General features: G+C 46.0%; 2 protein-coding genes and 1 non-coding gene across 8 annotated transcripts in view; all 3 read left to right on the top strand.

The window, feature by feature from the left end:
• LIN28A (lin-28 homolog A) overlaps positions 1–2,109 on the top strand; it is a 15,598-nt gene extending 13,489 nt beyond the window's left edge. Inside the window, exon 4 of the mRNA XM_026014386.2 lies at positions 1–2,109. This exon is cut by the window's left edge and continues 770 nt beyond it. The gene's annotated coding sequence lies outside the window, so the exon portion shown is untranslated.
• A 1,638-nt stretch (positions 2,110–3,747) lies between these two features.
• On the top strand, positions 3,748–36,182 carry DHDDS (dehydrodolichyl diphosphate synthase subunit). 6 transcript variants are annotated; one of them, XM_072750671.1, is made up of 15 exons: positions 3,873–4,001; positions 4,500–4,617; positions 6,246–6,362; positions 7,275–7,417; positions 10,419–10,535; positions 11,467–11,568; positions 12,189–12,221; positions 19,509–19,623; positions 21,570–21,677; positions 28,745–32,388; positions 33,389–33,433; positions 33,615–33,644; positions 34,207–34,257; positions 34,882–34,977; positions 35,339–36,182. In XM_072750671.1, the coding sequence occupies exons 2-10, from the start codon at positions 4,555–4,557 to the stop codon at positions 28,979–28,981; spliced, it is 1,035 nt and encodes a 344-aa protein (XP_072606772.1). In that variant the 5' UTR covers positions 3,873–4,001; positions 4,500–4,554; the 3' UTR covers positions 28,982–32,388; positions 33,389–33,433; positions 33,615–33,644; positions 34,207–34,257; positions 34,882–34,977; positions 35,339–36,182. The 6 variants fall into 6 exon arrangements, with proteins under 6 accessions (XP_072606775.1, XP_072606774.1, XP_072606773.1 ...); XM_072750670.1 differs by having other exon boundaries at positions 28,742–32,388; XM_072750674.1 differs by lacking the exon at positions 12,189–12,221 and having other exon boundaries at positions 3,748–4,001.
• A 7,443-nt stretch (positions 36,183–43,625) lies between these two features.
• Positions 43,626–43,729, top strand: LOC112931831 (U6 spliceosomal RNA). The gene has a single exon (XR_003237374.1). It is a non-coding gene; the product is annotated as a U6 spliceosomal RNA (small nuclear RNA).
• Positions 43,730–63,710: the final 19,981 nt, after the last annotated feature.

The raw sequence follows: 63,710 nt of genomic DNA, 5'->3' as shown, positions 1-63,710 counted from the left end.
GTGTTGGAGCTACAGACCTCCTGCTCCTAAGCTTAATCCCACCCCATTCTGGGCTTATAGGATTTTATTTATTTGCTCCCTTGGACAACCGCACCTTGGGCCCCACTTTCTCCAGGATGCCAACTGCACTAGCTGTGTGCGAATGACGTATCTTGTGCATTTTAACTTTTTTTTTTCGTAATATAAATATTCTGGTTTTTGTATTTTTGTGTATTTTAATCTTAAGGCCCTCGTTCCTGCACTGTGTTCTCAGGTACATGAGCAATCTCAGGGATAAGTCAGCAGCAACTCCAGGTCTGCACAGCAGGAATACTTTTTTGTTTTATCACCAGGGAGAACAACTATTTGGAGTGCATAGCCTATTGAACTACCTCATTTTTGCCAATTAGAGCTGGCTTTTCTGCCATAGTGTTCTCTTGAAACCCCTCTACCTTCAGTGTTCCATGGGAGATGAGATTTTAACTCAGTTGCTCCATGACTTGATCTCCTTCTAGTGGAAGATTGGAAATTGGTCTAAACAGGAAAAGCTGGTATAGGAAGTAACGTTAGGAGAGGCCGCACCAACTAAAAGGTGCGGAGGGGAAGCCAGGATTAGTTGAGGGTTGTCTATACGTGTAATAAAAGATTCCTGTTCCAGACTTCTAATCCCAGGGCACGGGACTCACTTTACATACCGGATCCATCCTTTGCTGGATTGGGCTAGGCCTACCATGCACAACAGGGTGTGTGTGTGTGTGCGTGCGCGCGCGTGTTTTAAAGATGAGTTGGTAAGGATAGGTTTAAGAATAGTAACTCTGGAACCCATCTTGAGCTGCCCAGGGATGCGGTGTATGAAGCAAAGGCTAACTTTCTTAACCGTTATAAATTCTGGGCTTTTCTTGTTGACTTCCAGAGAGACCATAAGCCATGGCTTCTTTGCAGTGTCCAGAGCCAGTGTCCTGCCCTGCTGCAGCAGTGATTAGTGTCGTGGTAGCTAAAGGATAAAAGAAGGTTTTACTTAATATGCTGTGAGATCACCACAAACCTACCTCACTGTGTTGAAATGGGGCAGATGCAATAGAACACATTGGGTGATGTGTGTCTGATCCTGGGTTCTTGTCTCCCCTGCTTGCTGCCCCCTCTAGTGATTGTATTTGTCTGGGTTTTGTAGGTTTTCATGAATAGCTGATTGGGTGATTGCTTGGTGGCCTGGTTTGTGTAAATATAATGTGTTGGTCTTCTCCATGTTCTTTTGGGGTTTTATTGTTTACAAACTTCTTTTTTGTATTGAGAAAAATAGCCAAAGCATCTTTGACAAAAGGTTCTGCACCAGGAAAAGAAACTGGAACATAGCTTGGTGACCCCTCTTGAAGTGTGGCGGCCTTGGACTATCCTTTTATGTTCTCTTCCCGTATTTCCTTTTTTGGGCCAGATCTTCTGTCCTAAAACTTAACTCCTACCCTACCCTTCTCCTATCCCTCCTTCCAAGAAAAAGCCCCACACCTACACATTTCACGTTCTAAAGAAGCGAAGAACACTTCCTCCCTTGTTCCCAATCTCCTGTGTCAAGACCATTCCTTGATGTGATTCATACTAATACACTTGTATTTGGGTGGAACAAACCTACTTTAATCTCTCCAGGCTGAGGGTAGAGGGAAGCTGAAGCAACGAGGGGGGCCTTGAATGTAGAAAGTAGGGTCAGGAGACCAAGAAAGGAAGATGAATGTATATCCAAGTCACTCAGGAACTTTTATGCAGGTGCAAGAAACTTCTGTCAAAGTGGCCACAAGATTGTTTAATAGGAGACGGACGAATGTAACTCCATGTTTACTGCTAGAAACCAAAGCTTTGTGAAATCTTGAATTTATTGGGGCGGGGAGGGGGGTGGTGGTAGGAAAGCTGTACCTATCTGTTCTTAACCTGATCCCTTCCCCTCATTTCTGAACTGCAGGAGACTGAGCCCTCTTGGGCTTTAGTGACTCCATCTCTGGGGAGTGTTTATTTGATGGTTGATGTTGCTGTGCCGGGTACTTCCTTTCCCACTTGCTATTGTCTTGTAACACACATGCTGACCCTTTTCCCTTCTCTCTTTACCTTGGGAAAATACAATGAATAAAAACTTATTGGTACTGAAACTGTCCTCTTGTTGGATCTTTAGGGTGTTTTCCATAATTCCTACCTTCTTGGATTGGGACACAGAAACCCCAGAAGAACCGTTAAGTTTCCTGTTCAGCCATTTTGTTAAAAATGAATCTTGAAAATTCAGTCTTCTTAGCACCTCATTACAGTGGATTTTTGTTTCTAGTTAAGGCCTCTTGTCCTTTTCCTTGGAAGCTGCCACATTCAAGAGGGGATTAGGAGCTTGGCATGCATAAGAATGGGGTTGCCTGTGCCACTGGCTGGGATGAAAGGATGGGGCCATGGTTTGGGGCATGAGACCCTAATACTTTCTCCCCTGCTCCTCAAAGCCCTTTACAAATCTTAATTAATTAACCCCCTGCAGCACCCCAGGGAGGGAAATATGTGGGACTAGGGAAATTGAGGCCAGAGGAAGTAACACTGATTAGCTATACAAAAACGCTAACATGTTCTTTGAGCGAAAGTGTGCTAGCCTTCTAATGAACATTGTATTTTAAAACATCTAGTGCCCCCCCCCCCAAAAAGGATGATGGTTTAAAAAAAAACAAAACTTGATTGGAGGTGTGCCATATATTCTGCAAAATGCACAGAAATGGCAGAAAAGGGGTAAGCAGTTTCATATATCCACTGCAGAAACATACCAAAAAAGTCAAAGCTGACCATGGAAGAAGCTTCTAAAAGCAAACTACTAAAGGGCCAGGGCGAAAGTGGTCTTCCTGCAAAATTGGAAATAATCAACTGGGCTGAAACTTAATTCCCAGGGTGCAAAGCAGGAAGGATGGAAAAGCTTAAGACTATTCATGGGTGGGTTACTCATCTTTAGGGCTTTCTTTGATCATGTTTGTTAAAAGTAACCCTTGTCATGAGACACATGATGAGCTGGGAGTTACCAGTGTAATAACTCTTCCTTGTTTCCTTGATGAAAATACAATTCCAAAGAGAAACTACAAGAAGGTTCTTTAGAAATTGTAAGGTTGATTTTTTTTTTCCTTTTTTAATTTTGAGAAAATTGAACTCTTAAGTTTCTTTTTGAGTGCCTCCATTTTCCTTAAAGGTTTGGCACAGAGCTTAATGCCTTTGATTTTTCTATGAGGGTTAACAATGGCCTTCCAGTTATTTTCTCAGTCATTCTCAAGAGCAGAGCCCTTTCCAGGCTCAATCCCATTCTGAGTTGCTCTGGGTAGGTCGTGAGAATCTGAAAATCCTAAAATAGGAGTGCCTTAAATCAGCACAAAATGGATTGATAGGAAGCGCGTCCGTGAGACTGACTAGGGCTAAGAATTTACCAAAGGATCAAATTCACTAAAGAAAACTGCAAACAGTAAATACAGAATTTCAAAGTCTTGAGCCAGGACTCCATCGCCCAGTTCTCAGGCGTTCCAGCTAGTAGGGCATCGCCCAACTCCATTTCGCAACAGTCCTAACCTGCCACTAGCTGCTGAAAAGTTGTGCTTCGTCCTGGGGATCCCGGAATTCGCGCTCTATTACGGGGTAGCCCGCGCGGGGCCTCCCAACCCTGATCTGCAGATCTCCCAGCTCCCCCAGGTGATCAGGTCCCCCAGGCCGGGTCCCCAGCACGTGTCCCGGAGCCCGCACGCCCGTCCACGCCCCCCGTCACGTGAGCGCGGCTCTCCCGCAGGGCCCTCCCTCCGCCCCAACAGCCCTCCCCGGCTCTCGGGAGTGCGAATTTCGCCCGGAACGTTGGCACCGCCCCTCCTCCCAGCACGCAGGCGCAGGGTGGAGTCCCGCCCATTAGGTGACGGGGGCGTGTCCCAGCGCCCAACGATGACGTGTTCTTCCAGCGCCACGTCGTGAGGAAGTGGGGCGGTTGAAGGGCGCCGGGCGGTGCGGGGCTCGTGCCGTGTTCAAGCGGTGAGCTAAAGGTGAGTGGTGACTGGGCGGGAAGGCGGCTGTGAGAGAAGCAGAGGGGACAGTGGAAGAGATGAGTGAGGGAGTAAATAACTGGGAGACCACCGAGGTTGCAGGTGATGGGGGCGACACCTGAAGGGATTAGTGTGTCGGAGCGCAGAAGGGGAAACGGAGTCTCGGCGAAGATGAAGAAAGAAGAAGCCGGGAGGGATCAGGATGTGGGCGCTGTGATGTGGCAGGAAGCACGTTGGATGTTCAGGAAAAGTCAGTGCAGATACCGAGGAAGAGGGGATAGAAGCGAAGTCCACCAAGCCAAAATCAAGGAAGGACCTCTGCTCCGAAGTCTCATGGCTTATCAGCTCTGGATGGGAAAGAATTCGAGGCTTAGGCCGGTGTCTTTGGATCCTACTTACTACTAGCTACTTTCCACAGTCCTCCGGATAAATCTCTACAAAGTCATCCGAAGCTTTTTGCAAGCTCTGGTGATTTAGTCTCTTTCTTGTTCATCCGAGGTTACCTGGCTGGTGTCTTATTGTTCTCGGATCATCTTCTGCCAGGGCAGGAGCTATGTCATGGATCAAGGAAGGAGAGCTGTCACTTTGGGAGCGGTTCTGTGCCAACATTATAAAGGTGAGCCTCCTGGTTAGTTGGGCAATCTTGTGTCAAAACCTATTATTAAAATTGAGTGACCCATGGTGTTAGGTGGACTTTAACAATGGAACCAGCAAGTCAATGAATTGCAAGGTAGCTTCCAGGTCTACATTTCTGGCAGATTATTGTCCTAACTTTCACATTTTCAGGAACCCCAGGACCTCTCAATATCATTGGGCAACATCGACTGTTAGGTCTTTCTTATAGGGAGCTGAAATTTGTTACTTGGAACTTTAATCTGTTTTTCCTTTTTTCTTTTGGATTTAGATGGGCTAATCTTTCCCTGATGTGGCAGTATAGCATAATAGTTAAGAGTTTGGGCTTTAGAGAGAGACAAACAGAATGAAAGTCTCTTTATCTTTTATAAACCATGTGACTTTATATGATACATCAAAAAGAGCAGGGTCTAGCAGTTCTTAATTACTGCTATTATTGGGGCTGTTTTCAGCTGTCAGAAGATTCCAGTCATTCGATTTCCTACTTTTTACATCCGCAGATCTTGCCTCCACTCTTATCTAGGAATCACAACAGTGTTATATTTTCTGTATATAACAGGTTTCAGATTGAAGAGAGTCAGCCTGATTGTGTCTTTCAACTACAGTCTGTCAAGCAGTGGGTAGAAGTGAATCTATGAGTCAGCAAGCCTTATACCCCACCCCCCACACACATTCACACACAAATGCCAAGTGATCTCAGGCAGGCCAGGAAATAGAAGGCGTCTTCTCAGGGAACCACTGCAGTCATGTGTTGGGAAGAACAAGCTGCATGATTTTACTGGATTTTTTTTTTTTTTTTTTTTTTTTTTAAGAGTACACATGCAGGACAAAAGCTGAAAATGTTGGAGAGGTGAGGGGGATGCAGTCAGTGAAGAGGCCCTCCAGTGAGGGAAATTAGGCTCAGGAGTGAATTTTTGCTGTGATAGACAACAAAAGGCTGCTCTAAGGAAGATAAGTTTTGTTGGTCCCCAAAATGTCTTTTTTGTTTGCTTTGGAATGGTTCATGACATTTACATTTTGATGAAACTCTCAATGCTTGGCTTCTCTTGAGTAATTAGAAGAGCAACAACATTGGGCCCCTGTTCCTGTGTGGCAGCAGTTGGATAGAATGGATTCCTCTTTTCTGTGGAGGATATCCTTGCCACGGGGCCACAGCCATCAGTATCATTCCTGTGCCTTCCAGTTGGAGATTCATGAAATCAAAGTGGGGGGCCAGCACATATGGTTGAAAGATGAACTCTGAAAGCATAGTCTTCAGTTTGAATGACCACTTTGTCTTTTCTTAGCTGTGTGACTTATGCAAGTCACTTGACCTCTCTGAGCCTGTGTTTTCACCTATGAAATGAAGATAATACTATTTACTTGAGGTTTGTATGAATAAAGAAAACTGAATTGAAGTATAAAAAACCTAGCATAGTATTAGGCATGTAGTAAGTACTCAATGTAAATAAGCATATATAAATAAGTAAAAACACTTAATACCCATTTATTGAGCCAAAAGCTAAAAATACCCAGTTCCATTCCTCAGGGGGCTTTTATCATCTAACTCGAGCCTATTAGCTTTGGGTTTTGTGTCTCCCTGTGTGTATTGTTTGTCTTCTTACTTCACAGGCGGGCCCAATGCCCAAACACATCGCTTTTATAATGGATGGAAACCGTCGCTATGCCAAGAAGTGCCAAGTGGAGCGACAGGAAGGCCACTCGCAGGGCTTCAACAAGCTGGCTGAGGTGAGTGTGGGTGGCAGAAGCCAATGGGAACAGTCTATGGAGAATTGGGCTATAGCTACAAAATTAGGCCCTGACTTCACTATGGTTTGAGAGTATTTTTTTAATAGCTTTTTGCTTTGTCACTTATTTGCTTGCTATAGTTCTCATATCAACATTAACAGAGATTAAGTTAAATAGTGAATCATCACAGAATATTAGAAATAAGAACAAAATTGACTTCTCTTACAATCTTAGTAAATCAGCAGTTTATAGTTTTCTTTGCCTCACCCCGGTCCCTGAGTATGTTCTGCATGACTTAACATTTATCAAATTACACCTATATCTTCAGTAACCTTATTTTACGTGATATTTTGGCAAGTCTTTTTCTAGGTTGATATGTAGCTTTTCTAACTGTATGTTTTAATCCCTGTAGAATATTTTATTATAAGGATCTGACATCATTTGTTTAGCTATTTCATTATTATTAGATCTTACAAATAGTTCCATATTAGAATAAATTCTTTTAAGTGACATTTCTGGAGCAAAGGTAGGGTGACTATCTATCTGGTTTGCCTGCAGCCTTTTCAAACTGGGAAAAGTGCCAGACAACTTGGGTCATCACTCTAAGCAAAGATCAAGGGCTTTTTATGCTTTTAATGCATGCTGCAAGTTGGAGAATGTTAAATTTAACAACAAGAATGGAATATTGTCTGTTGCTGTGAAGCTAACTCTAAGAGGAATGGCAATATGGTCTGGGTGGATCTCAGCTTCCCAACACAAGAACGTGGCCTGATGCCAGGGCAATGATATATATATATTTTTGCCTTGAATGAGAAGATGTGGGGCTCTCTCGAATACTCTGAGGAGGTCTTTAGGTTTGTTGATCCCAGCTTCTTTTTTGTGACTAAGTAAGAGGCAGTTTTTCCCTCTCAGACTCTGCGATGGTGTTTGAACCTGGGCATCCTAGAGGTGACAGTCTACGCATTCAGCATTGAGAACTTCAAACGCTCCAAGAGTGAGGTAGACGGGCTGATGGATCTGGCCCGGCAGAAGTTCAGCCGCTTGATGGAAGAACAGTAAGATTCTATCAGAGGGGGTAGTATTTCTTAACTCCACCTCCAGCCCTGCACTAACCCTCAACTCTCTTATCTGAAGCTTAAGGAACTCTAAACCCTTTTAATGTTAGCTCTCTTTGATGGAAACTATGGCAAGCTAGTTTTTCTCCTCCCCCTTTTTAAGGGGGCATTAATCTGAGCACGTAAAGGTATTTCACAGAATTCAAGGACAAGTATAACCAGCCTCAAGCAAAACTGAATCTAGGAATTGAAATCTGTTAGATAGGGCCTTTTCCTACCTCTATATTCCACCTTTCTCTGTTTCAAGAGAGCATCCCTGAATGAACTAAAGCCCTTAATTAATAGCCCACCTTAGGTCAGGTATCTTACCCCATGACCAATATACTGTGATAGGGGTGTAGCATGAGAGAAACATTGAAGAAGTCCTTTTCTGCCATGCAGTTATCCCTTAAAAAGTTGCTGTATTGCTCTGCATATTCTCTTGGAAGGGACAGGATGATGTGTAAGAGGCCTTTACGGGGGAAGAGTCAGTATTATTCTTAACTATCACTAAGTTTAAGCTTAACTTAGGGAGCAATGCCAGAAAGGGACAAAGAGGAAGTTTGATGGAGATTATTTGCTTCAAAGCATAGAAACCTCTCCAGCTGGGACTGCCCCGGACTCTTCATTACAACCATTTTTCTGCCCAGCTCCTCCCCATACCAGGACCCAGGGTATGGGACCAGAGAGAACAGAGGACCTAGAGTACTAGTGGAGCTGGGCCTAGAACAGTTTTGTCATTTCTGTCCCCTTGTGGATTTGGTGGTTGGGGAGGGAGGGTAGCTAGGTTTCTCTTGGTTTATGTAGGATAAATAAGACTTGGCCACAGACCTTGCTTCCTGGTCCCCAGCAGGGTTCCCACCCAAGGGCTGGGGTTGGACGTGTTGGAGGCACTTTCCAGATGTTCAAGTTCTTCTGTACTTCACACGGATCTCACCTTTTTAAAGTGCTTATACTATGTGTCAGGCCCTGAGCCTAACATGTATTTTCATTTAATACATTTCATTTCTTTTAATATATTTAATTTCATTCACATTATCTTGTGAGAAATAGATTATTATCCCAGTTGTAGAGAGGAGGAAAGTGAAAACCAGAGAAGTTTAGGTCGTCTCTTGGGTACAAGATCTTTCCAACTCCAGAGCTGAGCTGTTGTCTACTACTTTGTAGTCTGAAAGACAGGAGGTAGTCTTACAGTTCCTGAAAGATCAAAATGCATAGCAGTAGAGGTGCTACTGAGATTGCTCGAACCAGTTAGCAGTAGAGAAAAGAGTCTTCAGTTCTAAAGTCCTGGACAGAATAAGAAGAAATCTTTTTATTTTTTTAAGATTTTATTTATTTATCAGAGACCTAGAGGCAGAGACACGACAGAGGGAGGAGAAGCAGGCTGAGCCACCCAGGTGTCCCCAAGAAGAAATCTTAACATTGGTTTTCCAACAATGTGCCGCAGAACCTCAGAGTTCTATGGAGTGGGTGTGCAAAGAAGCCAGAGGGAATGGGGTATCAGGTGCTCGTTGGCATTTGCCTATTTTATATATTGGGCTTCTGTTTAACATGTGTTTTAAAGAAAGAGTTCTTGGCTAAAGGAAGGCTGGAAAACTGCTGTCCTGGTTCAGTTTCATCAGTTGGGAAACAGCCATAGTGATTAGAAGTGAAAGGTGTGCCCGTGGTTACACAGCAAGCTCATAGCAAACCCAGGTTGGTAACCCAGATCTCCTCACTCCTCACCAGGGCTTTTGCCTCTCCTTCCCTATAGACACCACTCAAGTAACCTGCCTGTTGTCTGAGAATAAGCACTTTCATGTACTTTAGTTCACTCAACACAGGGATGGTTATCACCCCCAGTTCACAGGGTGAGGGAAACTGAGGCTCAGAGAGGCTAAGTGTTATACAAAGTCGGCTAGTAGGTGCTGGCTCTAGGACTTGAATCTAGCTATTTTCATTCTGGTTTTACCTTAATCCCTATACGTATGTCTACTATAACAGCTTCATTGGATTCTCAAAAACAGGTGGTTAGATCTTGGTTCCTCTGGAAGAAAAGTGATATGGGTTACAGAGTGGATCAGCTGTGGATGTGGCCTTGCACTCTAGATCAGGGATCTCCAGGACTTGCCTAATACCCCAGCCTACAAGGATATTTCTTGTTATTAAATTCCCATCTTCCAAACACTAGTCATTGAGTTTCTCTATAGCTTCCCCAGGTGAGAGAAGCTAGTTGGACAACTGAATTCGTGCCTGCTGTGCAGAGTTTGGGATTACTGTATGAAAGCAGATAAATGCCATGATGAAGAGGACAGGCTCTGGAACCAGACTCCCTAGGTTCAAATTCAGCTTTCCACTCACCAGCCACCTGATGTTGAGCAAATTACCTAATCTCCCTGTGCCTCAGTTTCCTCATCTGTAAAAGTGGAATGATAATGGTATCTGCCTCAAAGGCTGGTGTAAGGATGGAACATGTTGATGCATGTAAAGCACTTAGACCAGTGTCTGGCACTTAGTAAACAAAATTAATGTGAGATGATGCTGTTACTGACATATTTTACCAGAAGGTACAGAAGTAACGAATAATATAGCTCCTGCCCTTGAGTTTTTCACTTGTCAAAATGGGACAGGATATATCAAGTGTGACTTGCCGACAAGGACGCATGAAGTGGTGTAATGGAAGTGGTAAAGAGTTTCAGGTTCTCAAAATCAGGCAGACCTGGGTTTCAGTTCTGATACCGCCCTTGATGGCTGTATGACCTTGGGCAGTCTGTCTGGCTGTCCTGTCCGAGCTTCAGTTTCTTGCTAGAGAATGGGGAATGTGGCAGGCTCTGGCCAGAATCATTGAGGGGACATGGTGAAACACCGCACATGGGACAGTGCCTGACACACAGGGAAGCACTCAGGACCTGGGAGTGGAGTGGTAGTAGTTCTCCAGCTCCACAGGCTCTCTGTCCCAACCCTGCCTCCTTTTCCTGATCAGGGAGAAACTGCAGAAGCACGGAGTGTGTATCCGGGTCCTAGGTGATCTACATTTGTTGCCCTTGGATCTCCAGGAGCTGATTGCACAAGCAGTGCGGGCCACCAAGCACTATAACAAGTAAGTGTTCACATTTCCCCTTAGTGACCTGTAGCAGTCTTTGACTCCTTGCTAGCTCGAGGGAGACATGTGGGGCCTCTCTGCATATGGGGTCTTGGTCTGCATTTGGTACAAAAGACAAGGAGAGGTTTGGGATGTTTAGAGACTTCCTCTATCATCAGGGCAGACAAGAGATGGTTCTTAATAACTTGTTAAATGTGTGTGTACTTATACATACAGTTTTTCATCCTCCTCCTCTATGTGCCTACCCCCCATGATAGATGCATATGCATATATATATATATATATATATATAATCATCATTATTATTATTTTACTCGACAGAGGATAGGGTGGAAATGAGCATTTAGGGTGGGTAAGCTATGGATGTGGCCTTGAGCTCTGGATCAGAGTTCTCTAGGACTTGCCTGATACTCTACATTATAATATATATTCTGTCCTTGAAGACAGATCCTTTGAGAAGTTCTTTTTCTGTCCCACTCCTTTAACCTGTGGAGAGGCTGACATTGGGATATCATGCAGATGCAGAGGCAAACAGCGTTCAATAGTCCAAACTTCATTATATGTGCCTTTGGAATATAATATGTATTTGGCAGTGGATTGGATTTCATCAAGTTTCCTTCCTGTTCTACTTTGTGCTAATATCACAGTGGATTCATATCCTCTAAAAGCTGTTTGGCCACAGAAGGACAGGGTTAGGGGGTAAAAGGGTCAATTAGGGTTCATCCTATTACAAAACAAATAATGTGTCTATTCTAAGAAAAGTTGGAAAATGCAAAGAATTCATTATCTTACCTTTCAGAGATGTCTATGATTCACATTTGGGTGTGTGTGTGTGTGTGTGTTCTTCCGTGGAAGCTGTACTCTGTAAGCTGTGACTCCACAATCTTTAGTCCCTGTCTGCTAAATGACTCTCTTCTTACCTTCTTAGGTGTTTCCTAAATGTCTGCTTTGCTTACACATCCCGTCATGAGATCAGTAATGCTGTGAGAGAGATGGCCTGGGGAGTGGAGCAGGGCCTGCTGGATCCCAGGTATCACTAGTTGTTTATCATGGTAACCGATAGGGACCAGGTGTATACCTCCTAAGCCTTGTACTTGGGCCAGAAGTCCCATCACAGATGCATGTAGACAGATTTAGGGGCATGATTCTTCCCAGAGAGAGCTTAGGATAGGCTTATTATAGCCTGCTTCAGAATTTCTGTGTTTACCACACCCCAAGAAGCCCCAGAAAAATGGTGTAGCAGGTAGCAAGGCTGTGGCACTCACTAAAAAATAATGTCCTTAACACCTGAAACTCATACAATACTGTATGTTAACTATATTGGAATTAATTTTTTAAAAATATTTTATTTTTAAGTAATCTCTACACCAAACATGAGGCCAGAACTTATGACCCTAAGAATAAGAGTCTCATGCTCCATTGACGGAGCGAGCCAAGTGCTAAAAATTTTTTAAGATGTCTTATTTGTTTGAGAGAGAGAATGAGCAGTGTAGAGGGGCAGATGGAGAAGGAGAAGGAGACTCCCCTCCAAGCAGGGAGCCCAACTCGGGGCCAGATCCCAGGACTCCAAGATCACGACTTGAGCCAAAGGCAGATGCTCAACTGACTGAGCCACCCAGGTGCCCATAATTTTTTTTTTTTTTTTTAAAGGATGCCCTCCAGGTGCCTGGGTGGCTCAGTCAGGTAAGCATCTGACTTTTGCTCGGGTTATGTTCTCAGAGTCCTGGGATCGAGCCCCATGTTGAGTTCTATGCTCAGTGGGGAGTCTGGTTCTCCTTCTGTCTCTCCCTCTGCCTCCCCCTTTGCTTGTGCATGCTCTCTCTTAAATAAGTAAATAAAACCTTGAAAAAAAAAAAATGTCCTCAATGGGGCACCTGGCTGGCTCAGTCAGTGGAGCATGTGACTCTTGATCACAGGTATATGAGTTTGAGCCCCATGTTAGATGTAGAGATTACTTAAAAAGTAAAATCTTTAAAAAAAATAAAGATGACCTCCTGCCCTTTAGCAGTGTTTTTCCTAGAATGATTTTTTAGGAATGTGGCTTGTTGAGGGTATAGTCCTTTAGGTCTTTTGTATCACAGTTTCATGCAAGATTTCAGGTATTTTTTTAAAGAAGTATTCATTATAAGCAGCATGTGGAATCCTATTAGAGGGGGAGAGACTTTGGAAGCCATCTAGCCACTCGGTCCCTTCATGTTACATGTTAGTGTAACATTTGGTAATAATATTAATAAACTAATAATAGAAAGAGTAAAGTACCAGCAAAAATAAGTACCAGGCAATATGTTATGTTCTGTATTTTATTCAGTTATTGATCTCATTTGTGAGAGGTTCATGTGTTTTCTCCGTTTTATAGATGAGAAAACTGAGCTGAGTGTTAGGGTGGCTTTCCCTAGGCCATTCTGTTAGTGAGCACTAGAGATAACTCATCTCTAGAGCTGATTTCAGAGTGCTCGTCCTTTTCCTGTCGTCTAGGACCTTGGGACTCAGGAATTTGTCTGATTTCCTTCTTGGGCATAATTTTATTTACCTGGGAAACTAAATTAAAAATCAGAAAGTTGCTCTGAAAATGGGATTAAATAAGCAGAAAAGGTGTTAGGAAGTAGATAAAATCAAGAGGCCTTGATGGGCTAAGTCTGGGAAAGGACTGTGTTATGATTATGAGTGACTCCTGGGTTTTTGACTTCCAAAACAGTGCATAGTGGTGCCTTTCCCTGTGCCCAGGAACCCTGAGGGAGGATTCAGTTTGAGGAGGAAGTTCAGCAGTTTAATTTGGAATATACTGTAGAGGTTTAAAATAGATATCAGGTCAGCAGTTGTGAGGAGAGGTGGGACTGGACATATCAGCATGGGGGTCATTTGAGTAGTTGGTAACCAAAGCAAAGAGGGTGTGAGGACATTGAAGAGAGTCTGGGTTGAGAAGGGGCGAGGGCCGAGGATCGAGTTTTAAGAAACTCTTAAATTCTGCTGGCTGGGTAGAGGAGAAAGAACCTTAAGGAAAAAGGTGGGAAGGCAGGAAGAAAACCAGGCAGTCAGTATTACAGAAGCCAATAGAAAAGGGGAATTTGCTGGTGCAGGTTGGGAGGATGCAGGCATTGATGGGGAGCAGAGTGTCAAATACTATAGCGAAGTCAGTTAAGCTGTAGGTTGATAATGAACTGTTGGGCAAGAAATTAAGATGCTGGTTAAGTCAGTGGGGGGGCAAACAGGAAGATGAGAGATAGAAGACAAAGGGGGTTATATGAGTACTATAGGTTATTGTGATTTTCTAATTCTTGACCTTTGGAGTGATTTCATAGTTCACAGTATTATTGTGCTTTCCAGTTAATGTTTCACTTAAAGAGACAAATGTTTACGCTGAAAAGAAAGCCAGCTTTTAGCAAGTAGATTTCTGTGCCTTCATGCCTAGGACTAGGACTCTGATCTTGCCTCTTAGTTCAGTGTACTTGATTCTCATACCACCACAACAACCATTGACCTTTACCTTCACCTTCTTGCTCAGCAAGTTTTCCCGAATTCATTTTCTTTGCCCTGCATGGCTTAGGAATTTACGCAAATGTGAGATTAGTCAAGCGGACATGGTGTGGGTGGGGCAGGGTCCCTCAGGTAAGGAGGCTGCAAGCTTAGGAAGGTTGATGTTCTACTCAGACTGGGCTAATCAGAGCCCCACTATGCACATACTTTTAAAAAGGTCACACATGTTCATCAGAGAGGATTTGCAAGCTACTGGATACATAAAGATGAAAATTTAGATCTTCCAGGATCAACAACACTCTTGGTAACACTTTGATTTTAAGTGTGTCTTTCTAGCCCTTTCTGTTTGCTTAAATACATGTGTGTGAGTTTAATCAACTGAATTGGTTTTTCCCATCAAGTTGTGACCATGTCTGTTACCTGTATTTGGGTTCCAGATTGTTTGGAAGCACGTTGTCAAAAACTGTATTAGCTTATAAGTTCCTCACATTCAGAAAACCAACATGTATTTATTTCTGAGATCTCTTTTCAATGATTCATTCCTTGGTTCATTTATTCAAACCTGTATCAAGTCTTTCTCTGTCCCAAGAAGGTCCTATGTGAGAATACAGAGATGAATGTGTCATGGGGCTTGTCTTCATGCGGCTCACAGTCTGTTTCATGTACACACATAAGTAATCCATGGTGCTGGTTGCTACAGTAATGGATGCGCAGGGCACAAGCCGGTGCTGACAAAAGTAGTGATCGGTTGTGGTTCGACGTTCAGCCAGAGTCATCTTTTTAAAACACAAAGCCGGGCAGCCCCGGTGGTGCAGCAGTTTGGGGCCACCTGCAGCCTGGGGTGTGATCCTGGAGACCCGGGATCGAGTCCTGCATCGGGCTCCCTGCATGGAGCCTGCTTCTCCCTCTGCCTGTGTCTCTGCCTCTCTCTCTCTGCATCTATGAATAAATAAATAAAATCTTAAAAAAAAAACAACACAAAGCCAATAATGATATAAATACTTATAACAAAACAAATCACACTCTGAACACTTTACAACCTGGATCATACATTTTTCACTTGATGCTATAATATGAGCACTTTGCCATGCCTTATTTTTTTTGTAATTTGTCATATCATTATTTTTAATGGCTGCAGAATATATCTTGCTTTAATTGACTTAACTATTCAAGTTGTTGGTTATGTAGGCTGTTTCCAGTTTCTCTATTACAAATAATGCTACAATTGAAATATATAAACTTAATTCTGGTCAAAATTCTGGATTGTTATCTTAGGATGTGGGTCTGGATGTGTCCATTTCACCTTATTTTTGCCAAATAAAATAGTAACCTACTCTAATTTTATAGGTGAAAGTTGGTATTTTACTTTTATTTAGAAATAATAGAAATTATTTCTTGGGCCATATGTTGGCTCAGTTGGTAGAGCATGAGACTCTTGATCTCGGGGTTGTAGGTTCAAGCCCAATTTTGGGTGTAGAGATTACTTAAAAAAAAAATTATTTCTTAAAGGTCTTCATGTAGACGGCTAATGCCATGATGGGTTTTTGTTGGCCATAGCACAGGTGTTCTATTTTCATTTTGTCAGTTTTATCTCCTTCCCCCCCCCTTCCCCAGAGTTTACCTCATTTTGAATAAGAATTCTGCCCATTGCCTAAAGTAGGTGGAACAAACCTTTGGCAGACACATTTGAAACTCAGAAAGCTTAAGTGGGGATCCAAAGTTACACAGCAGAGTTGTGGAAATGGAAATAACATTTTTTCTTCTTAATTTACATAGCACTTTTTTTTTTTTTTTTTTTTTTAGAGATTTTACTTATTTATTTGACAGAGCACAAGCAGGGGGAGGCAGAGAGGAGAAGGAAGAAGTAGGCTCTCCATTGAGTGAGGAGCCCAATGGGGGGCTCAATCCCAGGACCCTGGGATCATGACCAGAGCTGAAGGTAGACACTTAATCGACTGAGCCACCTAGGCAACCCTACATAGTACTTTATAATTAGTTCCTAAGATACACTCAAATCTGTTACTTCATTTGTTTTTGGTTTTTTTTAGGAGGTGGGGCAGAGGGAGAGAGAGATCTTAAGCAGGTTCCACACCTAGCATGGAGCCTGACACAGGATCAAACTCAAAATCCTGAGATCATGAACTGAGCCGAAATCAAGAGTCAGATGCTTTTTTTTTTTTTTAATTTTTTTTTAATTTAATTTAATTTTTATTTTTATTTTTTTTTTATTTATGAGAGACACACACAGAGAGAGAGAGAGGCAGAGACACAGGCAGAGGGAGAAGCAGGCTCCATGCACCGGGAGCCCGATGTGGGATTTGATCCCGGGTCTCCAGGATCGCGCCCTGGGCCAAAGGCAGGCGCCAAACCCCTGCGCCACCCAGGGATCCCTTTTTTTAATTTTTTATTTATTTATGATAGACACAGAGGGGGGGGGGCAGAGACATAGGCAGAGAGAGAAGCAGGCTCCATGCACCGGGAGCCCGATGTGGGATTCCATCCCGGGTCTCCAGGATCGTGCCCTGGGCCAAAGGCAGGCGCTAAACTGCTGCGCCACCCAGGGATCCCAAGAGTCAGATGCTTAACCAGCTGAGCCACCCAGGAGCCCCCATTACTTCATTTGATTTGATCCTCACAGTAACATATAGGTAGATAGGTCAAATGTGCCCATTTTAAAGATAAGAGAGCTGAGAAATTATATTGATTGTATAGGATCTCAGAATTCTTAGAGAATTAAGACCATGCTACCAAGACAAGAAATAGAGTCCTACGTCTTACAATTCATAAGTGAATGTTGTTTCCCATGTGATGGTACAAAAAATAAAGCTCTCTCTGTGATTTGCAAAAAGAGGACTAAGAGATGGAGTAACTTACTCAAAGTTAGACTCTCATTTTAAATACTCAGCCCCAGGGCACCTGGGTGACTCAGTCAATTGAACCTCCAACTATTTATTTCGGCTCACGTCATGATCTTGGGGTCCTGATGAAGCCCCAAGTCGGACTACATGCTCAGCAGGGAGTCTGCTTGAGATTCTCTCTCTCCCTGTCCCTCTGCCACTCCCCCCAACTCATGGTCACTCTCTTTCTCTCTCAAATAAATAAATAAATCTTAAAAAAAAAAAAGAAAAAAAACGACCCTCAGCCCATCTCACTGCTTTTTAAACTGTGCTCCTGGAAGAACCTTCCCACCAAGAAATTTTATCTTCTAGACCCTTCCCAAGATACAAGTCTTGCCACTTGGAGATTCCAAATTCTGCCTCTTGGTGCTTAGTAGGACAGGTAAACAATGTTCTTAGAACCAACAGACACTAGCCTTACTCATACCTTCTTTCTGTGGATAGGAGTGTTTTACTTCAGATAAATGGTGGGAGTTCCCATTCTCTGCCATTCCATCTCCTTTCTAAAGTCCATCTGCTTGGGAAAGTAGCTCTTAACAGACACAAGAGAGCTGATCATTTTTCTGTTTTTAAAAGTCCTGAGTAATGTGGATTTTTTACAGTGTTTCATGGTCCATATGACTTAAAATTTTTAAAAGTGTTATTTAGGAATGCCTGGGTTGCCCAGTCAGTTAAGTGGCTGACTCTTGATTTTGGCTCAGGTCATGATCTCGAGGTTGTGGGATCGAGCCCTGGGTCAGGCTCTGCACTCAGAAGGGAGTCTGCTTGAGATTCTCTTTCTCCCTCTTTCTGTCTTTCTCAAATAATAAATAAATAAAGCTTTTAAAAAAATATTCATTATAATAAATTCAAACAGTAAAGCAGTACATAAACTAAAAAAGAGATAGTCTTTCCTTCTTTTTTTTTTTTAAGATTTTATTTATTTATTCATAGAGACACAGAGAGAGAGAGACAGAGGCAGAGGGAGAAGCAGGCTCCATGCAGAGAGCCTGACGTGGGACTCGATCCAGGGTCTCCAGGATCATGCCCTGGGCTGTAGGCGGCACTAAACCGCTGCACCACCGGGGCTGCCCTAGTCTTGCCTTCTTATCCAACCTTCCAGAAGTAATCACCATTAAGAGAATGGTGCATCTTTCTAAACTTTGTTCTTTTTTTATATATATGTATATTTATGTATGTGAGTAGTCGAGTATGTGTGTGTGTTTTCTGCACTGTATATTTTCTTTCTTTTTTTTTTTAACTAGGCTCTGGGCTCAACATGGGGCTTGAACTCAAAACCAATCAAGACCTGAGCTGAGACCAAGAGTCGGATGCTTAACTGAGTCACCCAGGCACCTCTGCATTGTATATTTCTTTTTGCTTTTCTTTCTTCTTTTCTTTTCTAAAGGTTTTGGGGAGGGGCAGAGGGAGAAGGCGAGAGTGACTCTGAAGTAGGCTCCATGCATAGTGTGCAGCCCAAAACAGGGCTCAAACCTATAACTCTGAGATCATGACCTGAGCCAATCAAGAGGCGCTTAATTGACTGAGCCACCCAGGTGCCCCTGCACTGTGTGTTTTCTGATGCTTGTTTTTTTTTTTTCCATTTACTGTTAGATCTGAGACATCTTAATGTGTTTAGATTTATCTTTTTTTTTTTTAAGATTGTATTTATTTTTTCATGAGAGACACACAGAGAGAGGCAGAGACATAGGCAGAGGGAGAAGCAGGCTCCGCGTAGGGACCCCTATGTGGGACTCGATCCTGGGACTCCAGGATCATGCCCTGGGCCAAAGGCAGACGCTCAACCACTGAGCCACGCAGGGGTCCCTAGATTTATCTTTATTAAAAATAGTTGCATTAGTATTGCATCAAATTGCAGAGTCAGATATATCCATTTTATTTTTGTTATTTTTAAGAATTTATTTATTTATTTGAAAGAAGGGGCACACAGGTGCAGGGTGGGGAGAGGCAGAGGGAAAGGGAGAAGCAGCTCCTGGCTGAGTGCAGAGCCGGACATGGGGTTGGATTCCAGGACACTGAGATCATGATTTGAGCCCAAGTTAGACACTTCACCAACTAAGCCACCCAGGTGCCCCAGATGTATGCATTTTAAAAACAAAAGATGAGGGATGCCTGAGTGGCTCAGCGGTTGAGCATCTGCCTCCAGTTCAGGGCATGATCCTGGGATCCGAGATCGAGTCCCACATAGGGCTCCTTGCAGAGAGCCTGCTTCTCCCTCTGCCTGTGTCTCTGCCTCTCTCTGTGTCTCTCAGGAATAAATAAATAAAATCTTAAAAAAAATAAAATAAAAAAACAAGATGCTTTAAGTGAAGGATGCATTCTACTGGGTGTATCTGGTTTTAGGCCTGTAGTGAAATGGCTTTGGACAAGTTAATTTATCTTCTCTTGAGTTTCAGTTTCCTTATGTATAAAATGAGTATAGAAATACTTTATGTAGTTGTAAGGATTAAAGTCATACATTCATTTAAATGTTAAGGGCCTCTGCCTATATTGGCTAAGTGTTCTATAAACTGGGAAGCCTTATTATATATAAGTTCACCAGGAGAATAATCCAAAAAGAGATGTGTGCTTACTTTTGTCTCTTCCCTACTTGCCTTAGTGATGTCTCTGAGTCTCTGCTTGATAAGTGCCTCTATACCAACCACTCTCCTCATCCTGACATCTTGATACGGACTTCTGGAGAAGTGAGGCTCAGCGACTTCTTGCTCTGGCAGGTAAGTAATTTGCAACCACTGCTGTGTTTGTGTCAGCCTGAAAACTGTAACTGCACCCATAGGATGGATTTAGTGCGGCTCATCCCCACTCCTAGTCATGCTGATACCAGAGAACTATTGGAGAGGAAGGAGTTGAGGGGGGACGTGCATCCAGGCTGTGCCTGATAATATCTGCTGCCCCTTCCTCCTCGGTCCCTGACTCTGCCACCTCTGTGGTTCTTGCTCTCTAAAGTGCCTAGAGGAAAATCAAGGCTATCCAGCTGTGGTGGAAATTTTACTTGTGTCCCTGTTCAAAGCAGTAGACTTCTGCATTGTGTCCCAGAGCTTTGGCTGCTGCCCAGGTGATCAACAGGTACTCCAGCCCATCTGGGCTAGGATCTTGCCTTGCAGTCACGGGTCTCTCTCCTTCAGATTCAGCGGCTGTGTCTATGCAAGCACAGACCACAAGGGATATAAACTATATACAGACTCTTTCTTAGGGGCCTGCTGCTGCCTCTCAGCTCAGCTCTTACCCCAGTGTAAGTAGTCCTCCAAAAGCTTGTAGCCAAGTTAGTTTGCCTTTGCTTGAAAATCTCCATCATCTGTTAATTTGGCCCCCAAGTAGCACATGGCTGTTCAAGGAGAGGTTGGAGGGACTCAGCTTTGAAGCAACTTCCAGAAATTTTAATGGACCATAGTCTTAATAGATTTAGCTACTGAAGCTACTTTTCAGTCTTTGGCTATATTGAAAGAAATAATGCATAGCTTATGGTTCAGTGGCCTATTGTGTAGGTCAGATCGTGTCTGGAAAGTTTACTTCTAGACACTGAGTTTTAAAAGACTGCATTGGTAAACTGGAGGATTTATCAAAAGTGGCCAACCTGCAATTCATGCCATGTTGTAGGGAATGAGTGCAGGATAGCAATCTGAGAAAGGGAGGCATGGTGGCAGTTTATTCCCTAAGGAAAAACTGAGTTCCTCCTGTGTGCTGGGAATATGGCAATAATCAAGTCAGAAATAATCCCTGCTGTTCTATAATTTATAGTTTGTTGGTAAAGGCCAGAACAAGTCATTATAACCTTGGGGACAGATAACAGGCAGCTGTAATCTTGTCTTCAAATATTTGAAAGAATGTCACTTTGAAGAAGAAACAATCCTGTTCCAGAGCGAAGACCTGAGACTTTGGCAGAGGTTCCCGGGAAGGTGACATTGGTTTAGCATAACAAGCTGTCTGACAACTAAAGTTAGCCCTCTTGAGGCAGTGAGTTCTTCTCTACTGAAGGTATCAAGCAGTGGCTGTCAAGAAAGTTTCAAAAGGAATTCTCACATCAGTGATTATTATTAGGGTTCACCCAGCTTTGTAGTCTCTGACTGCTTTATGTACATTATCTTGTTTAATTTTCATTATACCCTAAAAATCAGCTTTTCTTACTACCCACTTTTACAGTTGAGACCGAGGCCCAAAGAGGTTAAGTAACTCGTTTCAGGTCAAATGGATGGTAAATGGTGGAGCCAGGATCCAAAGCCAGGTTGCCTGGACCCAGAGCTCATGGTCTTCACCACCCTGCTACCCTGCTACTTAAAAATAACAGCCTCAGCTACCATTTGCTCATTGCTGACTTTTATCAGACAACATGTCTCCCAGATGACCTCTGAGGGCCAAGAGCCAATAACATAATCCAGATGTTATTTCATAGTCCTAAAATTGGCTCTTAGAAAAATCCTGGTGGGAATGTTGTTCTAGTCTTGCTGTAGTTCTGCCTTGCTGCACGCAGGTGCCTCAGATGACCCCTCCCCATGAATGAGGGACATTGGGGCTGGCTGCAACAGTAGCTGCAGCTCCAGGTGCCTGGGCTGTCTCAACTCTGGGCTCCTGGGTCGTGCTCCTCCTTTGGAATCCTGACCAGAAATATGTTTGAGCAACATGCTATTACACTATACTGTCTTCCTTCCCACTGCTTTCCCAGACTTCCCACTGCTGCTTGGTGTTCCAGCCAGTTCTGTGGCCAGAATACACATTTTGGAACCTCTGTGAGGCCATCCTGCAGTACCAGATGAACCATAGCATGCTCCAGGTAAGAGTTCAGGGCTGACCTGACTGGATATCCTGGAAGAAAAGGTTAGCACTGATTGACCACCAACTACTTATAGGAGGCATTTGCTAGTAAGCATGTTAATGATGATAATAGCTACTACTTATTTGTTACGTGTCAGGCACTGTGAGCATTTGATAGGTACTATCTCATTTAATGCCCCCAAGATCACAATGGCATGGGTATTATCAGCCCCGCTAGTGCAAGTGAATACAAAGAAATTCTTTCGTTAAGGACATATAACCAGTAAGAGACAGAACTGGGATTCAAGTTCCATGTCTTTAATCTCTTTGCCACAGAAAGACAGGAAAGACTTCAGAGAGATTGGCCATTCCCTGGCCATTTTAAGCTAATAAAAGATTGTAGAAATTATAATATACAAATTTCATGCCTCTTCCAGAAGGGATTAAGAACAAAGTAGTGCTTTCTATTATATAAAACTATGTTCTACCAACATTTGCAGTTATATTTCAATTTTGATCACCACATCCTAAAACAGGCTTTAATAGGAGGCAGTCACCTGCATCTGAATAGAATTCTTAATAATAAATGGTAGTGTGTGTTGTGGTTAGTTCACTAGCTGTTTTTCATGTAAGTTTTCTTACTTAACCCTTCCACCAATCCCACAGGTTTGGTGTCTTCATTTTCCAAATTTGGAAACAGAGGAGCAGAGTAACTGTCTCAAGGCCACAGACTTTTAAAGCCAAAGCTGGTGCTGTTCCTTGAGTCTAGAAAGATAATGGCCAGAAGGAAATAATGATTTAAGTCAGGGCTTCTTAATCCCTTGGAGAATCTGGTAAAAAACATAGAGCATTTCCCTAGAAAAATTGCACAGATCATTCTAACATATGGCATTTCACGTAGAATTATACTCGTCACTGAAACACTTATATTGCTACCAGGGGCTCAAAGAACTCCTGGAATTTGTCCATGAATCCCAAGTCCAGAACTCCTGGAATAAATCAATCAAATCATGTGCTTGGTTACTAGAATATAAGGAATTGAAAGAGGAAGTTCTGTTAAAGTGAAAAGAAAAATAGCAGAGTCTCAGTTATCCACCATCAGTGAAAAATGAATATCAGATATTTCCACATGACCAAAGCTCTCTTAAGAACCAAAACTTTAAAAAAAAAAAAAAAAAAAGAACCAAAACTTTTTTCTATCCTTTTTTGATGGAAAACTTTCTGAAATGTGTCTTGTTCATAATCATTGACACCTACTATATACCAGACACTTGCTGATAATGTTAATTAGAATAATCACATTCTAATGATGCTAATAATAATGTTAATTAGAATAATCACATTCTAATGATGCTAATAATGATGGCAGCACAGCTGCCATCTTGAAGCCCTTCATTGGGCAGTGATGCCCTTGAAGAGTGGGACTGTTTACCTTAAGCTAGATGGCCTCCAAATACTTGGCTTTGGGATTTCATGTAAATTTTTGTACATCCTCTGTCTCATTTTCTACCATTGTTTATGGCTAATTTTGACAGCATCCCTCCTCCTCTTCATATTGACTGTTTTAATTCGGCTATAGACAAGGAAACCAGCTAGTTTAACTTGTTAGAGTTAGGTCTATAAAGTGAGAGTAAATTGGCTCTGAGGATGTTGGTGCATGAGCTTCTACGTATGGATACTCTTGCCTCTGATTTGGCTGCTCCGAAGCCTTTTATAGTAATTTCGGGTCTCTCAGATGCTTTCCTACATGGCTGTCAGAGGAGTTACTTTCATTCATTGCATAAATATTTATTGAGTATCAAATATGAGTCAGGGGCTATATTAAGCATAAGATTCCTACCTTTGTGGAGCTTATAGTCTTACTTGAGTTAGATAATAAATAAGTAAACAGATATATAAGAAAATTTCAGACTCTAATAAGACAATGAAGAAAATAGAGTAATACGCTAGAACACAGTGAAGAAAGGAAGAGGTCCTCAATGAAGCAGTCAAGGAAGGCCTCTCTGAGGAGGAGTTTTTAAGCCATGATATAAAAGAAGAGAAGCAGCCAGATGTGTGAAAATCTGGGGGTAGAGAATTATTGTCTACAAAAGGAGCACCAATGCAAGGGTACTGAGGTTATCAAGTCTGGGTCTTAGAAGAACAAAGAGGCCACCATGCATGAGGGAGAAGGGTTAGAGATGGGGCTGGGTGGGAGTCAGGCCTCTGGTTATATAGGGCCTTATGGGCCATGGTGACAGAGCTGAAGAATTGTGATCAGAGGAATGACAGGATCTGATTTACATTTTGCAAAAATCACTCAAGATTTTCGGGATAGGGGGCAGGAATCAGGGACCAAACTTGTAGAGGATGTGCCTCAAGGTCAAATAGTGGCTGTAGGGAGGATGAGGGCTGAGTAGATCGAGATGGGAAAAAAACAAACGTTAAGATAGAAACAAATGAAAGTAACTCCAAGTTAATAATATAACCCCTAGAGGGAAGAATTAATTCAAGTTATCTGAACATAGTTCTCTGACTATACATCTTTGGTGGGATGTATTCGAAGGATAATACAAACTGAAAGGAAACTTAAACATTATTTAAGAGGTTTTTATTAGCAGTAATGTTGATGATGTAATTTTGAAACTCTTAGGTATCTCGGAAGACAAATCAAATTGAGTACAAATATTAATGTTACTAGGAACCCAGACATTGAGGTTTTGGCCTGGGCAGTTGGGAGGATGGTTCTGCTGTTTCCTGGGGTGAGGATAGGACATGTTTAAGGAGAATCATTAAGAGTTCCATTTTGTACCTGTGAGTCATAATTGCAAACATTTGAGTTCTTACCATATCAGGCAACCTTTACATAGATTCTGTGTAGTGTTAGGAGGTAAATACCATTGTTATTACCACCATTTTTAAAGTGAGGGAACCACAGGTATAACAGAGATACTATCCTGAACCCTTTTTCACCGGGCCTCTTGGGGATCCTGACCAGGCTTTATCTACCCAGAAGTCTTCCAAGGCTCTGTTTCTAGAAATCTTAGCACTTCAGCAGAAGCAGTAAGGATAGATTCCAGACTAACAGCATCCTTGCCAGTGTGGCCTCCGACCAGGAAGTTGATCTTCCCAGCGTCTCCCTTTCATATCCCCTGAGTCATGACCAAACTGGACTCTTCATGGTACTTTGTTCAGTTCCCAACCTCCGTGTTTGTGTTCCCAGCCCATTTCCCAAATCCCCATAGTTAAAATCTGAGCTGCTCTGTCTCTACGTCCAGCACAGAGTGTCTCTGTTTCTACAGGAAGTCAGGGCAGAGAGCAGGGAGGTGGCTTCTAGACCTAGAGTAGCTCACTGGGATGAGCATACCCTCAACTCAGGGAAGCTAAGGGAAACAGGGACTCAGCTACAAGTTGTTTGGGGCTAGAGCTTGGTATCTGAAGGGCCCTTGGCAGTCTTCAGGTGATCATGCATCAGCTGTAGGAAATGGCTGATAAAGGGAGGAAATGTTGACTCAGAGGCAGTAGGGCAGAAAGAACACATCAGCAGGGGAGGGGTAGGTGGCAGCGCAGAGCCACCGAGCCTCCGATACAAGCTGCATTAATGGAAGTTCCATGAGGGGTCCCTGACAGATGAGGGACCAAGTGTTTGGTCCATCTCATCTATAAGAATAGTATTATAGAAGATAATGCATTCCCACTAAACTTCCTTTGATGCATTTGTCAGAGATTAAACATGAGGCTGGATCATTTGACTGCTTTATTTCTATTTTATACTATTTCTTCAGGTAGTCACAGTCTTCTCCTTAGGAAGAGTTAAAAGCTTGAACTTTTGTCTCAGACATCCCTGACTTTGGCCAAAATCAGGAGATGCTGGACCCTGAACAGACTGGGCCACCCCAGCACTCCAGGCAGGCATTCTTATTGACATCACTTCTCTCATTTTACAGATGAGGAAAATGATATTCTGCAGGGTTAAGTCACTGCTGCTTGCTAATTCTGGGACTGCCTGGAGTTCTGGGAGTGCTTCAGTACATGTATTTCTGGCAGCGATAGCTGTCTCACACAGCCTTCAGGAGGGCATCCCCCATGCCACTGACCTGGACATGTTGACTGTGGCAAGTGGGAACTTAGGGGAACTTAGGGGAGAACCTGTCATTGGCTAATGAATGTTTTGTAACCAAATGCCTGCAGCCTCTTTCCAGATCCAGACAATCTTGCAGAGGACTTGAGGATTTATGTACTGGAGGGGCTTACTACATCCTGTTCCCTAATTCTGCTGAGGAGTGAACATTAGCAGAGAGGCTTAATGCTCAATAGAGGTTTAGATGAATAGGTCAGAGCCCCATTTCTCCAAGGAAGCTCCAGGAGCCCTTGTACCAAGATGACATAAAGTCTGTACCAAAAATCACTAAGGAAATTACTACTACCCCTACACCTGATTGGTCATTATATAGGGACAGTAGACAGTGTGGTCAAGGAGAGAGAAATTGACTGTGAGGACTTCTTGAGCCTGGATTTTCTGAGGCTGAGTACCTGAGTAAACTTAGAACACCTATGAAATGTGGAAGTAGGTCCAGACCATACAGAGGCTGGACAGAGAGCCATTCATACACACCTGGCTCCCCATGCCACCCCTACAAAGTGTAGCTTACCCAGAGGCACAAGACACATTTCCCATAGATCTCTCAAGAAGCTACCTTAGTGGAGGAACCAATGGAACTTTAGCCCATTCTGTGACCTAGGCCATGTCCCTCCCCCTGCTCAGCATCAGTGTCCTGGTCTGTACAGTGGGAAGGCTGGGTGGGGTTGGTCTTTAGGAACTCCCCTGGCTCTGTCATTCTAACAGTGAATCACTGATTCCTGGCAATTAGGAGCCAGGCTATCCCTTGACTCCAGCCTCCCTGCCTGCACTCAGTCTGGGGATGCCATTCAGAAGAAGCCTGAGTCTTACAGAGTGTCTTTAAGCAGCTCCATGTTTCTTCCCTCTGTGGCTGGGTACTCCCCTCCTTTCTGTCCTGCCAGAACTTAGGTATTTAGCTCTAGTCACAAGCAGTGGTGATAGAACAGTTGACCATTAGTTAATAGCCAGCCACCAGGTTGGGCATTTGTTTTTTCATTTTTCCTCAAGCCACCCGTAGTACAGAGGTCTCACTTTGGCCTGGTCAAGCTCTTTAATCAATTCCTTGTGTCTTTGCCATTATTTCCACTGCCTGATACCCTCCTCCCCGCCGTACACCCCACCTTTATCTCAATCCTCCCCATCGGTTAAAGCCCAGTGCAAATTCTGCCTGTCCATAAGCTGTCACTGTTCCTTGACTTTCATCAGTGACAATGTCTCTTTTCTCTGAGCTCCATGACCTTTTTTCTCTTGCCTCACTGATGACCCTTACCACATTCTGCCTTGTATTATGGGACTTTGTATATAGATCTGTGGCCTAATCAGCCCATAAGCACATGAATTTCTGAGACCATATCTTGTACATCGTAACTCATAAGGTCCTGTATGCAAAAGCCAAGGTTCCTCCTGACCAAGGCCAGGAAGAAGTCCTTCTAGTATGATGGAAGGCCTTCACAGCAACTTCTCAAACACCTTCTAGTCTTCGTAGCTCCATGTGTGAGTTCATCACCCTAGCAGAAGAGTGCCCTTGAATGCCTGGGTTCATTCAGGAGCCTAAGGGACTTTCCAGAATTTCCATTTGTCGTCTTTATTCATGCAGTAAACTTTAATGCTCAGAGACCCTAGCAAATCACTTCCCTACTCTGAACTTCCATGTCTGTCTCCAGCAGATAAAAAGTAGCTCCACTGCAAGGGTCAAGTGCTTTTGCATGTGTAAGATATTCTTTAAAGGGGGAAGACCGAGCATTCCAGGTTTATAAGCTGAGAAGGACACAGACAGGCACACAAATACCGTAATACAAGGTAGAATGTAAAGGTCATGAGGGTATATAGAATGCCAAGTTAGCAGCAAAGTGTAGTTTCTTACATGTGGTATAGGTTTGGCAAGAGGAGCTCTGGTGCAAAGGCTCTGTGGCCAGTCAGGATGTCAGGAGCAGAGCACATCAGGGAGGCACAGCAAGGCTGTGGTTCTGCTCCAGAGGGATTTTCCCTCTGCAAGAGCATCCTCCCTGCCCTCCTAGGATCAACCGGTCATCAATTGATTATTTCACGCGTACAGAGTGCCGAAGTGCCAGAGAGGAAAAGCCATACAATCTCTGCTTTCTGGGAGTTTATGGTTTGTCTGAAGATACACAAAGATATGACAAGTGCTGCCAGGGAGCATGATTACTAACCTGGTGTCAGTGCTCTATCGAGCCTTCAAAGTGCTTTATTTTCTAACAGAAAAAGTGGACTATGGACACTAAAACCTATTCTACTAGGCAGAAGGCAGTAAGTGCCTTAAGGGAGCCAAACCTGTTTCTCACAGTGTTCCTAGGAGGATCATTTGCTGGAAGAGTCAAGCTGGTCTCCACACAGGAGGCAAGTTTGGAGCCAAACTCTGAAAAACAGCTGCAGGAGTTGGGAGGATGGCACCCTTAAAGTGACCTGGGAAGCCAAAGGAAAGGACCCAGTGGACATGCCCCAGGCAGGACTAGGACCTTCCACACAGCAGAGAATAGACAATAACTTGTAAAATTGTGGTTTCTCTTTGAGAGCCTGCTTAATATGCTAGAGAGGGTTTTGCATATATTATCTCTAATCCTTAAAACCACTCTTCAAGGTAGACACAACCCCCACTTTACAGATGAAGAAATGAGGTTAGGAGAGGATTTGCCCAAAGCCACAAAGCTAGTTGGTGGGGGAACCAGAAGTCAGACCCATGTTCGCCTGGTTTCCTTCCAAGTGTGAGCCTGAGAAGAATTTTAAGAAATACAGAGGCTCGAACCCAAAACAAACCAAGATGGACCCAGAACTGCCACTGCCGTGCTTATACATCATGGGCACCACCCTTACACACCTACCCCCAAGCTTTTCCAAATCTGGTACAGACTCTCCATTGTTCCACTTGACTTGGCCTGCCTGTTGCCTCACCCTCTGCCTCCTCCATCCCAGTTCCACTCACACCTAAAAATGATCTCCCCACCCTGATCCCCACTTTTCTCTAGCAGAAGGCCCGAGACATGTATGCAGAGGAGCGGAAGAGGCAGCAGCTGGAGAGGGACCAGGCTGCAGTGACAGAGCAGCTGCTGCGAGAGGGGCTCCAGGCCAGTGGGGACGCCCAGCTCCGACGGACACGCTTGCACAAACTCTCAGCCAGACGGGAAGAGCGGGTCCAAGGCTTCCTGCAGGCCCTGGAACTCAAGCGGGCTGACTGGCTGGCACGTCTGGGCACTGCATCAGCCTGAGGGAGGCTGGCCTCCTGCCACTTTGCCCTGCCTCTGCCTCCAGGCCTCCACTCCCCTTTCTTTTCTTGGTGAAAGGCACCTCCCTCCTAGTGATGAATTGTGTTTCCTTTGCTTGGCCAGGGAGCCCCAGAGGCCAGGTCTGCTGGCCATACACACACCTTTTGGACTGCCTGGGACAGTGGACCCTGGGGAGGGTTGAGGTGAGAGTCTCCCACAAGTACACTAAACCTGGCTCTGGCCACTGGTAGGTTCAGACAGCAGGGAGCTCCAGTTCTTGGCTGCCTGTTCCTCCGCCTCTGCCACCTCTTCATGTGCTCCTAGATGCACTTTATTTTTTCACCAGCACATCCTTCAACACACAGAGTTTCAGGGCAGAGTTCTCCCCCAAAACCTTAGCCCTTTACCCATCCATCTTAACCTTCTATGCGACTTTTACAAAAGATTCGGCTCCACCTTGGATCTGCTGGTAAATAGCTCATAGGCAGCCAGCATTATTTGGGCAAGGAAGGGGAGGGAGAGACAGAAAGAAAATGTGCCCATCTGCTGCTCCTCCCCCTGGGCTCTCCACCTGGGATTTGCTATTGAATCTCTACCCCCCCCCCCCCTCACCACACAGTGCTGATTGCTCACTGAAAGGCTCAGCGCCCCCAATGGCGCGCGGAAGCCAGGCGGGTGATTACAATCCAATTACCTATTGTCGACTCAGCCCACACAAGCTTTTCTCCTCCTCTTGCAGGGCATGGGGCCAGGCTCCACGCCCCTGTGAGACCGGCCCCCTCCATGACTACAGGGTAACAGAAGGGCCTGTAGGCCCTGGTGACTCTAATCCACCACAGGCCTCCTTCCCTGGCACACATCACAGGACCCAGAGCACAGAAACAAGCCCTTCTCCCGACTGACTGCTGTCCTCACCATCCCAGACTCTGCTTCCTGCCGTCTCAGCCTTTGAGGCTTCTCTGTTCTTGAGCTGGCCCCCTAAGTAGCCCCTGAGACGATTTCTTCTCAGCGTGGCAGAGTCTCAGCTTGTTAGGGCCGACACTGCCCAGCAGGGAGAAGAGGGCCAAGTCAAGGGCTGTGTCCTTTCCCTTACCTCTCCCTGCCAGGCCTTGCTGCAGAGCTGCTGAGAGGATTAGTGCCTTTGAAGAGCTGTCTGCCTGAGCAGCTCTGCTTCAGGTGCCCGGAGCAGCAAGCACCAGCCTTTAACACCAGCCAAACACCACTCTGTTTAGTCTTCCCATTTTACTTTCTGCAAACTGTTTCCCCAGCACCTCCCTCTAGGGGAGAGGTGGGGTCTTGCAAGCAGTGGTCACAGCAGTCTTTAAACCCCTACCTTTCTTATATTCCAGTCTCCTCTTCCCCTTCCTGTGCCAGGTATCCTGGCACAAGAGACCCCTTGGCCATCATCCCTGCTCCCAGAATCAGGCCAAAATGCCAGACACTGCGATTGAAAAGCCAATCAATGCACCCTTTGGCAAGCCCCCCACACACACCTGGCATTCCCCGCAACCAATCCCTGGCACAGGGTTCCCAGAGAGCAGGTGCTGTACATTTTCCAGCTTTACAATGGGGCTGTTGACAGCCTTAATTAGGGAGGCATGAATTATGCGGCTATAATGCAGAGCCCTACAATTAAGGCGGGAATGAGGGGCTGGAGGCAACAAACGGAATCTGCCCAGTGAGCCTGGCTATTGAGTCCTGTCTCCGTTCTGTGTCTGACTTTCCCTAATATGACAGGGGTACAGCCGAGAAGTGACTAATGGAGCTAGTGTCTCTCTTTGGCGTTAGGACCTGTATTTGGAGGAAGGTACACACGGGGATGGGTAGGGGGCCAAGGGACCACTTCTGCCAAGGAGCAGGAGCTGCAAACGGTTGATACGGACTCCTCGTGATTGCTTTCTACCGGTAGGATTTGTACAAACCTACTCAACCCTTGCCTCAAGATTAAGTAGGTGGGACCTGTTTAAATGTCCTCTCACCTGTGAGCCAGTCCCTGACTTCAGGATAATTCTTGTGTTCTTGTGTCCTCCTGGATTTCAAGTAGAATGTTAAGATTCTTTCTTAGATGTAAAACTTGTTTACAAATAGTACAACGGAACACCTTGCTTTGCGGCTGCAGTGGTCTGCCCTCCCCCAGGTGCGCTTGGCTACCTCCCGGATCCCTAGCTTTGGGGGCTTGTGGGGTGGGGGAAGCCAGTGGAAGAGCCCTTTTGCCATCGCAACACCTGTTCCTCTACTTGTTTCCTAATCCTCGGTCGCTTGCCTCCACCCTCCTTGTCCTCGCGCAAGTGAGAGGAAGCCAGCCTGCCAGTGTGGAAGGAGGGATTTCGCCAGCTGCGTTTGCAGCGCCCAGGCTTGGTGGCCGCGTCGGGTGGGGGCAGCTGAGCTTGATGTCTCCAGAGCGGGTGGAGCGTAGGGGGAGGGGAGTGCTAGTAGGCCTAGGCGGCTGCTCTCCATCATTCTGTGGCGGGGTTCCGAGGTCCGGAAAGACAGGGACCTAAGAGAGCCAGTCGACAGGTTTTGGGGTGGGGGGGCTTCGTTGGCATTTGGGGAGGCGGCTGAGAAACGGGTGCTGAAAGGACAGCTCCTACCTGCCCTACTGCACCCGAAAGGGACTTCTGCGTGTAGAGTCTCCCCCCCGGAACCCCCACCCCACCTCGGGTGGACTGCCTTCCAGGTGAGGAGCACGAAAGGATTCCTCGGAGTGGCAGCTTGGAAGGATGCACGTCCGGCTGCGCCAAGCTGGCTTCCCCGCTCTTTCCCCACTTCAGCGTCAGCCTTGGCCCTGGGAATTGCAGCCTGTGCCTCCAAGCTGCGCGCTTCCTCCCGCCTCCGGCGGAGAAGGGCGGTGCGGCCAGGCCTCGCAAACCCTTCTTCTGGGGCCCCCAGCGGGAACAGGAAGGAAAGCGGCCGAGATGCGCCCTAAGTGTCGCATGGCTTGGAGAAGTGGGTAGCTGGGTTGCATAAGGTGGAAGGAACTTGGTAGTTTGCAAAAGCCAGCTCTTGGCGGGAGCCGAAACGCAGAGCCCGCCGACTCGCACAGCCCCCCCCGCTTCGTTTATTGCCATCGACGCGCGCCTCCCCCACTGCGCCCCCACCCCCTAGGCGCGCCGCCGTCTCGCGCGCCCTCCCCCCCGTACCCCCCTCCTCACTCCCTCCAGAGGAGGTGAGTTTAAACCCCGCCCACGTGACCCCAGCTGGGCCAATGAGCGGCGGCGGGAGGTGAAATCCGGTTCTAACCGGTCCGGGGCTCCCAGCGCTATAAAAACTTTATAAACCCCCCGGAGCCCGAGCAGTGTGAAGAAGAAGAGGCGAGAACGACCCCCGGACCGGCCAAAGCCCGCGTGCCGCCGCATCCCCGCGTCCAGCGCTTACGTCCCGCCGCCGTCGCCACCATGCCCAAGAGAAAGGTACGTGGCGCGAGGGCCCCAGGCGCTGGGCCGCCACTGCCGCCGCCACCACCGCTGCCGCCGCCGCCGTTTCCCCAGCCTCGGGGCGCGAGAATCGGCACCCGGCTGGAGCGGGCTCGGACGCCCTGTACGGGGGCGCGAGACGGCGTCAGGCTGCCCCGGGCTAACCCTGCGCGGCTCGGCTGCCCGCGGGCGCCAGAGGCCATATTGGAGGAGCGGCGGCCGCGGCGGGAGGAGCCATGTTGGCGGCTGTTTATCCCGCTCCCCTCGGGTTCGACGTGCCCGCCCCGCGCCCCCTCCCCCACCGCCATGCCCCCTCCCCTCCCCGCGGGCGGGCAATTCAAACCCGAAAGGGCGGGAAGGCGGCGCTCGGGCTTGGCGGGCGGGGGAGCGCGCTGCCGCCAAAAAACCGCCGCCGTGAGGGGGCGGGGCCCGTGTCCCTCGGGGCGGGGCTTCGCCGTGTGGCCCCGCCTCCGCCCACGGCCCGGGCGCACGAGACTCGCGCCGGTGCGCGCCGCTGCCGCCCACGAGTTCCTCCGGCTGCGCGCGCCTCCAGTCTCCCGCCCTCGACGGCTGCCATGGTAACGGCGCCCGGGCCCCGCCTCCGGAGGGGTTTGTTTGCACCATCTGCAGCTGTTGCTTCTGCCTGGCGCGGCGGCGCGGGCTGCGCTCCTCCGCGCTCCCCGCTCGGTTTAGCGCGCGCTGCCCCGCGCGGTTGGGAGGGGGCTCCTGGCGGACAGGGCCTCGGACCCCCTTCTTCCCTGCGCGCTTTGGGCCATTTCGGGCGTGATCCATGCACAGAGGAGCAGTCGTATTCCTGAGCACTTAGGGTATTTTCATAGGAGCTGGGGATGCTAAAACCGGAAGATTCGTATGCCTTAGAAAAGTTGTGTGCAAGACTTCCTCTTTAGTTTTTTCCTTAGGACTGTTAAGCTTAGTGAGTCCTTAAGAATTGCCTTAGAAAACAACAACTTTCTTAGGTTTTATTTGCTTTTTATAGGCTGAAGGGGATGCTAAAGGAGATAAAGCCAAGGTGAAGGATGAGGTGAGTCTTAAGCTTTTGGGACTCCTTTACTGGTAATCACACTCCTAGCCCTGAATTTCCCTAAATTCTCTGCACTTCCTGTAATCTAGACCAAACTGATACCAAAACGTTTTATCTCTTAATTTTTCTTAAGTAGTTCAACTGTCATATTTCTGATCTTTTTTTTTTTTCCTTTTAATAGCCACAGAGAAGATCTGCAAGGTTATCTGCTGTAAGTACCTGCTATGAAACTGTTTATCCGAAAACCATTAAGAATCTGCTTTGTTTCCCATGGGTTATGGTTAGCGGCTGCTTTTAAATGATCTACTCTCTTGGGGGTTTGATATTTGCTGGTTCTGAAATTCTGGTGGCTGTAGCCAAAGTGGGACACCTTAATGTGTTAACTCAAATGGGTTCCTGAAGGGATCCCTGGGTGGTGCAGCGGTTTAGCGCCTGCCTTTGGCCCAGGGCGCGATCCTGAAGATCTGGGATCGAGTCCCACGTCCAGCTCCCGGTGCATGGAGCCTGCTTCTCCCTCTCCCTGTGTCTCTGCGCCTCTCTCTCTCTCTCTCTCTCTCTCTCACTCTCTGTGTGTGTGACTATCATAAAAAAAAAAAAATTTAAAAATTTAAAAAAGGGGGGGGGTTCCTGAAGATAGGAAATGCAAACGGAAAGCCAACCCTAGAAGATTTACGAAATAGGAACTTTTGTGCCAGTGGTACTATGGTTTGGTTGTGGGTTGTTTTTTTGGTCTATTGTACTAATATTCTCTTTCTCTCTCCTTGAAATAAAAGAAACCTGCTCCTCCAAAGCCAGAGCCCAAGCCTAAAAAGGCCCCTGCAAAGGTGAGTGGAACTGAGAGACAAGGGTACTTCTAGGAGTTGCATAAGGCTGTGCGGTTTCCCAGGTTGCTGACAGGACTTCTGCTATATAGTGACCATCTATTGGCCCATTTGCCACAGAAGAAAGAAATTGGACTGGACCTTAAAATTTCGTTAGAATTGGTCACTTTCACTGAGTGAGGCCTGCCCTTCAGTGTCTTAATTTAGCACAATGGTGACCCCATTAATGGATATTCCTAAATTGTTTTTGATAGCTTGCCTTATTTATCTCTGACATTTGTAGTACTGATGTTCTAATCAAGAACTCTACCAGGATAAAAACAATTGAACAACAACATTCAGGGGAAAAGTCATCCATTTACAGGAGATTATACATTTAAAACCCAAGTATTTAAGGCACTATATTCTTTTTTATCTTTTATTTTTTTTGTAGTCAAAAACTTCTAAAGACCACAACAAATAATAATTTGGTCTTGTTTTGATGAGTTTTTAATCTGTGGGGAAGGGTTTATAGTTTGTGTTATTTTTGATAAACCAATTCTATGTTGTACAGAACCTTGCAGACCATAGTCTGCTAATATGAAATTAGAAGAAACTGCTTTTTTTTTTTTTTCTTCCCCTTTTTAGAAGGGAGAGAAGGTACCCAAAGGGAAAAAGGGGAAAGCTGATGCTGGCAAGGATGGAAATAACCCTGCAGAAAATGGAGATGCCAAAACAGACCAGGTACGAGTATTTTCATTTTTGTTAAGTCAGTTCTGAGTCACTGATCCCAAAAGCTTTTAAAGCCCCTGGTGTCTGGTTTTAAAGAGCACTGCAGTGGGGATCCTTGTCCTAAGTCTATGCTACACCATAGAGTTTTCAAGTTGGGAATAAACTTAATCTTCTAGCATTAATGTGCCCTCATCCCCATTTTTGCAGTGAGGTCCAGAGGGAAAGTTACCAGGTTATCCTCAAAAGAAGGACTGAGTCTTGAAGGAGCTAAAATCTGAACTTGGGTGTGGGAGCAAAATAATGCTAGGGATGGGATGTGAATGAGAATAGTTTGAAATCTATGGGTGGTAACGTCTTAATCTTTTTCTTCTAGGCACAGAAAGCTGAAGGTGCTGGAGATGCCAAGTGAAGTGTGTGCATTTTTGATAACTGTGTACTTCTGGTGACTGTACAGTTTGAAATACTATTTTTTATCAAGTTTTATAAAAATGCAGAATTTTGTTTTACTTTTTTTTTTTAAGCTATGTTGTTAGCACACGGAACACTTCATTGTTGTTTTGGGGGAAGGGCATATGTCACTAATAGAATATCTCCGAAGCTACATTGATAACAAGAGGGAAAAACACCTTCCCCTTCTAGTTTTGAGAAACTTCCTCTTGGCTCCCAGGAGGAGGGATTCCTTGATGTTGACACACATGAGCCACCTTGGTGGTGTGGAAAAACTAAAATTCATTTTTTTATGTCCTCTTCTCCCTCTCTGCCTTCAACATAGACTTGACTCCCTTAAACCCAGAGACCTGTTGGAACCTGATCCCATGAAATGGTTCCCAGTATGTCAGGCAATCTGGACTTTACGGTGTCACCACTGAGATGGCGTCCCTCAAAAGAGTTCCTTTTTTTAGCTTGTGGATCTTCAGATTGATAATTCTGCCATTTTCATTTCATTTCCTGAAAGTCAGGGTCGGCTTGTGAAAAGTTGTTAAACAACATGCTAAATGTGAACTGTCAACCCTCACTCTAAACTTTCCCTGTTCAGAGCATCACATGAAGACTTCATTGGGTTTTATAGTGGCTTTCTGATTTTGGTAGTCCATTGAAGAAGGGAGTTTGAAAGTTGTTGTATACTGTTAACGATCGTCCGCCCATGTCCTGCCTGAAATACCATGATTGTTTATGAAAAGTATCTTTAATAAAGCTGGATACAGTTTGGCTTGGAATGCTGCCTCTAATCTTTTCCCGGGAGTGGGGGAGCCTGGTTTCTCCAGGTCTCTCGGGACAGGATGCATTCTGGTGTGAGGTGTAGAGGTTTTAGGTACAGCTATTCTGGTCCAGAATCAGTCTGTAGAACAGTGCTAGGTGGAGTTAGGAAAGATCCCTGGAGTGGACTGGTGGTGAGAGGCTGGGAGCAGAGGAGTGATTTCTGTACTTGTTCTGCAGCGTTACCTGAAGCATATCTTTAAAGGCAGTTTTGGTAGGTCTGAGGTATTGGCCTGGTAGCTGACAGAAGAGTCTTTTCACTTCATTCACGTTGAAAATCTATAAAATTAGTAGGTCCAACTATGATCCTTATATCAGGAAAAAGTGCTTCTGTGTTTGTATCCTACAATTGGCCACGAGATGTGTAAGACAGCTGGGCACGCTTGTTTTGCAGCAGACCTACAAGTCTTCTGTGAATTGATGAAATTCTTGTCCTTGCTGGTGAACTGCTCTGACTCCCAAACCAGAGATATTCCTGTTGTTTATTTTTTTTTCCTGATGGCTTCAGTTTTCCCCTCTAGGGAAAGGAGCAAGAAATCAGCTTTTAAGAAATAGAACTTGTCATAAATTGGTACTTGCAGTTCGCGAATGTCCTTCCACGGGTCACTGGCCTCTCTTGTTTGGGGGAAATAAAGAGGAGACTATAAAATAAATACATTGCTTTGTTTATCCCCTGGAAAAGTAGAGCTATCCTGTTAAGAACTTTCTTGATAATTTTTGTGTGTGTGTATTGCCTCCAGTCTTTGGTCTTGGGACAATTGTGTAACACAAGTGTTAACACCCTTTTTAAGGGCAAGGAAGTGAGCTCAGATGAAGAAATTTATTCAGGGTTATGTATCCACAGAGTGAGTAACAAAGTCAGGATACAAACTCCCAGCTTTATTCGAAAAGAACTTGTGACTTCTATTTGGGGGCACCTTTTGGATAAAATAAAATTTGTCCACTTGGGCAGTTTGCAGCCACTTGCTTTCTTTATTGCGGAGAGAGTTCTAGGTTGTATGTGGACTCTTAATTTTTATTCAGAGGGAAGTGCCCTCTTCCAGAATGGGATGTTACAGCTGGTAGGGGTACAGCAGCTTGGTATTTGAGCAGAAGTTGCAGAATTTGAGAAAGCCGCAGCTGGGGTTACTTTAACCAATATTTGTAGGTGTTCAGATTCTGTCAAATGTGTTGAGCTATGGGCCATGCCAGGAGCTCAGCCAAATGCTCTTAATTTTTGTGTCCATCTCATGTAGGTGTTTATCCTCATTTTACAGTTAAAACAGAAGTGAAGTGACCAGCTGAAATCAAACTCAGTAGTAGTAATCCTCTATTTCTGTTATCTATGAATTAAGATGAGTAGGGTGAGCTTGAACTTTGTTTTTCCCTTACCGAAAATATCTGCTGATTTGACTAGCTATGGACCATAAGAATACCTGGGCTTACAAAGCAAGAAACTACTCTTGAAAACCTGGTAAGGATGTTTAAGATTGCCATAATAACCGTGCTCACTGACAGCCCTGACCTGAACTAAGTCTGAACATGATTAAATGGATTTCCTTCCCTGGCCTGGTCTCCAAGCCCAGGTCTCCCCATCTCTGGGGAGCAGTCACCATAACCTGTGTTAGGTTGGATGTTTTGGGCTCTAAGTCAAGTAAAATAAAATGGCTTAAACAAGAGGAAGATCCAGTTCCCTAAGAGAAGGTAGGGAGGTTCTAAGTTATCCCACTGGTTCTTTTTATTTTTAAAAGTTTTATTCTTTTATTCATGAGAGACAGAGGCAAAGACATAGGCAGAGGGAGAAGCAGGCTCCATACAGGGAGCCTGATGTGGGACTCGATCCTAGGACTCCAGGATCACGTGCTGGGCTGAAGGCAATCACTTAACCACTGAGCCACCCAGGCATCCCTGCCCCACTGGTTCTTTCCAACTTTTCTGCCCTGGTGGCCTCAGCATGTTATCCAGCCACCCCTCCCCCAAGTCAGCTGCTCCAGGCCTCAATTTGACACTCTGGTGTCCAGAGGCAAAGACCTCTTTCTTTTTCTTTTTCTTTTTCTTTTTTTTTTTAAAGACTATTCATGGGATATAAACAGGCAGAGACACAGGCAGAGGGAGAAGCGGGTTCCATGCAGGGAGCCCAATGCGGGACTCGATCCCGGGACCCCAGGATCATGCCCTGGGCGAAAGGGAGGTGCTGAACTGCGGAGCCACCCAGGCATCCCCAAAGACCTCTTTCTGCTGAAAATGATTTCCCGGAAGCCTCTTGGCAACCTGAGTTTCTTTGGGCAGAAATGGGACCACCTGCCTACTCCTAAACAGATCATGGCAAGAGGGATGAAGCCAGATTCTGTTCAGGATTCGCCAGAGTTCCTGGAATTTAGGGGAAGGATAGATGACAGAAGAGGACAGGTGCCATAAGTGGCTAGCTGCCACCCAGCTCGGGTCCTGCAGTCTCTCCAGGCCTCCTCTGGCCTGGCTTCACTGCAGCATTTGCTGAGCTTGAGCCTGAAGTTGAGCTAGAATTCCCGTTAAAAATTCACCATTCTAAAGCATGCAATTGGTTTTTAGAATATTCACAAGGTTGTGCAACAATCAGCGCTATATAATTGCAGAATGCTCATCACTCAAAAAAGAAACCCCATACTTAGCAGTCACTCCCTGTTCCCTCTTCTGGCCTAGGCAACTGCAAATCTTTCTGTCTCTAGATTGGCCTATTCTGGACATAGGTGTTGGTCTTGTGACTGGCTTCATAGCATGAGGTTGAGGTTCATCTGCGCTCTAGCATGTACTTGATTCCTTTTGTCAAATACTCATTTTACAGGTACATCTTCCACTTTTTGAAAGTTCACATTGTGCCACTTCACTTTTACAAAAGCCCTTAAAAAAAAAAAAAAAAGCCTTCCAAAATAGCATTTGGGTTCCCCAACCCCTTCGACCCCTTCTACAGGCAGCACTCCCCCCTGAGCAGCAAGCGTGGCACCTGCCAGGCTCCCTCCTCCATAACTACATTCCACACCAAACCACCATCATACCTTTGCTGTGTGAGCATCTGTGCTTTTTCTCCATTTATTTTGTGAATCCATTTGAGAGTGTCCTAAGGTCTCAGAAAAGCCTAAGAAATGTCATTTTTTGGAGTCTGGGAAAGCTCAAAAATGTCCTCATATAAGTGAGTGGTGATTGCTTCCCTCTGTGCCACCAGGCTTAGGAAAGATTTCATGGGAAGGCTCTACTTCTGGACAGCAGGGGAAACCTGTACCAGATTTTTACTTAGTCAGTTGTAAGGCATTTGGATTGTTTCAACTTGAGGGGTATTACGAATCCTCTATTACACATTGTTGTGTGGACCTATGATTTCAGTTCTTTTAGGCCCATACCTTGGAGTAGGATTGCCGGGTCTTGAATCTCAACTTTTTGAGGAGCTGCCAGGCCATTTTTGCACAGCAGCTGCACCATTTCCCGCTCCCACCACCCATGCATGAGGGTTCCGATTTCTCCACATCCTCATCACATATTTTCCCATTTCTTTTTTTATTGTAGGCATCTGGGTGGGTATGAAGTGATATTTCGGTGTGGTATTGATTTGTGTTTTCCGCACCCTAAGATGTTAAACATCTTTCCATGATTATTGAACATTTGTATATCTTTTTTTATATATATCCTTTTTTTTTTTTTTTTTTTTTTTTTTTTTTTTTTAGTGTTCACTTCCTTTGCCCATTTTTTTAAGTAAACTCTATACCCAACATGGGGCTTGAATTCCCAACCCCAAGATCAAGAGGCACACGCTCTACTGCCTGAACCAGTCGGATGTCCCTTTTGCTCATTTTTATTTTATTTATTATTATTATTATTTTTAAAGATTTTATTTATTTATTCATGATAGTCACACAGAGAGAGACAGGCAGAGACACAGGCAGAGGGAGAAGCAGGCTCCGTGCACCGGGAGCCCGACGTGGGACTCGATCCCGGGTCTCCAGGATCGCGCCCTGGGCCAAAGGCAGGCGCCAAACTGCTTGTGCCACCCAGGGATCCCCCCTTTTGCTCATTTTTAATTGGGTTATGTATCTTTTTATTGTTGAAGTGCAGGAGTTCTTTATATATTCTGGATACTAGATTCTTAACAGATTTATGATTTGCAGATGTTTTCTCACATTTTTGAGGGTTTTCACCTAATGGTGACATTTGATACACAATAGTATTTAGTTTTGGTGAAGTCCAATTTCCGTAATTTTTACTGCTTATGCCTGGTGTCCTATCTGCATCTGTTGCCCAGTCCAGGGCCATAAAGGTTTATACTTGTGTCTCCTAAGAGTTTTAGGAATATTCGCTCTTAAATTGAGGTGTTTAAAACATTTTGAGTTAATTTTTGTATACAGTGTGAAGTAAGCCTTCAAGCACTCCCTCCTTTTTTTTTTTTTTTTTTTTTTTAATTTTTATTTATGATAGTCACACAGAGAGAGGCAGAGACATAGGCAGAGGGAGAAGCAGGCTCCATGCACCAGGAGCCCGACGAGGGATTTGATCCCTGGTCTCCAGGAGAGCGCCCTGGGCCAAAGGCAGGCGCTAAATCGCTGCGCCACCCAGGGATCTCACATTCCCTCCTTTTAAAAACTGTCCTAGACCTCTCCGGGGCCCCCCAGTTCCTAAAGTACAATTTGTCTGGTTGACCACTTCTCAAAGCCCTTCTCTGTGGTTTTTCCCTGGGGACATCATCCAGTGACTCACATTTTCACTCCCTGCCCACATCTCTCGGGTTCAGTATTTCCACCAACCTCCTGTGCAGTCCCACCCAGACAGACGACAGCCACCTCAAATCACCATGACCAGAGTGGAACTCCTCTTTGCAAACTTAAATCCCCTACTTTTCTTACACCTGCTAAAACACCACTACCCGTTGCATTCCTCAAGCAAGAAACCTGGAAGATTCGCAGATACCTCTGTCCTTCCCCGTATCACACATGGCCAGTGAAAGCCTTAAATCATGGTGACTTGAATTCAGAAAATTGTATTTTTGTCATGGAAAATTTCAAATAGGGGCACCTGTGTGGCTCAGTCTGTAAGCATCTGACTCTTGGTTTCAGGTCAGGATCCCAGGGTTATGAGATCAAGCCCTATGTCAGGCTCTGTGGGGAGTTGGCTTATCACCTTCTCCCTCTAACCACCCCCCTCCCCCCACGTATCCATTCTCTAAAATAAATTTTTTATTTTTTTTATTTTTATTTTTTTTTTAATTTTTATTTATTTATGATAGTCACAGAGAGAGAGAGAGAGAGGCAGAGACACAGGCAGAGGGAGAAGCAGGCTCCATGCACCGGGAGCCTGATGTGGGATTCGATCCCGGGTCTCCAGGATCACGCCCTGGGCCAAAGGCAGGCGCCAAACCGCTGCGCCACCCAGGGATCCCCTAAAATAAATTTTTTAAAAGAAAAAAGTATGTGCAAAGGTAGAATAAGACAGCAAAACCCCATGTACCTATCGCCTAGTTTCAGCAATTGTAAACTCAGCTAATTTTGCTTAATTTATACCACTGGCTCCTCCCCTTTACCATAACCTGACACACCGTTTCATCCATAAATACTTAACTGTTTTAGAGGATAGAGGCTTCTTAGAAAACATAATATCGTTAGCATACCAAAATAACATTAGTTCCTTAATATGAAATACTCCAAATTCTCAAATTTCTAATTCCCCAAGTGTCTTTTTTTCTTCAGTAATGTATTTGAGAATCCAAACAGGATATGTGTATTAAAAATGATGGCATAAAAAAAAAAAAACATAAAAAAAAAATGATGGCATATTTCTTATCTCTTGGTTCCTATGGATTCCCTCCATCTCTGTTTGCCAGTCTGGTTTTGCTCTTTCTCTATGGTGTTGTTTCAAGGTTTCTTTGTCCTTTGTATTTACTACTAAATAGGAGTAGACTTAGAAGTGTGATTGGATTCAGATTTAGTGGTAAAAGCACATGGTGTCATTTGCTTTCATCAGGAGACACGCCACGTCTGGTTGTCTACATATTATGGCCTTTGAAGTTCAGTGCCTAGATTCATTCATCAAGAGTTGCAAAATGAGGATAAGTCTACTACCCATTCTTCACATAATGCCTGAAATACCACCAAGAAGAGAAACTGACTCACCTGCTATTTGGTTAGCTGGAATTGCAGTTTGTATCAGAAAAAGAATAGATGCCCAAGTCTTTGGTCCATTTTTTTTCTTCTTTTTATTTAAAGATTTTATTTATTTATGAAAGACCCACAGAAAGAGAGGCAGAGACATAGGCGGAGGGAGAAGCAGCCTCCCTTGCAGAAAGCCCAATGTGGGACTCAATCCTGGGATCCCAGGATCACGCCCTGAGCCAAAGGCAGGCACTCAACTGCTGAGCCACACAGGTGTCCCGGACCAGTTTCCAAAATGAGTTGGACTTAACTAGTATTCTCCAAACAAAAGTGACCAGTGGGTTGCTTTTTAGTGTTGTTACTATCATGATCACTGAACTAAACATTTTATGCGTTTCAGTTCATTGCTGTTATTAAACTTATGCTCAAATTGTTCTTTTTGTCCAGTGGGGGGGCCTCTTCAAGTGGCTGCTAAGTCCTTTTGATAACAACCTTTTTGATAGTAAGTAACATTTGGTAACTTCCTTTGCTATCTAGTAGGATAGGATATTCCAGACTTGTACATTTCCTGCTCCAGTCCTGGGTCACTTATTTCTAGGAAAAAACCCAAATTCTGGTTCCTTTTAGTGGTGAATGGCATTGCAAGACCAAAATCTAAGTTTTAGAGTGTCCACTGTTGTTGTGCTGGTCATGTTTGTGGTCTTTGTTATACAAAACTAGGACACATTTCCTTTTTAAGATAAAACATACTCATACTTTCTGTTCACATTCCAGACTTGAGATTTTTCTTAACTCTTGTATCTTCCATGTGTATATTTTTTCCCGACGTCGAGAATGCCAGTTCTCATCTGCACTCTGAATTATGAACTTAGCTGAACACCATTACTCCGTTGTTTTATCCCATATCCCACAACAGTATCATAATAACAAGAGGGAGTTTAAGGTTTTGTTTGTACTTTAACTTTGTTTTGGGGATAGTTCCTCCTTGGCAGATAAGAGTCAGCTCACTGTGTTTTAAATTTACTATAGTTTCTCTCTGTGTGGCTTGCTACTGACTGGATGCGCATTTACATTAATCTTTTATTTATTTTTCCATTTTTTAAGAATTTCTTGGGCTCGCTTTGGCAGCATGTATTCTTTTTTTTTTTTTTTTTTTAATTTATGATAGTCGCATAGAGAGAGAGAAAGAGAGGCAGAGACACAGGCAAAGGGAGAAGCAGGCTTCATGCACCGGGAGCCGACGTGGGATTCGATCCCGGGTCTCCAGGGCCGCGCCCTGGGCCAAAGGAAGGCGCGAAACCGCTGCGCCACCCAGGGATCCCGGCAGCATGTATTCTAAAATTGAAACGATACAGCGAAGATTAGCATGCCCCCTGCGCAAGGAGAACACGCATATTTGTGAAGCGCTCCATATTTTGTGCAGTTCCCCAGTGTCCTGCAACCCTTCGTGGGTTAACTCAGAGGAAATGATGAGTCAAAGCACAATATATGGTATTGAATAATGAAATTATGGTATTTTACTATAAAAATACTCCTGTAAAGCAGTCTGTGACATGTTAACAAAGCTGAGTTACACCTGGAAATTTAGATGCAAATATGTCCTTTCTACATAGCTCGGAAATGAGAAAATGTCAACTTGCATTTCCTTATAGAATTAAAGAATAATAATTTCTCTTAGTTTAATACATAAAAATTTATGTAGTTCCAAGTCTAATCTACAAAACGAGATCTATTCAAAATCTAATTTCTGTTTCTACGTCCTCCACCTTATTCCCTCCCTTTCCATTCAGTGACCTGTTTTATTTAATTTAATCATTCTAATCTTTTTTTTTTTTTTAATTTAAACAGATGACTATGTTATAGTTCCCCTTTCTTATGTAAAGAAAGCATACTAGGGGCGCCTGGGTGGCACAGTGGGTTAGGCAACCAACTCTTGGTTTCCACCGCTCAGGTTGTGAACTCAGGGTCATGGGATTGAGACCCAGGGTCATGGGTTTGAGACCCACGCCGACTTTTGAGTGGAGTCTGCTTAAGACTCTCCCTCTCCCTCTGCTCCTCCCTCTTCCCCCTCCCCCACTCCCTGTTGCACTCTCTCACTTCCTCTCAAATATTTTTTTTAAAAAGAGAGAGGGATGCCTGGGTGGCTCACCGGTTGAGCGTCTGCCTTCAGCTCAGGGCATGATCTTGGAGTCCTGGGGTCAAGTCCCACATCGGATTTCCCACAGGGATCCTGCGAAGATCTCCCTCTGCCTATGTCTCTGTCTCTCTCTCTCTGTGTTTCTCATGAATAAATAAAATATTTTTTAAAAAAGAGAGCCTACTATACACTTTTCCACCTTGCTTATTCACTTAACAGTATATCCTGGGGGCGCCTGAGTGGCTCAGTCAATTAAGTGACTGACTCTTGATTTCCACTCAGGTTATGGTCTGGGGGTATGAGATCAAGCCCCAAGACAGGCTCTGCACTCAGTGGGAAGTCTGCTTGATGTTCTCTCCCCCTGTCCCTCTGGCCCTCTCCCAGCTTGCACTTGCACACACTCTCTCAAATAAATAAAATTAAAAAAAAAACAGTATATTCTAGAGATCTGTTGTAGATGTTCCTCAGTTCTTTTACAGTAGCACAAAGTGATAAATATGTTTGGCCTTGATCCATCATACTGTTTTATGTTATATATATCTCAAGTCTTTTATATATAGTCCTTCTGTTGTCTATTTTTTTCTCTTTTCATTTTTCTTTTAATTTTTTTTTATTCATTTGAGAGAGAGCAAGAGCACAAGTAGGGGAGAGGGGCAGAGAGAGGGAGAAGCAGACTCGCCACTGAGCAGGGAGCCTGATGCAGGCAGGGCTTTATCCTGGGACCCTGGAATCATGACCTGAGCTCCTAGCAGATACTTAACTGACTGAGCCACCCAGACACCCCTTCTCTTCATTTTTTTTTTTTGTAGCTGTTTGTCTTTAGTATTTTGAAACATACGGTTTTGTCCAGTGGTTAACTTTTTATTACTGCCTTTTAGAATAACCTTCCCCTCTTCCAGCCTCACTGAGATTTCCAACCCATGGCCTCTACCTCTTTGCACTTTGCTCCAGCAGTCACCTCTTCTCCCCTGTCTTCACTTCCCTTCTCACTCAGCTCAGCTGTCGTTGCCCAGCTCCAAACCACCCTCCACCCGGTCCCCTCCCCCTCCCATGCACAGCCCATCTTCAGCCCCTGCACCTTGCGGCTGAACATTGCAATGTCCACTGGCCACGCTAACCAACCCACTTCACGGTTCGGCCCGCGCTTCTGCTGGCCCCCCAACCCTGCCCAGCTCTCCTGTCACATTGCTCTGACACGCTTACCTTTTCTCCTCAGAATTCCCACCTTTGTCTCCTCTGCCATCTCCAACACCTTTCTCAGTGACTTGAATGACTCAAACCCAAACCCACTTCAGTGACTCAAACTTCAGTCCTATAAGATGGAGTCAGACAGGGTGAATTCACTCCCCTTTCCTCTACCGCCTGCCTGCAGTGTAGTGTGCCCACGTCCCCTACTCTCTTCTCTGAGTCTGAGCCTGCAGTTTGGGATCTGGATCCCTCCGTCTGCGCTATGAGACTGAACTCAGGCAGCTGTCCCCTTTCTCTCACCTCTCCATCTCGTCCCTGTGGATCTTTCCCATCTGCAAACACTTTTTGTTTTGTTTTGTTTTTGTTTTTAATTTTTTTATTTATTTATGATAGTCACAGAGAGATAGAGAGAGAGGCAGAGACACAGGCAGAGGGAGAAGCAGGCTCCATGCACCGGGAGCCCGACGTGGGATTCGATCCCGGGCCTCCAGGTTCGCGCCCTGGGCCAAAGGCAGGCGCCAAACCGCTGCGCCACCCAGGGATCCCTGCAAACACTTTCAAAGCATCCTCCCTTGGTCCTCTTGAGCCGCTGCCCCATTTCTCTGCTCCCCATTACAGCAAAGCTCACCAAAGAGGTGTGTTCTTCGTGACCACTGCCAACCCCCCATGCTGTCCTCCGCCCACCCGGAGAAGGAGGCGTTTGCTCCCACCTGGTAATCAGGCCACCAGTCCTGTGTCCTGCCTCATATCTCTCCCTTCTCTTTTTCAACCAACCTCTTTTCTTAGGTGTCCACAACTGGCACTCCGACTTTAAATACCATGTATGTGACAGTGTATGTGACTCAAATTGTGATCTCCAGAAAGAACCTCTCCCCTCAGATCCAGAGTTAGACCACTTCATAGACTTCACCAATTTAACATGGGCAAAAGATTAATTTTCTTGACAAAGTAACTTCCCCTCAAGCTCTCCCCATACAAGTAAACAGCACCATCATCCATCAAAACCTTAATATCCCCTTCTCCCCCACACTCCATTATCAATCCATCAATAAATCCTCGTGGCTCAGTATCTAAAATCTGCTTTGGACTCAACTAGTTGCCACTGTCTGCGCAGTTCTACCCCTAGTAGTCACAACTCCTGTGGGTTCTTCCAGATTTCTCAACTGCCTCTTCAGTGCTCCCACTTGGACCCCACCCTGTACCAACAACCAAAGAAAAACCACTCCTAGGGGCATGAGCTCTGGCTTCCTCAGAGGCAGCCAAGAGGCTGGTTGATTCCCTCCAGAGCTGTAGAGACATGAGCTCCCCAGAAGCAAATGTTGAAAGGTAGGAAATGATAGATGGAAAGGGAGGGAACTGGGTTAACTGCCACCTCCTTTTCTCCAAAATTCCTCCTTTTGGCTCTTCCAGAAAAGTCTCTGGGTTAATTAACATACTGGCTGAGTGACCAGCTGTGCCTCTTTGCAGCTTGTTGGGAAGCAGTACAGGACATAATGCACCTCCTCTCACTGCTTTGCCTCCTCCCTCCCCTCCCCCACCCCCCACCCACCCTGGGCTTGCATCTTCCAAATAAAGTACCAGCACTTGAATCCATTCCTCAGCCTGTTTTTTTTGTTTTGTTTTGTTTTGTTTTGTAAGATTTTCTTTGTTAGAGCACAAGCAGGGGGAACTGGCAGAGGGAGAAACAGACTCCTGGCTGACCATGGACCACCCTCACACCCCACCCCACCCACTGCCCTAGCCCTGCCGCATGGCTCAGTCCCAGGACCCCAGGATCCTGTCCTGAGCTGAAGGCAGATGTTTAACTGCTTAACTGACTGAGCCACCATAGGCGCCCCAGCCTCTTCTTCAGGACTAAAGTTAGCACTAGGGGAAGACACATTCCCAGGGTAAGCTACCATGAATTCTGGGGCCTCAGCATCCCTGCGAATTTGTTAGCATGCAGTTCTTGAGTCCTGCCCCACGTTCACAGAATCAGAATTTCGGGAGAAGGGACCTGGGACTGACTCTGGGATTTTAAAAAGCTGTTTGGGTGAATCTTGTGCCTGCTACAGTTGGAGAAAGATTGTTTAAGGCAAGAAAGGAGTTTGTGAGGATATGAAGCTTGGGGTTGCAGCAACTACTTTGGGATCATAAGGTCCAGAGACTGAGGATGGCAGAGCAGAGAGAGTGAGCCTGAATAGCTGCCCAGCCAACTTCAGAGCTACCAAATCCAGAAACTTCTGTGAGAGAACTAAGCGCCTTGATTGGTTTTGTCAGCTAATCTGTTACTTGTAGCTAAAAACAGCCTCAGATGATTCAAGACAGTGTTTGGTTTTATCCTCACATTAACCTGAGAAATGGGAATTAATTTCTCCATTTTGCAGCTGAAGAAACAGAGTCCTGGAGACCTAAGCGTAGCCTAACCACAAGTCCAGTTCAGGCACATCTGACTCCAGAGCCCATCCTGTGAGCCATTAATCTGTTCTGCAAATGCTCGGATGGCATTTGTTGTGTGAATTAATGACTTGGGTGTGAAACTGAACCATCAGAGCCCAGAGTGGGCTCTGGACTGAGAAGTTGAAGCATACTTGACTGGTCACAGCAGAAACAGTGCCTTCATTTTCCCACAAAAACGCATGGGGTAGAGGGTGTTTTTCTCAGTTATTCAAGAGCTTTCTCATTCTTCAGGGCTGTAGGTAGAACTGAACAGGAGGGTACTCTGAGAAGCTGGGTCAGACACGAAAGATGATGACTTCCAAAACCAGAAAGAACCCCAAGGACCACCTGCCACTTCTGTGATGCAGACAGGCCATCCCAACAAGTCTGCATCGCTAGTGAGCCCTCACTGTAAGCCTGGTATCCTCTGCATAATTTGTTTGCCTTCCCACATTTAATTCTCACAGCAAGCTAGTCACCTCATGGTTCCCATTTACAGATGGGAGAATTGAAGCACAAGGAGTGTTAAGTTACCTGCCCCAAATCACATAGTTGTCAAGTAACTAAACCTGATTGGAGCTTGGATGGGCTGAGCCCAAAGGAAGGCTGCACTGGGCACCTCTGTGCGGGGGCACCTGTGTCAGCTGAGCATCCAACTCTCTTGATTTCAGCTCAGGTCAGGTGGTCTCAGGGTGGTGAGATCCAGCCCCGGTCAGGCTCCACAGGGCCTCTGCTTGAGAGTCTGTCTTCCCCTGCCCCTGCCCCTACTCACACATGCTATCTCTCTAAAATAAATAAATATATTTTTTAAAGATTTTATTTATTTATTCATGAGAGACACAGAGAGAGACAGAGGGAGAGGGAGAGGCAGGCTCCATGCAAGGAGCCTGATGTGGGACTCGATCCCGGGGCTCCAGGATCACGCCCTGGGCCGAAGGCAGGCGCTAAACCACTGAGCCACCCAGGGAATCCCCCTAAAATAAATAAATATTTAAAAAAAGAAACCTCCACACTCGTGAGGCCTTAGTAGTACCATGGGCCACATTGATGGCAGAGTGGGGACTAGAATTGACACCTGCCTCCGTACTGGTCTGGCTCCCAAGATGCGCCCCAGACCTTAAAGCTGCCAACTGCCACCCCAGTGTCCATCATCTATCACTGAGCCTTCAGGAGTGTCCAGCTTGCTTGCTGATGCCACTACCCCAGGACAGGGGCTCCTGACTCTGCTTCAACCAGATGGAACACTGGGCCTTGGGATTCCATCCCCCACTCCCTTATGTTTAACAGGAAAAAACTTCACCCTCTCACCTCCTTCACCAGGGCTAGAGGGCTTAGCTGAGCAAAGACTGTTCCTAGAAAATCTTCATTCTTGGGGATGCCTGGGTGGCTCAGCGCGGTTGAGCACCTGCCTTCAGCTCAGGGCATGATCCTGGAGTCCTGGGATAGAGTTCCACATCGGGCCCCCTGCATGGAGCCTGCTTCTCTCTCTGCCTCTCTCTCTGCCTACGTCTCTGCCTTTCTCTCTCTGCACGTCTCTCATGAATAGTAAAAATCTTTAAAAAATAAAAATAAAAATAAATCTTCATTCTTCCTAAGGTTACTTTGCCAATTGTATGACCTACATTATCTCATTTAACCTTCACAACATTTTACAAAACACAACACTGAAGCGTGGAATGGTTAAGTAACATGCTCACAACTAGGCTGACCAAAATTCTCCCCTCTGTGCCATGAGAAGGCAATGTCCTCAGTGCCACAGGGGGGCTCCTATGTTCCCTGCGCAGCCCCCAAATTGAATGGAAACATACCTAAGGCCCACAGTAGTCTCCATGCCAAAGCAAAGGCCCCATTTCCCACCAGGGCACTCCAGGCACCGGGCTGAGACCCCTCACAGCCCCGGGCCCTAAGACAACCTTTTTGGCCACTCTGACCTTTGACTAGTCTGGGGCTGGGGCCAAACGGCCAGGCCTATTACGGCCAGCCCTACAGAGGGCCAGCCCGGAGGCTAGACATTTCTGCAGTTTCAGCAGCAGTTCGAGAGCGGTCACTGCTAGGCATTGAGTTGTAATGACTTTTGCCGCTCATTCCTACTTACCTACGTGTATATTCTAAATTTTCCACACTGGCCATGTATCCTTGGGTGCCTACCCAAAGGCAGAGAGGACGGTGCAGGGGCAGTGTTTTCTATTCCTTCTAAACATAAAAGTACAGCCTGCTCACTGTAAAAGCATTTTGAAACCACTCCATACAGACATAGAGAGGGTAAACATGAAAATCTCACCTCTCCACCCCCACACTCCTCCCAGAGGCAGCCACCGTCATGTGGATGTGGACCCTTCCCGGCGTTTTCCTGGGCATTGACAAACACAGGAGTCCAGATGTCTTCTTAGGCCCCCTTGGCCTCTGAGGTACAGCAGACATGCTGAGGCGAGCTGCCACGTCCACCTCTGTGAATCAGGGGAGGTTGAAAGTCACCTCTCTGAATCCCAAGAATGGTGTTGGGAGAAAGAAGGGGACCCTTGTGAGTCCAGTCTCCTCAGTCTCTGGCCCTTGGTTCTGCCCTTGCCATCTCCTCTCTCTGACCCAGATGAAAAGCTCAGCTTCTTTCTGGATTCTACCCCACAACTCATGCACGCTGACATTGGTTAGGCAAGTAGACGTCACAGAGGGTTGGGGGGTCCCCAAAGTGTTCACGCTTTACCCCACATAGTAAGCAACGTTCAGTGTCATCTCTGTGATGGGTTTACATCCTTTCAGCCACCCCCATTCCCAGGGAGGGGTGCTCCCCGGCCCTTTGCCCCAGGCGTTCCACCACCTTGACCCTTGGGAAATTCAAACTCTCCTCCCTTCCTAACACAAGCAATTCAGCTTCCCAGCTCCTCCACCAGACTCCTCTTGGAGCTAACACAAAGGCCTTCCATTGTTTGGGCCCACTCTCCTGAGCAGGCATCTGTGGCACATTTCATTTTTCCCTGCTGCTCTCATGGATTGGGTTTGGAGCCCTTAGAAGGCGAGGAGGCTTCTGTTTACATCTGGGTTACATATTTAACAAATATAAATAGCTTGGGGGTGGGGCTTTTCTTTGCACACGTGAAATCATGTTGTACACAGTGTTCGGTGACTTTCTTGTTTCACTCAACCTAAAGCACAGATGTCTTCCAAATCATTATTATTAGCTGCACTTCCCTAGGAACTTAACTTGTGCCCCTGAGTACCTTGTATCTGTGCTGTCCCAATTTGGTAGCCACTAACCACATGGGCTCCTGAGCCCTTGAAATATGGCTGGTACTAGTGAGGAACCAAGTTTTTTTCAGTTTATTTAATTATTTTAAATTTAAAAACAAAAATATTTGTTAAATACAATTTTATTTTTTTGGTAGGGCATTGCTTATGATATTGTTGTATAATTGACATGTGCTAAAAGGGTAAAATACATACCAGATTTCAGAGTCTCAGTAGGAAAAAAGAATCCAAACTTTCTCAGGGATGCTGACTCTTCAGTCGGTAGAGCATATGACTCCTGATCTCGGGGTCGTGACTTTGAGCCCCACGTTGGGCATAGCAATTACTTAAAAAAAAAAAATCTCAGTAATAATTCTTTAATTCTTTTTTTTTTTTTTACAATTTTATTTATTTATTCATGAGAGACACAGAGAGAGAGACAGAGACATAGGCAGAGGGAGAAGCAGGCTCCCCACAAGGAGCTGGATGTGGGACTTGATCCCAGGACTCCAGGATCATGACCAGAGCAGAAGGCAGACTCTCAACCGCTGAGCCACCCAGCTGCCCCCTCAGTAATAATTCTTACTGAAATCATTGATATCATGCTGCAATGATATTTTGGACACACAATGTTAAAATATATATTATTAAAATTAATTTTACACTTTTCATCTTTTTTTCAACATGGCTTCTATAAATCTTAAAATTATAAGTAACTTGCATTGTATTTCTATTAGCATTACTTTACATGCATTACCTCACTATATTATCACACAGATTCATTTAACAAATACTTGTTGAATAGCTTATATGTATCAGACACTAGGCTAAGCGCTGGTGATACTGCAATGAACAAAACAGCCCAAAATCCCACTCTTCTCAAACTTCCATTCTAGGTTGCTCATTTCTTATAACTTTATCAGGTAGATACTATTATTATCCCATTTTAGAGATGAGGAAACTGAGGGTGAGGAAAGTCAGATAATTTCCCCAAAGTCACAGAGTAAATAAGCAGTCCAGTTGGGCTATGAATTCAAGCGCTGAGTCCATCCTCAAGTGCAGCCATGCTGGATGACCGTGAATAAGAGGCATTTATGGTATTTTTGTATTAGAATTTATTCAACCTGGCCCCTACCATTGCCTGCTATGCAGGAACCAAACAATAAATGTTAAGAGAATAAGTGAACTGTGTTTGAGGGCGAATATAAGATGTTGAAGAGGGACGCCTGGGTGGCTCAGAGGTTGAGCGTCTGCCTTCGGCTTAGGGCGTGATCCTGGAGTCACGGGATTGAGTCCCCTATTGGGCTTCTTGTGGGGGGCCTGCTTCTCCCTCTGCCTGTGTCACTGCCTCTCTGTCTCTCATGAATAAATAAATAAAATCATTTAAAAAAAAAAAGATGTTGAAGAGAGACAAGCTCTAGGTCTGAGGTCATAAGCTGGGCCAGCGATGGGACAATGAGGGATGTATTCAGAAGCTGGGGGTGGGCATGGCTGGAAAGAGACCATACACAGGGTGAGGAGTGGGACAGCACTTGGTGCTGGGTGGCCTGGCAGGCCAAGGACCCACGTATGATAGGACTGGGGGTGGAGAGGCTGCCCATAAGGGGCATCACAGGGTAGGGCCAGGTATTGAGAAGCTGTTCCTCAGAAGCTGCCATTCTCAAGCCAGGCCCTGTGCTAACAAACCTTTTATACTCATCTGATCAGTCAGCTGGTCACTCAGCAAAGAAGATGCCAACTGGCACCAACCCCAAGATAACAATCTTGCCAGAGTCCTAATAAGAAAAAAAAAATAAGAAAGAGTCCTAATAAAATGTTTTACCCTCACCCATCATCTTACAGCTGAATGCCATGGGGCTCAGGGAGATGAAGTGATCTAGCCAAGTCACCCAGTAAAAGCTAATGACTGAGCTGAATTTATACCCAGGGCATCTGGTTCCAGAACCCACAGTCCACTCTCCTTACCAGCTTAGGCCTGCCTTCCATGCCCTGATTGCCCGCCTCTGGCCCTCCCCAGGGTTCACTGGGATGGGAGTGGGGGCAGGTCTGTCACCAGGTCATGAGCTACAGGGATGGGCCAGGGTTTGGCCCAGCACAGAAGAACAGGGGAGGGGTTGAACCTCATTCCTGAAGATATGGGGTTTTATGGGTACCTCAGACCAGGAAAAGGGGAATCTGGGCCTCTAGTGAAGGAAGTATTTCCATCCTGCCCACAGAGGGGCCAACAACACGGTGGGGAAGGAGCTGGTATGGTGGCAAGATGCCAGGCTCGGGCTTGGGGTAGGCCCTGTTTCCAATCCTGGCTCTGTCCCTGACTGTATGATCTTCGGCAAGTAACCTCTCCTCTCTGAGGCCTGGCTTCCTCAGTAATAAAATGGAGATAAGAAATGATACTTCCTCCTGTCTTCAGTCCTCAGGCTAGAGCAGAGGAAGCCCGCGCTCCCTGGCTCTCACCCCTAGCCGGAGTATGGGGAACAGCTGATCCTGACAGGGCAGAGGGCCTTCCAGAAAAGAGAAAATGATGCACAGGGTTTTCTATGAGCCTCATTTAATCCCCACAATACCCATGGTAAGGCAAGTACTATTTTCATCCCATTTTGCAGAAGGGAAAACTGAGGTGGGGGAGGCAGCAGAGCTGACTTGAGCCTGAGCACAGTGGCACTTAAGGCCCTTAGGTCTATGCTTCCAAACACTGCTGCATTGTCCCTCAAACTCCTACCTCTCTTGTTTAATACAACGTGAACCCCCCACAGGGCACCCAGAGCTTTGGCTATGAGAAGTAGCCTTGACCCCCGGCTTCCTGTCTGCCTGGCATTTGGGGTGCAGTGAGGAGATCAGGTGTCAGAGTCGGCAGCCCCAAATTTAATTCCCTGATCAGTTCTACTGTTCCAGTGTGGGGCTTAAATGCCCAACATAGGGCTCAAACTCACAACCCCCAGATCAAGAGTCATATGCCCTACCAACTGAGCCATCCTGTTGCCCCAATTTTCCTATCTTTAAAATGTGGGGTACCTGACCAAATGCAAGGGGGTAAGAGACAGGTCTGTAAAAGTGCCCAGCCCAAAATTTCCTAGAGGACTTCTGGGGAGCTGAAGTGAGGGGCAGAGGCTCCTGGCGGGAAGGTGAGGGCAGGCGCCCTGGGGAGAGGCTGGGAGTGAGGTAGGGAAATGGGTGTCAACCCATTTCCAATGAGTTACAACCTGGTGTCAGCGGCCTGGAACCAGGCTGGGCTGCAAAACGGGGGTGCAGGGGGAGTGAGGGGAGGAGCAGGGCTGGGTGAGGTCAAACCCAGGAAGAAAACCAGGCCATGCAGAGCCTGAGGTGCATGCCCTGCCCTGCCTCTTCCCTTGGCCCCTCAGAGGTCCTTGCACATCCTCAAGGTCCTGGACTGATCAGTGCTTCTGAAACCCAGGTCTCCTGCCTCTGCCTGTGGCCCCACTAGCCAACTGTTCACCCAGGCTCAGAATCTTGGAGGCCTTTGAATCATTCCCACATCCTGGCCATGTCCCCATCAGCTTTTAAGATCCATCTCCAGGGCATCCTCCTCCTCCTGACACCCTCACCGAGTGTGATCTGCCCATAACGCAGTTAGTTCACAGCTGATTTCACCAAGTCCAGAGTTATAGACATTCACATGGACCAAGGGGCTGAGCACTGAGTAAAGGCTCAGGGATGGCTTCCTTTAGCTGAAGTCCACCAGGCCCTGAGACCTATCGCTTCCTCTCTCTGGACTTCTGCTCCTCCCCTGAGCTCAGGCTGTCCCCTCTCCCTCCCAGGTCACATACCTTGTCCATGGTCTCCCCTTCAGCCTCTTCTCCAACCCACCATCTGTGTGAGATGACACCGACTTTCATCTGGTTCTTTCAATAATTACTGGTACGGCAAGTGACTATAGTTAACAATACTGTGTTATATATTTGGAAGTTGCAGAGAGAGTAGATGTCAAAATTGTCACCACAAGAAAAACAAAACAAAACTGTAACTATGGGTGGTGATGAGTGTTAACTAGACATACTGTGCTCATCATTTTGTAATATATGTAAGTATCAAATCATTATGTTGTACACTTAAAACAAATATGATGTTGTAGGTCAATTATATCTCAATAAAACATAAATGCAAAAAATTTTAAAATTTATCTGAGCCAAGGGCAGCTGAGTGGCTCAGCTGGTTAAGCGTCAGACTCTTGGTTTCAGCTCAGGTCATGATCTTGGGGTTGTGGGACTGAGCCCCATGTCAGGCTCCACACTCAGCGCAGAGTCTACTTGAGGTTCTCTCTCTCCCTCTGCATCTCCCTCACCCCCAATCATGCTCATGTGCCCTCTCTCTATCAAGTAAATAAATAAATCTTTAAAAAGAAGAAGAAGGGATCCCTGGGTGGCGCAGCGGTTTGGCGCCTGCCTTTGGCCCAGGGCGCGATCCTGGAGACCCGGGATCGAATCCCACATCGGGCTCCCGGTGCATGGAGCCTGCTTCTCCCTCTGCCTGTGTCTCTGCCTCTCTCTCTCTCTCTATGTGACTATTATAAATAAATAAAAATTTAAAAAAAAATAAAAAGAAGAAGAAAAAGAAGAAGAAGAAGAAGAAGAAGAAGAAGAAGAAGAAGAAGAAGAAAACTAATATGGGTTTCTTGTATCTGAGTCGTCCTGCCTGCTGTGCTCATCTTGGCCCCAGGTTTGTTTCCCTCCGAAGCTCTCACAGTCTATAATTATTAACCTGCTTACTAGTTTGGGAAAAATGGAAGTTCTGAAAATTATGGCAGATTGAACATACACATCTAATTCCTCATCCTCCCAAAACCCCACTAAAACTACAGTAAAGAGATTTTGTTTAAGGCACAAACCCCCTAAGACGAGGAAAGTGCAGGAAGAGATCAGAGCAGAGCATCGGGAAGCTGGAAACAGATGGTTGGGTGGTAACTACACAGCGAACCCAAGAAAACTGGAGCCTAAGCTGGATGTGGGGAAGAAGGATCACAGACTCCCTCAGAAGGCCCAGGTAGGGGCCTACATGTTTAAATGTAGGGCAGTCTGAAATAAGACTTTGGAAGCTGTTTAAAGATTAGAATTGTCAGGTCCCTTGGGGGTCTGATATTGGGGTTCCTTCCCCGATCCCGGTAGAAGACTGGAAGTCTATTCTCTGGAAAGGATATAAAACAGATTCACTGGAATGGGGAAACCACAGGTGCAGGGGAGGGAGCATCCTCCTAAGTCAGGTAGTGATGCAAGCATATATGTTGTGAATGCTGAGACACCTCCTGCCGGTTTCCCAGCTGGCTTCCCAGAAAGCTGGATCAGGGCTTTGCGCTCCAGGCAGGGGACCTATAAAAGTTTTCTCAGAGGTAATCCGATCAGGCCAAGGAGACCTCTGTTAATATCTTCATAGAGATAAGAGAACATCCTGCATCCATGAGGCAAGAGGGGTACATTATTTAAAAAACAAACAAACAGGGATCCCTGGGTGGCGCAGTGGTTTGGCGCCTGCCTTTGGCCCAGGGCATGATCCTGGAGACCCAGGATCGAATCCCACATCGGGCTCCGGTGCATGGAGCCTGCTTCTCCCTCTGCCTGTGTCTCTGCCTCCCTCTCTCTCTCTCTCTCTCTGTGTGACTATCATAAATAAAAAAATAAAATAAATAAATAAAAAATAAAAATAAAAAGAACAAACATTTTAAAAAATCATCAACAATAAGCCCTTGCAAATTAAAAATTCAATGGAAGCATTGCAATAAATTTGAGAAAACCTTCCAGAAAGTAAAACAAAGAAAAAAAGAAATGGAAAAGAAGAAAGTAAAAAAAAAAAAAAAAAAAAAAAAGAAACTTAGAAGACTGGTCCAGGGCACTCAACATGTGGACAACAGAAATTGCAGAAAGAGAAAACACAAAAAAGAGAGGAGATGTCAATTAAAAATTGAAGACAATTCCCAGAACTGAAGAATGGATACTTCCATGTTGAAAAGTATCTCCAAAGTGCTCAGTGCATGGATGAAAACAGACCAGTATCAAGACGCTGTCGTGAAATATCAGAACCCTGGAGAAAAAGAGGAGATCCTCCACCTTCCAAAGGGGAAAAGACATTCCATACAGAGCACCAGCAATCAGGATGCCTTTGGACTTCTCAGTAACAGCACTAAAAAGAAATAATCCTCAACTAGAATTATTTATAATAGTGATAGCGAAATTCCAATGGTATTTATAATATGCAAGGTACTGTTCTTTTTAAAAATAAATGTTTAAAAGATTATTATTTATTTATTTATTTATTTAGTTAGTTAGTTATTTAAAAGAGAGAGGAGGGAGGAGAAGAGGGAGAGGAGAGAAACCTTAAGCAGATTCCTTGCTGAGTGTGGAGCCCAACTCACAACTGGATCTCGAGACCCATGAGATCATGACCTGAGTGGAAACCAAGAGTTGGACACTTAGCCAACTGAGCCACCCAGTTTCCTTTACATGCCAGGAACTGTTCTAGGAGTTTTTATTTTATTTATTATTCATTTTTTAAAGATTTTATTTATTTATTCATAAGAGACACTGAGAGAGGCAGAGACATAGGTAGAGGGAGAAGCTGGCTCCCCGCAGGGAGCCCGAGATGGGACTCCATCCCAGGACCCTGGGATCACGGCCTGAGCCAAAGGCAGATGCTCAACCACTGAGCCACCCAGGTGCCCTCTAGGAGTTTTTAAAATACATTCTGTACCCAAATTATTAAGGGGGAAAGTAGAACAAAGATGTTTGCAGACATGTAAGATCTCAAAATGTCGCTTCCCACATCCTCTTTCCCAAGAAACTAGTGGAATAGGTGCTCCACAGAAAGGATGGAGCAAATCAATCCTCAGGGGAATCTCTAGGAAGCCTGAAGAAGATCCCAGGTTGAGCGGGGGAGCTTCCTGAGAAGCTCCCAAAGCCTAAGTTCCAGTTCTACACTTCCACGGGGCCCTGTGAGTGCTGGGAGTTGCAGAGGGTTCTAGGTGGGCAGGAAAAGCCAAATTGTAATCAGAAATCCTTTCTGCTAGATTGCCTGATGAGATCTCAGAAGAAAAAGTCCTGAGTCTCCAGGGGATATGAGGCTCCAGGAATTTATTGGCTTATCTTATCAATCTAAATAAATTATACCTAATTTTGTATGCTTTTTTTTAGGACCTCCAGATTGTATAAACTTTAAACCCTACAAAATCCAGATGTTTCCCTGCCTAGAATGCTAACTGTTCACCAGGTGTATAGAGAAAATACTCCAGATCGGAATAGAAAGAAGACTCTGAGAACAGTTTCCTCAAGGAGATGGACTTGACTGAATATGTGAAGTAGTAGGAGATAGAGCTGTGCCTCCAGGACCCACTTCCAGGAAGGGCTTGCTGCCTACCTCCAGGGAGTCTGGACAGCGGACCACTGCCAGCTGCCAGCTCCTTCAGGGCGCCCGGATGCAGAGCCACCTTGCCCAAGATGGCATCCTTCCCTGAGGCCGCCCCCACACTGTGACTGGCAGGTCTAAGGGCCTGAGCATGTCAGCCGGCCTCCAGACCCTCTGAGGGGCAACACTTGCTCCAAGGCTCCCTGCCAGGCTTTTGGCGGGGGGGGGGGGGGGGGGGGGGGGGGGGGCTTTGCTAGGCCTCACTGAACTTCCACTTCTTTCTCTGCCCAACTCTGCTTCCACCCACTTCCTTTGATCCCTAATAAACATCTCTAACTCCCCATCCACCTCTAGAGTTACCAACCTGAGACACCTGATGTATGGGAACAGTTTGGGAAGACATTTGGATAGCTGGTGGAGAGTGGGATTACATACAAACTAAGCAAGTGACGAAACAGGACAATTATTAACTCTGGGGAAAACAAACAGCTGTATGAGATAGGAAAAGTAGGGGCACCGGGGTGGCTCGGCCAGAGGGCCATCTAACTTGTGGTTTCGCCTCAGGTCATGATCTCTGAGTTGTGGACTTCAATTCCCTCCCTGTGTTCCCCCACCCTGGCCCCCACCTCTGGGTCTGGGCTCCAGGCTCAGTGGGAAATCTGCTTCTTTCCCTCTCTCTCCCTCTCCCTCTGCCTCCCCCCTACTTGCACCCTCTCTCTCAAATGAATGAATGAATGAATGAATGAATGAATGAATGAATGAATGAAAAATAATCATAACTTACATATAATAGTGTGCACAGTAACTACTGAACCAACCAAAATTGTGTTAGCAGTTTGGAGAGACAGGATTATGTGTATGTGGGGCAGGTGATAGGGAAAGAGTTAAAACTTTATCTTCCTCAGTAGAAAATCAAGAGATAGTGCTTAAAACTGAAACATCAAGAAATGGCAAAACAAGCATGCTACTTAGAGATGATGGAGATAAATGTAAAATACAGTCAGCTGAAAATTGAAAATAGGTGCTTCTGGAAAAGTGGAAATGGGGGGAGTGGGTGATGGACTGCCTCCCGTTTTTTGGTGTTTTTTTTTTTTTTAAAGATTTATTTATTTATGATAGACATAGAGAGAAAGAGAGGCAGAGATACAGGAGGAGGGAGAAGCAGGCTCCATGCCGGGAGCCTGACGTGGGACTCGATCCCAGGACTCCAGGATCGCGCCCTGGGCCAAAGGCAGGCGCCAAACCGCTGAGCCACCCAGGGATCCCCTGCCTCCCATTTTTGTAGAAAGCCTTGTAATATTTGTTATTTCTTTAAACCATGTATATGTATAGCTTTCATTTAAAAAAAAGAATCTTGGGACGCCTGGGTGGCTCAGCAGTTGAGCGTCTGCCTTCGGTTCAGGGCGTGATCCTGGAATCCTGGGATCAAGTCCCACATGGGGCTCCCTGCATGGAGCCTGCTTCTCCCTCTGCCTGTGTCTCTGCCTCTCTCTCTCTCTTTCTCTCTCTGTGTGTGTGTGTCTCTCTCTGTGTCTCTCATGAATAAATAAATAAAATATTAAAAAAAAAAAAAAGAATATTAGGGGCACCTGGCTGGCTCAGTCCATGGAGCGTGCCACTCGTCTCAGCATGGTGAGTTTGAACCCTACATTGGGTATAGAGATCACTTAAATAAACTTTAAAAATGGATTAAAAAAATAAAAAATAAAAAAGAATATAAGCTTCCTGATGGCAAGGACCCATGAGAATCTTGTTACTATAAAATCTCGAGCTCAAAAAGTATTTGTTGTTTGAATAATTAGAAGTCATCCCCCTACTTGAGACTCAAAATGACTCCCCATAGGGCACAGCACTGAGAACACAGTGGTCCTGGGGTGGCTGGGGGGGTCCTGGGTGGCTCAGTCGGTGGGGCATCTGACTTCAGCTCAGGTCAGTATCTCGGGGTTCTGGGATCAAGCCCTGTGTCCAGCTCCATGCTCAGTGGGGAGACTGCTTCTCCTTCTCCCCCCATCCCCTCCCCACCTCATGCTATCACTCTGTCTCAGATAAATAAACAAAATCTTAAAAAAAGAAAAAAAAAGATCACAGTGCTTGTGATGCCTCCAGGAACTACAGGCGGGATCTGGCATCTGCACACTCCTCTCCCTGACTCTTCCTCATGGATCTTTCAGATGCTCACATGCACATGTCCCTCCAGCCTCAGGAACTTTGCACATGCTATTCCTCCTACCTGAAAAGCTCTTCACCACCATCACCTAGTTCTTTCCCCACAAATTGGCTCCCACAAATTGGTTAGATTTCACTCCAAATGTCACTTCCTCCAGGAGCTCCTCCCCATCTCCTGTATCCCTGTCTTCATCAGCCTAAGGGGGCCACGGTGGGGCTATCCCAGGATCTGAAAGGACCTTATAGACCATATTAAGGCATTCACCCTTATTTTTTTTTTAGATTTATTTTATTTGAAAGAGAGAAAGAGAGAGCACACATGGGGCAGAGGTGGGGCAGAGAGGGAGGGAGAAAAAATCTCAAGCATACTCTGTGCTGAGCATGGAGCCTGGTGTGGGGCTCAAGCTCATGACCCTGAGAACATGACCTGAGCAGAAATCAAGAGTTGATGCTCAACTTAAGGAGCCACCCAGGCACCCCCAAGCATTTACTCTATGCAGAAAAGAATGAGATGCTAGCCAAGAAAGATAAGATCAGATATGCTGTTAGGTCTGAGACTCAGAAAGAATTATGAAAAGCAGCAAGCCCCTTACTTGGGACATGCTGTCCCTTGCTCAACAAAAAATGGCTTCATTCTACTTTCCCCGGGCTCCTCCGGTAATTTCCTGTGGTAGTTCTCCAGAGTTCGGTATGATTACCATTGGGGGTTCTAGGGATGACTTTAATGATATGTGGTCAAATTTTTTTTCAGGGACACTTGGGTGGCTCAGACACTCACTTGAGTGTCTGCCTCAGGCTCAGGTCAGAATCCCAGGGTCCTAGGATCAAATCCTGAATTGGGCTCCCCACAGGGAGTCTGCTTCTCCGTCTGCCTGTCTCTCGTGAATAAATAAATAAAATCTTAAAAAAAAATAAAAGTAAAGTCTGGACTTTGTGTGATAATAATAATAGACCAATGTGGGTTCATTAATTGTAACAAATGCATCACTGTGGTGTGGGATGTTGATAGCAGGTATGAATGTGGGGGGTAGTTATGGGGACACTCTGCACCTTTTGCTCAATTTTATGTGAACTAAAATCGGTTCTTTAAAAAAGAAAATTAAAAAGCCAAGGCTCAGAAATTCAATCATTAGCTAGCTGTGTGACTTTGGACGAATTACTTGACCTCCCTGAACCTCAAATTCCTCATTTGTTAAATAGGAACATCTGTTGAATAGCCTACCCTTAGAGGGCTGTGGTGCGAATTTAATATGATCTTGCATATAAAAGTACTCTGTGAGTGCATAGCATAGAGTAAACCCTCCTTAAATGTTGCCTGCTATTTTCATGAGCCTGGGAGCCACAAATTTGAAAAGGTTTCTCTTAATTATTCATTAAAAAAAAGATTTTTATTTATTCCTGAGAGATACAGAGAGAGACACAGGCAGAGGGAGAAGCAGGCTCCCTGCGGGGAGCCTAATGCAGGACTCCATCCCAGAACCCAGGATCACCACCTCAGCCAAAGGCAGATTCTCAACCACTGGACCACCCAGCTGCCCCTTAATTATTCATTTTTGTGTCTTTCACACAGCAGGCACTTAGGACAAGCTGGTTGGGTGGCGGTGGCATCTCTGCCTTTGGGAAGGATCGCTCTCATCCACAGGAGCTGGATGCAGGGTGTTCACACCCAAGTCCCACGCAGTCCTGAGCAGGATGCAGTGGCTGAAAGGAGCGCCTGGGCAACCTCAACTCCCTTCCCAGAACCCGGGTCGGGAGGGGCGAGATCTAGAAAGCGGGTCTCCCCGACCGCGGCCGGCCCCTGCGTCGCCAAGGTCTGTTTCCCCAGCTCTGAGGAGTCCCCGGGTGCCAGGCAGGCGCTGCTCCCTGCGGCCACACGGTGGCGGCACAGAGCCGAGCTCCCCATACCTGGGAGGCGCTGGAGAGGCAGCGCCCCATCAGTTGGGCCTCCTGGGCCCCGCTCCCCACCTCTGCCAGCACAGGAGAGCCACTGGGCCCGAGTACACCTCAATAACTCCCGCTGGGCCCTGGATTCCAGATCGTGGGTCGGACACTCCCAGCTCACTCGCTCCGCCCGGACCGGCGCACCGTGGGCCGCCCATCCCGCGCAGCGCACCTTGCGGGCACCGGGCCAACCCAGGCTCAGGCTCGGGCCGCGAGCCGGCGGGGCCCAACTGCGCGGGCTGGAGGAACGAGGAGGCCGTGGGCTCGACCTCGCGGCCCTCACTGCCTGACCCCGGACCTCTCCATCCTCTGCTTCCGCCTCCGGGCCTGCTGCTTCTCGGAGCTTCTCAGAACGTCCTCGCTGCCCCCCCCTCCGGACGAGGGGCCCGGGCACTGACAAGGAGCGGCACAGCCGGGCAGGCCCCGGGGAACCGGCGGGAGCACGCGCGGGCACGTGCGGGGGCGTGGCCTCGGCGGGGGCGTGGCCTCGGCGGGGGCGGGGCGCGGGCTCAGGTTCCCGCGGGCCGCAGAGTCCGCGAGGCGCGCGCAGGGTGCCGGGAGCGGGAACTGTGCGGAAATGAGGCGCCGGGTCGAGGGGAAGGCGCCGGACGGGGGCGCGGGGCCGGGGTCTCCGGGGGGCGGGATTTGAGGGAGCTCCGGGCCGAGGAAACCTGGGCGCTGGACGGGTCGGCCCCGGCGCTGACTGGGCCTGGGGGGTCCGGGGCGACGAGGGCCGGAGCGGGGCGTGGAGGAGGCAGGAACCGCCCACGTTCCGGGCCGGGTTCTTGGAACCCGCCAGGATATCCTGGGACTTCAATCTAGGGGCTCGATCTGGAGGCGACGGTTTCGCCGAGACCGCTGACCGGGGGCCCCCGGCGTGTCGCCGCACTCGCTTCCCCTGCATTCCGGGAACTGCTCAGGCTGGCCCTCGAGTGTGTGAGGGCTCGGCGGCTCCCTCCCTCCACACGAACCCGCGGACG

This window comes from Vulpes vulpes, chromosome 2 (assembly GCF_048418805.1).
Source record: "Vulpes vulpes isolate BD-2025 chromosome 2, VulVul3, whole genome shotgun sequence".
In the NCBI taxonomy this organism is placed as follows: Eukaryota; Metazoa; Chordata; class Mammalia; order Carnivora; family Canidae; genus Vulpes; species Vulpes vulpes.
The sequence above is the reverse complement of the archived record's forward strand: the minus strand, read 5'-3'. Positions and strand labels throughout refer to the sequence as shown.

What these genes read in the sequence shown, in the direction of transcription:
- DHDDS (XM_072750669.1), top strand. Translation starts at nt 4,555, where the DNA reads ATGTCATGGATCAAGGAAGGAGAGCTGTCACTTTGGGAGCGGTTCTGT. An exon ending in GCCACCAAGCACTATAACAA is followed by an intron (nt 10,536 to 11,466) that starts GTAAGTGTTCAC and finishes TTACCTTCTTAG; the next exon opens with GTGTTTCCTAAATGTCTGCT. An exon ending in GAGATGCCAAAACAGACCAG is followed by an intron (nt 34,978 to 35,338) that starts GTACGAGTATTT and finishes TTTTTCTTCTAG; the next exon opens with GCACAGAAAGCTGAAGGTGC.